The sequence below is a fragment of the Oreochromis aureus genome, linkage group 6, assembly GCF_013358895.1.
Source record: "Oreochromis aureus strain Israel breed Guangdong linkage group 6, ZZ_aureus, whole genome shotgun sequence".
Taxonomy (NCBI): Eukaryota; Metazoa; Chordata; class Actinopteri; order Cichliformes; family Cichlidae; genus Oreochromis; species Oreochromis aureus.
The window spans coordinates 10,325,114-10,397,202 of NC_052947.1; the positions used below are offsets into that span (position 1 = coordinate 10,325,114).

Below are 72,089 nucleotides of genomic sequence, written 5' to 3' on the forward strand. Positions count from 1 at the left end.
TGGGTCAAACTGGGCAGAAAGTACAAAAACACATAACATCCTTATAGAATATGATGTAACACTGTAGATCAACTTAGCTCAGAATATATAAAGCATATAAACAATTACAGCAATATGATGCAACAAACACAGCAGTACTACTAATCCAAAATACTCAAAGCTTCACAGAGGCAGCAATATAACATAGCTAACATTAACAGTGCAGTGAATCCTGCTTGTGCCGTGATATTCAGGACTGCAAACTGAGCAGCATCACTGACTTTCAGCTTGTTGTGTTTGTGGATATATGACTGACTTTAATTATCCATAAAATCATCACATTCTCTGTAAGATTAAGGTCAACTATTGTACAGTGTATATTTTAAAGTAAAGGCTTTAAAACCAAGTAAAAGCTGAACGTACAAACATCACTAATGTCACATAACTTTGCCGACATGTGACCAACAGTAATATTTTAATGTTCTTCATTATTAAACATTTGCACATAAATAAGTTACATATTATTCAGTACTTACTTTTAAAAGTTTACTCTTCAGCCGCTCCGCTTCCAGCGTTTTTTTTTGGCAAAATTATCCACACCCACTGCCGCGCTATGAATTGTGGGATATGTTGGACCACGAAGTCTACACTGCCACAGCCTTAAAATTCAGGGAAATGAAGGACGCATTTGAGGGCCGCATTTAGAGCAGCCTTTGAATTGGGACAGCCTTCGGCGCGCCGCTGTGACGTAATCGGCCTTAAAATGCAGCCTTTAAGGCTGCAGACCCTGAATTGGGATGCAGCCTGTGTGTATATATGGCATGTGTCCTCTTGTGTGCGGTACTGGTCCATCTGTGTTCCTCCATGCCAAGGGTCCCCAATCCCAGTCCATGAGGGTTGGTGTCCCTGCAGGTTTTAGATGTGTCCTTGATCCATCACAGCTGATTTAAATGGATAAATTACCTTCGCAACATGTTCTCACAAGGGCCGATTCTCAATTCGCAAGTATGTACTCGCATTCTCGGCGAGTACGTACCCGCCGAGAACGCGAACACGGACTCGGGATTTGTACAATTGGAACACCTGCGTACGTGATGATGTCACAGGTCCGGAGTTTGTACTGCCGTCCCCTCTTAATTTAACTGTGAGTAACATGTTATGAAGCTTAACTTTAATCACAGCCAAACCTCTTTACTCAGGAACAAATAAAACACTGAAATAAACCAAACATTAACATTTAGAAGTGATCTAAGTGACTTATATATCATTTTTAACCTCAGTAGTGAAACCTCTATTAATAACAATAGTGTACATGTACATACGTGTACATACCTTAATAAAAACAAGCAGGTGAGATGTTAGAACGCTTTTATTTCTATTTTAGTGGACACTCAATACTATAGACAGCTGTTGGGGTTTCTTTAACCGGGGGGGGGGGTTGAAAACGATGTGCCGGGAGTCCGCTGTTGAGTTTTGGACGAAATGCATTCTGGGATATATTTAGCTGTACCAAGTCCACACCGATGCATGCTCCATAAAACGGGCGGATCGAGAACACATCCGGGACTTTTTCGCGTTCTCGGCTTGATGCGTACTTCGAATTGGAACAGTACTTGGTCTCCGACTGATGACGTATCACGAGTACATGAGAACGCAAGTACGCACAAGTACGCATATTGAGAAACGCCCAAGTTCTCAAGAGACCTGGTAATGAACTAATCATGTGATTCAGGTGTGTTGACCCAGGGTGATATCTAAAACCTGCAGGGACACTGGCCCTCGTGGACTAGGATTGGGGACCCCTGCTCCATGCTGTTCTCTCTGCTTTTCGTTCTTCATGTTACCTCCACTCTCCGTCCCCTTGTATTCAGGTTTGTAGTTTAGTTCTTAGTTTTCCCAGTTATTTCTTAGTTGTTTCTCACCCCCCTCGCTTTTGGTTGTATGTCACTCTCTTTAAATAAAGCTCAATCACATCTCAGTCAGTGCCTGCACTAACTCCTTCATTCATACCTCACACGGCTTGCCCCGCAAACCGTGACATACTGATGGGAAATAGAAAGCAATGCATTCAAAGGTAAATTCAGTATTTTGTAAAAAAAAAAAAAAACTCGTGCAATATATTAATTCTTCCCTAGGGGGCTCTTTTTTGAGGAGAAAAAAGATAAATGAGGTAGTGATGCTGTTAAAATTGAATACAGTTTGTCTGCAGATGCACTCACACAGGTAGGTTGTCAGCCTTTAGTGTCTGAGTTGTTAATTTATAGCATTTATTCATATTCATATTTGCTATTTTCTAATCACTCCTGAGAGCAGCAGCAGTAATCAAGCCTTTAAACTCATCATACAATCAACTTTGTGTTAGGTCAAGCTTGAGTCCTCTACCAGAGTCCTGGGAGTTTGACGGTTCTGTGCAGTATCTTCTATTTCTGTTCCTATGACTGGGCTCTTCTGTACAGAGACCTCTGATGTTGGAATCTGATGGAGCTAATCTACAGTTCCTGATGCTCCTATTTCCACTGGGACCACTTTGGTCATTACAAATCTCCATTACAAATCTGATGACATGGACCTTGACGAGATAAAGAAATAATCCAAATTATATACAATGTCATCATGCCAAAAGCTACATCTGGGTTCACTTTTTTTAACTCTCATATTACACACCTGGGAGTAACTTTTCATTTACATGTAAAGCATCTGGTTTGTTGTTGTTTTCATCAGCTGAGAAATATTAGTAAGCATCATCCTATTATTTCTAAATCTGAGACAGAGATTGTTATTCATGGTTTTATTCTTATTCTTATACTGTTGTAATTCACTCTTTACCTGCCTCAGTAAAACCTCCTGCTGTGGATTGTCCACATCAGCTGCTAGACTCCTTATTTAGTTAAGTTTATTTAATCAAGGACAGCACATAACACAATGATTAAACAATGCAACCATTGTTTTGAACAGAGGTTTTCCAACCAAAGGCTAATTTGCAAAACCAGTCCCTTGTTGGACTTCAAAAAAACATGAACAAAAACAAACAAAAATACTACACAGTAAAACTGTCAGTCCATATGTACACACACACACACACACACACACACACGCACGCACGCACGCACGCACACAGAGTTACTATAACTGAATACAAGACATGGAGATGCATGTTAGAAATATCATGCCATCTAAAGCAGGCTGGTTTACATCAGTGTCCACATGTTTGTTTTTGTTTCAGCCATTTTTCACATGGGAATTAGAAACTCTAGGATCTGTTCTGGTTTTCATCAACTGTTCCAAATCTGAGGACCTTTGAATGAAAGCGAGGACTAACCAAGGAATGTTTTGTATTTTGGTAGTTTGCAGTCTCCATGAGCTGCTCCTCTTGTTACAACTCTGCTGCTGCTGATTTTTGAAATCATTCTCCTCCAAACATTCTCATGTCACACCTCTACTGATCTCACTGCACTGGTTCTATATTAAATTTAGGGCTTTGTATGGTAAAGCATCTACCTGTGTCAATAGACTTTGTAGCCATATGTCACCAGTAGGACTCTCAGGTCATCTGATCAGGGTTTATTGTCCATTCCTAAAAACTAAAGGTGACAGAGCCTTTACAGTAATAACACTGAAGTCGTTGCTTATGAGACAACTATTAGGATAATAAGCATACAATGAAAAGCATTTTGAACAACAAATATTCAATATGACTTAAAATCACATAATTGAGTTAGTGATAGATATATTTATTGTGGGGGTTTTTGTATGTTGTTAAAAAAGGACACAGAAGATGTGTCTTGTGGTACAAAAAGAAATTAGGAAATTAAACTCAGACTTCAGAGGAAGGATCAGATTTGTGTAGTTGTACTTGTTGGATTCAAACTCATCAAGAACCTTCAAATGTGTTTTTGTCGTTACACTCACTGCCAGAAAAGAGATAAAAGTAATAAATGTAATCTACTTCTAGTCTCCTAATAAATGTAGACCAGAGAAATAGCAGATAATGCCAGAGAGAGAGAGTAACACAGTAAGGCTCAGTGAAGCGTATCACACTATGCACACATCATTCATAGTAACAGCTGTCAACAAGATTAGGTTGGCTGAGTTTCTGGTGACCTCTTCAGGTTGTACTCTGCCATGACAACCCTGAATTGGATAAGCAGTTATTGACCACGACATCTCTCTCAAACTTTCACAGTAGAGTAAGTCTGTCTGTGCCTGCTGGAGTGACACCAGATGCTCCATCAGAGCTGAATCTGACAGCAGCATAATGAGAACACTCCTGTTGTCTGGGCTGATCTGACTGTACGGTAGAATAAAGAGGAACCACATGTTTGTTTCTGAAGTTGACCCTGCTGTAGTGGACTTCATCCTCCTGTTTCGATTGTGCTGGGATGTTTTCATACACAGGACCAGGACTGAGCTGATGAAGACAAACAGCATAACATTATAATGCACTTTAAACTTGACTCCTTTTATTGTATGTTGGCAAAAATTAAAAATTAACACTGGAAAGATAACAAAGTTGTTTTTTTTTAACTCTAATCTTTACCTGTTCAATTTGGTCAGACCTGGAGACTGAGAAGAAGTTCTCTTTTTCCTGGTTGAAGTGAATAAACTGAAAAATTAGTGACTTCAGAGCAGAGATTGAATGTACTGCTGTGAACCAACACTTACTTAACACACCAGCAGACAGTGAGAAGTATTAAAAGCAGCAGAGCTGCAGAAACTCCTGCAGCTGCTGGTGTCCATGTTCCTGTGATACTTTGGACAGTGAGAGTCTTTGGAGCAGAGCTGATATCTTTGTTGGTTTTCACAGCACAGGAGTAGCTTCCTGCATCCTCCCTGCTGACTGGGTCTAGGATCAGATGTTTGTTCTGGTTCTCTCTCGGGGTCAGAGGTCGACTGTTCAAGTACCAAATGTAGTTTGTGTTGTCAGTCAGAGGACAGCTGGTACTGCAGGTCAGTGTGACTCTCTGACCCTCTGTCACCACTGCAGAAGGACTCATCTTCACTCTCAGCTCTGAAAGAGGAACATTGGCAGTGTTGTAAAGTATTGTTGGGCAACATTGGTAAAATCCACAGTTTTTACCAAATCAAGGGCCTGTGCAACATCAGCCCAATCCTGACCTTAGAACCAATGATGGGCCGTCTCAACCATCACCATCGTCGTTCATATAATGAGACTGATGAACTGGGTGCGCTGAGATTCCACCTGCAGGAGGCTCAGCACATGTGGAAAACCAATCTTTATAAAATGACAGCTGCAAACCACAAAGCTGCTGCAGCTAAAACACAGAATGATTGCTGTGGTGTGAATAAGGCACGGCGAATCCACGGGTCACAGTTTTGAGCCATCTTTATTGACTTGGATCACACCACAACACACCCCAACCCATGAGTCCCCGTGTTTTTAACTCGGTGGGCGCGATTAAGGATGCCGTGCAGGTGCGTCTGCCCTCCCTGCACGGCACCGCAGACCACGCCCCACCACAACTGGCTTTGCCTGCAGCTACAGTGCTGCAGAGAAAACGCTCAACAAACCATCCTTGAGCTCCAAACACAGCTGGAAGAGTCTCGTAGAAAGACACCCGAGGAGAACTTCACCCCTGAGGTGAGTGAGGCTCCTGTTGAAGACAGCAACACAGCTGTCACAGCTGCAGAGCTGAGTGTGGATGCTTCAACACAAACTGCAGAAGCTCCACACACAGACTCTACAGATGTGAAAACCGATCGAGAAGCTGAGTTGGAGATCCAGTGCAAAAAACAGCAAGAAGAGATCGAACAACTCCGTGAGCAGCTCCTCAAAACTCAAAAGACTCTAGAAGAGGAAGTTGCAAAGCGTGAAGATCAGGAACAAAGAGCCAACTGTGAGCTCGCTGAGCTGAAAGACAAACTCAGCACCAGTGAGGCTCTTTGTGAAAAAAATGATTTGAAGGTGCAAAACTTAAAAGAAGAGCTGGAGAAAACCAAAGCTTCCCACCTGGAAATCGTGGAGAAGCAAAACCTGGGGGACACAACAATCTGCAACCAACTCAGGCAAACAGAAGAAGAAAAGATCTCACTTCTGGAGTTTTTGCAGTATCTGCAAGCAGTGGCGGTCCTAGCCTGTTTGGCGCCCTGGGCAAACTCCCCCACACACACACACACACACGCACACACACACACACACACACACATGTATGCAAACGGCTACTAAACAGACATCATAATTCGTCATACAATGAGAACAGGACAAATCAACAATTGACACTGACTAATTAATATTATATTATTGTATATATTGTTTGGAGTTTAGTCTGTTACTGTTACTATTTTTACCATTTCTTCTTGGAGGAACTGTAACCCACATAATTAAGAAAGTATTCTGAAAGTTTTAGGATACATGACCTGCCATTATCCAATGACACATCTGCTTACCTGTATCTTTCTCCATGTAGGAGCCATAATTAAATGTACTGAATTTTAATAATCACTGGGTTTTCATTTGTTTGGCTGCTATGGTGATGTGTAACGGGAGTCACGTGGGTGGTAGCGGTGACGTTAAGAGGGCGTTGTCAGTCTGTCATTCACTGGTTTGATTTTGACAGAGCAGGGCTGGGTAGCTGTAGTTTTTGTTGACCTCCGCAGCACAACGAGTTTCCCCTTGTTGCATTAGAGCCTGTGATGTTTTAAGAGTTTGAATCGCGAGCCGATCACATTGCTCTGTAAACTTTTCAAGCACTTTAATAAACAAGCAAGCAATTCCACCTCTCGCATTATTGCGTAAAGTTGACAGCGCGTCAGGCAAATAGGCTCAGTCCCCGGCCTCTAGCGACTGTGGAAGTCGCTACACTCCTCTTCTTTTCTCTTTTTTTTTAAACTTTAAAAACGGGTTGTGTGTGAGACTTTAAATCAACAAAATATAAAATATACATTTTAAATTGTTATTGATCCCTTTACCCCTGGTCCTAAAGTGTATATTTAGTTTTTTACTCTTAAATATTTATTGTTTGTTTACTTGCACTGCTGTAACTGGAGCCTCGTCGTCTCGTCTCTCTATATACTGGACTGTATGTAGCGGAGATGACAATAAAGTTTACTTTGACTTCAGCAGCGAGCAGGCGCACCGAGGGCTCTCGCGCTCACTTTCCGCGTTTAGAATTTTGAAAAAACATCGGTGCAGATTATAAGTCTGTATCATAATGTCTGGTGTTTTCGTGTTTGTTGGTTTGTTTTTATTTTGTCTTATTTTGCGAGTTGGTTATTAGATGCTGCTCCAGCCAGCCAGAGAATCCCCCGCCGCCCCGCCCTCTCCTCCCTGTGCCACAAGCAGCAGGCGCACCTCGCAAACGGAGGGCGCTCTTACTCCCAGCAAATGGGCGATAGAAAACCAATCGGTGCCTATGACATTCCCAATATGCGCTGGCTGATGTCGGGGCAGCATGAGTACAAGCAATTTTTTTTTTTTGCCGATGCCCGTGATGCCGCCCCCACCACGATGCCGCCCCGGGCAACTGCCCGTGTCGCCCGTATCTAAAACCGCTACTGTCTGCAAGAGACAATAGAAAAGCAAGAAGACCAGTCCAATGTTGTCAGTCCTGAAAATTCTCCAGCCCAAAACGAGACACTCCAGGAGAATCAGCCAGAAAAAGAGGAGGCCAGCGCTACCAAACCAGAAAGTCCAGAGGCCCAAGAAGACAAAGTGCCAAAAGAAAAACCAAAAAAGAAAAAGAAGCGCAACTGGTTATTGAGACTATTCACTTAAGTGACTTCCACTCCGTCTCCTATAAAATTACAGTAATTTACAACTAAATATTAACAGTCACTTCCAGTGCCTAAACATCCATTTAAAAGCATATTTGCTTTAATATTTATCCATCCATCCGCTTCTCCTTTTCAGGGTTGCAGGGGGCGCTGGAGCCTATCCCAGCTGTCATAGGGCAAGAGGCGGGGTACACCCTGGACAGGTCGCCAGTCAGTCGCAGGACTAACACAGAGAGACAGACAACCATTCGCGCTCACGCCTATGGGCAACTTGGATTACTCAGTTAACCTATCCCCACAAACTGCATGTCTTTGGACGGTGGGAGGAAGCCAGAGTACCCGGAAGGAATCCACGCAAACACGGGGAGAACATGCAAACTCCACACAGAAAGACCCTGGCCTGATGGTGGAAGTATATTAAACCAGAAACATAAACACTGGGTCACCAGACATAGTACCGTGACAGGAGGCACAGCCAAGTAGTCAATATGTTTATTTATATAGCACCCTAAAGACAAAATAAAGATTAAATTATTAAAGATAAAATTGCAAGGTGCTTCACATCAAATTAAGCTCGATGTGGACACCTGGAAACAAACACAACACACAAAAGTTTAGAGGACATAGTCCTTGAAGAAATTCCTTATTATCAGGGCAGAGATACATGCAATGTTCCACCTCTGCAACAAAGCACACAAACAGACGCACGGACAGAGACGAGAATGGAAGGAGACAGAGAGAGACAGGTGAGCTGGACCTGGAGGATCAACGATCACTGCCGCCATCTTCTCTAGCTCCTCTCTCAGTCTTTGGTATTTCTCCAACTTCTTTTGTTCCGGATGTTGCTATTACATGGTATTTGAAAGACCTGATTACTGCTGCTGCTCTCATCAGTTTAGAAAAATATCAAAAACATGAAGGAAAGTCAAAAATAAACACCTTATTGAAAAGAGACCTGACTAGTGACAGTGTCTGAGGACAAACTGAATTGTATTCAGCTTTAACACCATCACTTCCTCTTTTGTCAAAAAGGGGCCTCTAGTGAAGAATCAATGTATTGCAGGAGAGAGACTATTTTCTATTTCTTACCACCATTGATTTAATTGTTATATTTTCCAGTTTTACAAAATACCCCAACTAAACATACGATATGACCACGTTTCATTATATTTTCATCAAAACCTGTCAGTGTTGACTCTGAGAGCAGGGACACATAAAAAACAACTAGATGTTAAATCTGCAGACATGATGACTTTGATGCTTAAATTGCTGACAGGAGCAGGCTTAATGTTTTTACAGTCAAAGCTGCAAATCACCAAAGTAACACAAGGCAAAGCATGAGCAACATTTACATCACATGCATTTCATCACCAGCCATCTTTAAATTGAAAAGCTCAGGCATTTATATATTTATGCTCACTTCTTCTGTTATTTATGTTCTAGCACAAGTGTCTAAACCACTGACAGATACACCAGCTGTGTGGTCTCTGCTATGATACTGAAGTTATATTAGTTTGAGTCTATCAGGAAAAGTCACCATGGTAACAAGCTTTTTTTAGTGAGCAGGCAGTGGCTCAATGGTGGAGTAGAGGTCAGCTGTGTGGTTGTCACTGAAGTGCAGTCTGCTGTAGTGATGATCATCCTGCTCTGCTGACTGAGCTGTTTTCATACGTGAGGTCAGGGTTCATCTGAGGAGACGAGACAGCTATTATAAATTCATATTAAACTGCATTAAACATTTCATTGTTCTATCAGAACATTATAAAATATCTGTTTGTAGGTCTGAGCTGATAAAAGTTTGTTTTTACAGCTGCTAAACATCATGGAACTGAAGCAAGTTTTCGTATTGGAAAGCTGTTTACAGACGGAGAATTTGTTTAGGGGGCTTTTCTCTCGAGCTCAGAGGTGTTATTTAATGGGCTTCCAAACAAAGATGCAATTAAAGCAAGGATACAAGACATACCTGCATCAGCCACAACTGTGAAACGATGCATCCAGGAAATGGGCGACAATGTCAGAGCCCAACAAACAGCTGGTTTGAAAGAAGCCCAGGTGTTTAGTGTAGCTTTGGACGAAAGCGTTGATATCAATGATGTTCCATGTTTGGCTGTTATAGTAAGATACCGTGATGTGGCAGTACAAGAGAAACTCTTCTGCTTAACCCCGATGCATGAAACAATGCAAGGTGAGGATATTGCCAAAATTTTTAAGGAGTGTTTTGATGAGCGATGCATTGACATTACAAAGATTTTTGTTGTGACAACTGATGGTGCGCCAGCTATGGTTGGGAAACACAGGGGTACTGTTACCTTAATTGAGGAACAAGTTGGCCATCCCATCATGAAACTACACTGTATAATACGCCAAGAAAACCTGTGTGCCAAGATGTCAAATTCAGATCTTCATGACGTCATGGCCACAGTGGCAAAAATCGTGAACTTTATAGTGAAGCGATCTCCTTTGACTCACCACCAATTCCAGTCTCTGCTTGAGGAGATGGATAGCTCACGTTATGTATGCAAAGACATCCCGTTCCACTGTGCTGTCAGATGGCTTCGCTGTGGAAAGGTTCTGGAACAACTTGTGAATTGTTTTGGTTAAAAGAAATTCGGGCAGAAAAGGGGCAAAGCCATCCCAAACTCGAAGACGAGAAGTGGGTTGAAAAACTTTTCTTTCTCGCTGATATAACGGGACACCTCAACAAGCTTAATCTCAAACTGCAGGGAGCAGGACAAACTGTTTTAGATATGCGTGATTTCCGAAGAGCTACACATGCATACAAACTCAAAAGCTCAAGCATGTCTACTTTTCTGCTCATTTGTTTTCTGTTTGCTGTTCCAGTAAAGGGTGTGAAAACCACAGGCAGTTACACCAGAGCACACCGGACACATTAGCTGAGGTGTCTCTGCTACCATACTGATGTTTTTCCTGTCAATAAACCAGTGACGAAAACTGACCTTTTAATCACTATGGTAACAAACATTTCTTTTGTAGTCAGGCAGTGGCTGATGGTGGAGGCTGTGTTGTTCTTATTGAAGATCACTCTGCTGTAGTGATCATCATCCTGCTCTGCTGTTTCTGGTCTTCAGGGTCAACTTATTGATTTATGAGAAACAAAAGCCTGATGACTTAGAAACTATGATTCTTAAGTAGTTCATATGAAGTGTGGTGTGTATTGTTCACATATAAAAATTACCACATAAACATTTTAAATTTCATGTCTATTTAGACCTGTGATCTCTGCTTTAATGTCAATAGATAATCCGAAGGCCAAAGTGATAATTATGCTATACAGAGCTATTTAAAATGGTTTCTTACTGCCTTTGTTTGTACTGGCATCATTTACAAAATGATACTGATATATGGGGATTCTAAATATCACTTTGTTTGCATCTAAACATCATTTCACATTTGATCTTTGACCTCACTTTTACACACAGTGCATTTCACATCTGCCTTTCTTTCAAGATGACCCCAAATGCTTTATATCTTTAAAGTAAGTATTGTCAGGTGAAAGAGAATGAGCTGCATAGTTAGTTACCAATAGACTGTAGTATAGTACTATATAATAAGCTTGAGTTATTCATGTCCAGTGAATTACAATTCACTACCTCTTATCCATTATCTACTCTTTCATAATGTTTGCAAGCTAAACATCTCTCATGCTACCTTTATCTGTTTTTACTGCACTACAAACATTTTTTTTTTACAGTATATTTAAAAGGAACAAAGAAATCAAAATTAATATACACAAAATAAAATACTAGTCCCTTAAAAGTAAATACTGCTCAGAGTCTGAGTTTTTATTTCCTTATTACAGCTGTTGTTTAAGGTCATTAAACAGCACTATGACAAAGGTTTGTGATCACCGCAAGAATACATATAAAACCACAAGACTGAATTTGATCAGTAACCACATTCGTTGGAGTCAGTGTCATTACACTTTGACCAACAAGTTATCAGAGTTGCAAGCATGAGAGCAAACACACACAGTGGTTTGTGGTTAGTTTGTGGTGCACACACACAAAAAGGGTCTGATGGTGAACTGTTGCATTTCTTTCCAGATGATTTCTAAATCAAATAATTCCAAATATTTTTTTCTATTGTATGTTCCAGATTGTAAAAAAATCACTGATAAATACACCAGTTTTGAAAATACTGATATGATACTGAAGTTTCTCCATTCACTCAACCTATCAGGGTTCTTTAAATCACTAAGGTAACAGACTTTAGCAGCCAGTAACTCAATGGTGATCACAGATCACAGACGACACATACACAAAAAATAATTTACAACTACAAATTAAACAATGTGTTGACATGTTAGACAGAAATGAACAAAACACATTCAAAAGTGTGACACAAACGCAGATTATCTTTAATCTGTTATTTGACTCAATTGGCTTCTCTGAAAATGTAAAAGAACCCACCCACCACTTTAATCACACTCTAGATCTTGTTTTAACATATGGCATAGAAACTGAACATTTAACAGTGTTTCCTGAAAACCCCCTCCTGTCTGATCATTTCCTGATAACGTTTGAATTTACAGTAATTGATTACACAGCAGTGGGGAGCAGACTTCATCACAGTATATGTCTTTCTGAAAGTGTTGTAACTATGTTTAAGAATATAATCCACCCACTGTTATTATCTTCAATCCCCTGTACCTGTCATGATCTGAGTGAGTGGCTGGAAATTTCCACCAGGTTCCTGAGTTTCCTTGGTATCTGCCCATTGGCAGGGCCGCCACAGCCTCACTCACCTGGAGCTGATTGAGGCAATCAGGCTGGGGAGATTTAAGCTCTACGCTCAAGTCTCTTCTCAGACAGTTTGTCAACTACTTTATGTTGGTAACAGGTCCTCATGTCTCATGTTCTTTCTATCAAGTGCTTTGCTTACCTTGTTATCTTGTGCCTTAGTTGCTTCCAGACACTCCACAACTCAGAGTTAAACTCATCTCTTGGATCCTGGATTAAATACCCTCTTTCTCCGTGCCTCCCTTGACTGCCCTCCTGCCATTTCACTCCCTTAGAACCAACAGAACTCAGGTCAGCCATGTCACACCATCTAACTCACCCGGACTCACGTCACATCTCCCTCAATGCTTTTCTCATTCCTCTTGGAAAAGCAGTCCAAAGCTGTTCTCTGAACCTCACCACTGACTTCCATTCTAATCCTGTTCTCCTGTCTTGCCTGACCAATATGTACCAGTCAGGCTCCAGTTGGCTTCCCGGTCCTGTTTCTCTGTTTTTGCCCACGACCATGGTACAGTGCAACGCTTGCCAAGCCACTGTGCATTTTTGTGTGCAGTAGTTTTAGTCACTGCCAAAGTGTCAAAATGTCACCTTGTGATAGTTTAATAAACATTGTTAAAATGTTCCTGCTGTCTCTGCTCTGGGATACCGCGCTTGGTTCTGGTATCGGCCTTCGGCCCTTTTTGACAGTACCAACACAGAGCAGAGCAGCTACCTGAACACAACTCCAACAGACATCAATTATCTATAATTTTGCCTCCTCACTACACATGACACTGGATACTGTAGCTCCTGTGAAAAATAGAGCCTCAAATCAGAAGTGCTGGTATAATTCTCAAACAGATAACTTAAAGCAGATAACTTCTAAGCTGGAGAGGAAATGGCGTGTCACAAATTTAGAAGATCAGCCTGGAGAAATAGTTTATTGCTTTATAAGAAAGCCCTTAGTAAAGCTAGAACATCTTACTACTCATCACTGATTGAAGAAAATAAGAACAACACTAGGTTTCTCTTCAGCACTGTGGCCAGGCTGACAAAAAGTCAGAGCTCTGTTGAGCCAACCATCCCTTTTAATGTTAACTAGTAATGGCTTCATGAACTTCTTCACAAATTTTTTTTTAACCATTATAGAAAAAAATATCCATAATCATCTCACAGATGTAATATTATCTGCAGCTACTTTTAGTACCATTGACATTCATTTAGACTCTTTTTCCCCAACTGATCTTTCTGAGTTAACTTCAATAATTAATTCCTCCAAACCATCAACGTGTCTTTTAGACCCCATTCCTACTAAACTGCTCAAAGAAGTCCTGACATAAATTAATGCTTCATTCTTAAATATGATCAACCTATCTCTAATAATCGGCTATGTACCACAGGCCTTCAAATTGGCGGTAGTTAAACCATTATGCAAAAAGCCATCTCTAGACCCAGTTGTCTTAGCTAATTATAGGCCAATCTCCAACCTTCCTTTTGTTATGGGTCCCAAGGATGAAGACCGTGGTGACAAATATGTTACCCGTAAAAGCAGGCGAAGAGTGGAGTAACAAAGACACAATGTGTCTCTGTTTTTCCCCCAGAATGTGTCTGAGTCTGATTTATTTTCACAAAATAAACACTATGCAACCACTAAACATGAGATTTCACTATACCATTCACTTTTTCCTTCACTGTAAAAAAAAATCCGTAAAAATACAGTACAATCTACTGTATAAAGGTGAAGGAATTTTCCGTATTAGTCATTTACAGGTATTTTTCTGTATTTCTCAACTACTGCAATGCATTGTGGGAAAAAGGACCCAAAAAAGGAGGGAAAAGTCAGAGCAAGAGCAGCCATTAGACTTCTTTCAGGCTTCATCTGGATTTTGGACTGTGGAGTTGGAGAAACTGCCTTCAAATTTCCGTGGTAAGTATTAAAACTCATGTTTTCTTTTATTAAAATAATTTTTTTCAAAAGACTCCGCATTTTTATTTAGAAAGAATTGTTAATTTATTTGTTAACTGGTTTCGCTGTCTCCAGACAACTCAGGAATATTTTGCTGACTCATTTTTAAATAATCGTTATTTAGGTTTAACATGACTTAAGCTTTTCATTTTAGTTAATGTTAAAAATAATTTTTACTGTGATACCACTAGTTTTGCCCTTCAGTGGCTGAACCAGTTTTCACAAATATTATAGTTAGCTGTCTGTGTCTCTCTGGGTATTACACAGCTGTGACTACTAACTAGCTAATTAGCGAAAGTCAGCGATGTAGCTAACTGGGAAAAGTGGGAACTTCATGGTATGTATAGAGAGGAAGAAATTATTTTAGGACTCTAATAAGTGCTATATCAATACCTGTGTTTTACAGTTGGCTCTACTGTACACTTTTAAAGGGTTTCAGGCAAAGTTACACTAACCCTAGTTTAAGCCTCAGACCTTCCTGGCTGACGCTAGCAAATGCTAATGTTAGCCTCTGATTTGGGCTGCTAAAGTAAAGACTTTTAGCTAGCTGACCAGCATAGATTATTTTGGTGGTTAACAGACTGTAGTGGTAATATTATTGAAAGTATAGTTTCACCTCATTACATTTACAATTATGTCTATTTTGTAGCACATAGAAATGTTTAGTTAATATTTGCAGACAGACACATTTTCCCTGTAACTGTGTTTTTACTCCAACATTTGTTGAAAATGTAATTTATGAAATGCTGAGCAGCATTTCTAGTATGTGGAATATTTTTGTCACCCCACTGTGCTAATGTGATTAAATACTAATAATTATTACTAAAATTCAATAATTAATCAATAATAACTATATCTTGATTGAATTATATTGTAAGCGCAGTGCTGGTGTGCAGGAGCTTTATATGCCTTGTGGGGGATGCTGACATATTATAAACTGTTATGTCTATATCAAGCTTTTAGCCAAATATAAGCAGAGATATTTGTATCTTTCTTAAAAATTCAGATCCTTAGAGATTATTTGAGAAATGGATCAACAGATATTACTACTTGAAGTACTCTAAATCCTGCAGTGGAAAAATATCCCTTATTTTACCTTTGATCACACACTTTGGTTTTCCAGTGCAGAGCAATGGCCAAGCAAAGGAAAGACTTCCCCGAGTGAAAAAGAAGATGAAGATACAAGCTGGTGATGATCCAGAGCAGCTGGTCTCAGGAAATGAAGAAAAACCCTGATCACCTTTTCCACAGAAACAAGGTGAGTTTAATGTTGTGGTTGATTTAGTTTTCAAGGTATGTATGTTACTTAAATTATAAACTGCTTTTGTTGCAACAGAATGTCGTTATGTGTATGCAACTCTCGTGAATTATAATCCTTTGTAGGGCTGTGTGATATGACCAAAATCTCGCATCCCAATATAAGACATATCTCTCCTGATAACGATATATATCACAAAATAGTGCATTTTCTGTAAATTCTGTGATTCTCGGGCAACTCGACTTCGTGAAGTGTTTTCAGTTGGGCGTCGTGTACCTGGAGTCGAGTGTTTTGACTGATGCATGAAACTATACATTTTAGACATGAGTTTAAACGGCCGCCATTTTCTTTCTGAGTATTTGTTACACGGCGTGCTGCGAGGAAAAGCCTGTTCTAACGTTTGAGTCTAAGGATTATTTTGAGCACTTGACGGCTCTTTTTTGCTTTTCATTCGTAAACTCTCTCGAAACTCTTTCATGTGATTCTTGTGTAGGTGGTTAAAGAGGTTTGTCGTGTTTGAGTGGTGGTGGGGACCAGTTTGTGTCAGACTTTTCATAACCAAACCATGTCCATGCTACAGAGGTAGCCCTCGTTTAACAATAAGGTCCTTGATTTGTTTTGACTGGTCCATCTGCTTGGAGCTAGCTGGTTCTGCCTCATCCTTGCTGGCCATGCTGGTATTCTCTGTGCCTTCATCTGCGTGGTGACTGTAAGCGCCATTTATAGTTACTTGATGTTTTTATTTGAGGTCATTTGTTTGATGCATATTCTGAAATTTTATGTTTGAGAATAATGTATATCATTTCAGTTCATTTTGAAAAGTCTCAACAGAAACTTGAGCTTTATTGTGAAAGGTTTATGTGGAAGTCTGTCCATAGTGTGGTTATTGTAAGTATAAGAGAAGGAGAGAACTTTAAGAAATAATATAGCCACTACAGTGACCATCAAAACCATGAAAAAAATATTGCCGTAAACAGTTTATTTTGCAACACCACAAAACAAATGATAGCGTATAATATGAAACGATAGACATTTTTATATCGTCATCTGATATATATCGTCATATCGCACCATCCTAATCCTTTTTTTGTTTATGCTGTTTATGTTCAAGGTAAAAAAATTATAAAAATACAAACTTTTTAAAAATGTCTTGTTGTTTCTCTTTTTTTCCTCAGAATAAATTGCGACTAGTCTCAATGGCTGAGATGGAGGAGGAACACAGCGACACGTTAACCCGACTGCTGCAGTTCCTGTATGAACTGAGCAACTCTAAAAATCCAAGGAAAAGCTGAGTGTATTTTATTTAAAGCTCATATGGACCTTGATGGACTAACATGCAGGCTGCATTCAGGACTTTGTCACACTGGTATATGAAGAGTGGTAACAAGAGAAATTGTGCACACACAATGTGTCACTTTATGCTTGCTCTTCTCTAGCCTCTGGTGTCACTTTGTAGTAATTAGTCTTACTATTGTCTTATTTGTTGTGATTTAGGGTGTGTGTGTGCACAAGCAGAGGTTTTTGTTTGTAACCGTAACCTCGTTTTCAGAGCCTTGTCTAACATTTAATGGTCGTGAAATATGCCAGACTTTTTCCTCTACTTAAACAGCTAAGAGCATTTGAACACAGTGGAGAAAAAGGTGTGCATTAAGGATTTTGAACTATGATGTTTAAGTGTTGTCACTGCTGAGGATCCTTATTCACTACGCTGCTGTTTACAGTTTAACTTTTCATCAGAACAAGCACTTCTAATTGTACTTTGCTCCTCACTGACAAAACAAGTCCAGTAAATGCACTTTTATCTTCAAGTTTGGGACAGTAATCTGTCTTAATTTATTTTGTGCTTTAGTTATCATATGGGGAAAGGTTCTGTGGTTATCTATCCATCCTGTTCGCATAAACCCGAAGTTCAGGAACATCTTCTTTAGATCTGTTCAGTTTTATTCATGTGGCACGACTTAAACAGTCAAGTATGTTATATTGTAAGGTAAAGACCCCAAAGAGTTAATCTCGGACAAATGTTCACACAAATGTGAATTACATTCACTTCATTAATGAAGTAAATGCAATTCAGTAATCAAATGTGTTTGGCTATAACTGACTACATGTGTATACTGTACCATAAGTGGACAGACATAGATGTAAACCACACCTTAACCATTTGGCTGAGGCAAAACTACCACAAGGCAGTGACTCTAACTAAAAGGTACTCTGGATATTATTAAATGTGAACATATCGTTAAATATGACTTAACTATATTTTTTGTTTGTCAGGTGTCCTGTTTGAAGAAAACACTTGGTAGCCACTTGAATGAATGTAAATAAACACATTTACATGAGGGCAACCTGATTTCAAGGAAATAAAAATGCTTAAATTTGAAAGCTTGTGAGTTATTTTGTTCATGTATCAGCTGTTTAGTCGTTTTATGACAAGATGGATGCTGTCGTTATATTTTAGTATAGTGTTTGAGTTAAGGAGAATAAAAGAATATTTAACATTAATTGTACCAATGTTGTTGTGTATGAAGTACAAATTAATTTAAAAAGTTTTAATTTATGAATTTTTGAGCATATGGTGTACTAGGTTGTAATTGCATAGAAATGTACGTTTAAGGATATAAAGAACTATATTTAATGAGTTACAGTGAAAAGAAGTGTTTGGAAATAGTAATATAAACAGAAATTTCAATTTTTCTATTAACGGAAAATATCAGTTAATGATACAGAAAATATACTGTGAATAAACGGAATTTTCCGTTTTATAGCTGAAGGAAATGTCCGTAAATAGTACAGAGAGTATACTGTAAATCTACAGAATTTTCCGTTTTATCATTTACAGAAAAGTCCGTCAAACTTCTGTAAAAAAACAGAAAATGTACTGGCAGAAAATTACCAGGACATTTTCCGTTTTTCTACGGAATCTTTTTTTACAGTGTTTGTTTACATCACTTACATTCAACGATCTCACAATCTCAGTGAAACATGTTCTCTCTAAACTGCTTCAGTTTCTCTAATTATCACCTTCTTTTTCATAAACAGTCATATTCATCATATTCACTAACCAGTATCAGTAAATGCATCACATTTGTCTCATTCAGTACTTTACTGGCCAAAATCACTATTAATATGTATCATAGAAATCCAGCATGTTGAATCAACCCTTTAAGTGCATCTGTTCATTACACAGAATTGCTCAGAGTGCTTGGGCTACACCAGCTAATCAACTCAGTTGTTTTTACATAACTGTAAATATTCACATCTCAACAGAAATACATTTTAATTGAAGTGATACAAACATAACCTGGAGCACCGATGCTCCTTCACAAGTGCTTAACCTAAAAAGCTTGGCCTGTAATGCACCGCGGGGGACATTCCTCCCATTTTTAACACGTTTATGCATATATAACTCAGGCGAACTGCCTTAACCCCTCTCATTAACATTAATATGGGTGACAGTGATAACATAAAACAACATTTTCGGTCCAAACACCTTTTACCAGCCTGTAAAACAGATGAAGAGTGGATTAACGAAGACATGATGCTTCTCTGTTTTCCTCCAGAATCTGACTAAGGAAGCAGCGGAAGGTGAGCTCCTTTACTGCACCCCGACCCCTGGAGCAACCACCAACGTTCTGCCCCACTGCTTTTCAAAATAGAATGACCCCCTTTCATATGGTTTTCTATTCTTTTAAATAAACTGAAAATAAATACATATATTAGTGAAAGGTTTCCCATAACTCATCTGTTTTACACAAACTAATATTAATGTAGCCATTCCCTCCCCGGGTTGACACACTTTCATGTAAAAAATCCTTGAAAGAGTAGTTGTCAAACAGCTAACAGACCATCTGCAGAGGAATGGCTGATTTGAAGCGTTTCAGTCAGGTTTCAGAGCTCATCACAGAACAGAAACAGCTTTAGTGAAGGTTACAAATGATCTTCTTATGGCCTCTGACAGTGGACTCATCTCTGTGCTTGTCCTGCTAGACCTCAATGCAGCGTTTGATACAGCAATTCAAGCACACTGTGGGTATTACAGGTACTGTGCTGTGGTGGTTTGTATCATATCTATCTAATAGACTCCAATTTGTTCATGTAAATGGAGAGTCCTCTTTACACACTAAGGTTAATTATGGAGTTCCACAGGGTTCAGTGCTAGGACCAATTCTAGGACCAAGACATAGTATACATTTTCACTGGTATGCACATGACATCCAACTCTATCCATGAAGCCAGATAACATACACCAATTAGTTAAACTGCAGGAATGTCTTAAAGACATAAAGACCTGGACACACTGGATACACTCATTCTTTTATTTATGTACTAGGTCATTCCTTTGCTCATACCTTTCTTGCACATTAAAAAAATCCACTTTAAGTTAAGTTACTGTGTTGTGTTGTGCTGTGCTGTGCTGTGCTAGTGCTGATGTGGGACAATTCCCAATTTCATTCTACTATTGTACTAGGTATGACTGTGCAAAGAAAATAAAGAGTTATCTCTTATCTCTCTAATTTCGTACTTCTAAATTCAGATAAAACTGTGGTTATTGTACTCGGACTTGAAAATCTTAGAAAATAGGTATCTAACCAGATACTTACTCTGGATGGCATTACCTTGGCTTCCAGAAACACTGTGAGAAAACTTGGAGTCATTTTTAACCAGGATATGTCCTTCAATGCACATTTTAAACAAATATCTAGGACTACTTTCTTCCATGTGTGCAGTATCTCTAAAATTAGAAATATCCTGTTTCAAAGTGATGCTGAAAAACTAGTTCATGCATTTATTATTTTTAGGCTGGACTACTGTAATTCATTACTATCAGGATGTCCTAAAAACTCCCTGAAAAGCCTTCAGCTAATCCAAAATGCTGCAGCAAGAGTACCGACAGGGACTAGAAAGAGAGAGCATATTTCTCCTGTTTTGGCTTCCCTTCATTGGCTTCCTGTAAAAATCCAGAATTGAATTCAAAATCCTGCTCCTCACATACAAGCAGTGTTGGGAAGGTTACTTTTAAAATGTATTCCACTACAGATTACAGAATACATGTCTCAAAATGTATTTTGTAACATATTCCGTTACGTTAGTCAATGAGAGTAACGTATTTTGAATACTTGAATTACTTAATATATTGACATGTTTTTTTACAACTACATGGATGTACTATTGCTGTGTGATTTATTACTATTACTGAAGGGTACTCACCATATCAATACCAACTAGATTTTTAAATCTTAATATAACATGAGTAACAGTAGGGTGGACAGTAGGTAAGGCTGCACTTATTGCAGCGATCTCGTACAGAAAACTATTTCTGTATCAGTAATATGTTGTTGTTTTTTTGTCTGTTAATAATCATGTGGAAGTGATTGTGCTTAACCGTATGAAGCTTTTTAGACATTATGAAACAGATGATACGTAAAAGAAAATTTTGCAAAAGTGCTTAAGATACTTCTTAAAATTCTTTTTTTTCTTAAATAAATCTACTACATCATGTGTAAAAATTTTTTAATGTCATCTGTCATGTCCATTGCAAATATTAATTACAGTTAAATTAAGAGGGGATGGCAGTAAAAACTCCGGAGCTGTGTCCCCCTTGGGGCTGCACAGGCTGTATGCATCGTCATAGTCCAGATATTGCAAGAAACTATACTTTCCTTGTTCTTTTCCTTAGCTGACTAACTGTTACACTGAAAAGTCATTCAGCTCATATGAAGGAAAAGAAATTATACTTACCTGGCAGATACAGAATGAAACCCCAGAAACAGCTTCCAGCTTCTACAAAGAACATGTTATAGATTTTAGCTGTGTCTTTAGCTTCCAGTCAGAAACTCGATTATATGATTCTGTAATTTCCTTATTACAACTCTTGTTTTTATCAAAGCCTATAAGCAATAAAAACATGAATTATTGTTCAAAGTTAACAGCCTTCTGACAGAAAAGGCTGAAAAAAATATTGACAAGTGACCAGTGTAAAAAGGCAGTTCCTCCTTGTTTTTAAGAAAGAATTAAAAACATATTGAATTTATCCTCATTTGTTTTCCTTTTAGAGTTGTTTATTAACTTTAGCTTTAATATATTCAGCCTCATGAACATGCAACATGAGTAAATTTAATTATGTTTTCAGTAAAAGATGTCAGAGTTAGCAGAGTGAGAAGCTGTCTGTGGTTATTTTTCCGTTCAGAAAAAACGTCAGTGAAGAGAAATCTGCAGACATGAAGACCTCTCACGATGAGTCAGTGTAGTGGAGCCATCTGATGTCCATTAAATCAACTTAACTATGTTTCTGCACGTGCAATTTATTTCTATTTTTACAAGTTATCATTAGGAAACAAAAAACAAGAGTAATCTTATTTTATATCTGAATCAAAGGTGTGTACTCAAGTGAGCGCAGAGACCTGTGAAGCTGTTTGTGGTTATTTTGTAATAGAGACGGTGTCTTTATTTAAATTCACCACAACACATGCAGCACCGCACATTTAGGTGCTGAACACATTTACCAGATACTTCAAACATACTGCTTGCCTGTCATTGCTCTTTAGACCAATCTATCAGTTACATTATCAATATTGTACTTTATTGTACTGTTAAACACTAAACACACCAGAGCAAAACTAGTAAAGAAGAATCTTGCAAACAATCTTCGGTTTTCAGAAATCACTTTGTATAAACTTATATTAAAAACATTTTACAATCTCCAGTAATTATAAAAAGGGAAAATAATCTTTGAGAAAAAAAATGAAAATCATTGACAAACATGCAGATTCTGCCAAGAATATGTCCGTTACAGACTTCACACAGTTGCATTTGATTTAATTTGGTCTGAAAACAGCAACAACAAAACAACAGCAAAATCATGTCCTGTTTCATGATTAGTTTTATATAATGTATTTATTAATAAACTTCTTTTCATCAAACAAATACCAGTGAGAGTGCAAGGAAAAGGATGCTGAAAAATCACAATAACTTCATAAATGATATATAATGTTTTAATTTCTGCTGGTTTACAACATTATTTGTGTATTTACTTCAGAGCGTAGTCACAAAATTAAGACATTCAGGCAAATTACTACAGAGAATCAAATGTAGGTTTTTTGTAAAACATTTAACAATAAATTCTATTTAAAAAAATCAGTTTGCAGAAACAGTCGATTGGCAGATAAAGTTTAAAAATGGGGAGGAATTACAAAAAACAGAAAAAATATAAAATGTACATTATGCATGCTCAAACCTCTCACAGGTTTATGAAATTCTGTCATAAAGCCTCAGGAAGAGAAGTCTGGGGGTTCAAGAGAGGACTGGGTCCCTTTCAAACCCTATGTTCTTATTTTTATCAGTTAAATGTATAGATCATATAAATGAAGTTTGATACACACAATAGGTGCATGAGTCTTTGTATGTTTGACAAAGACAATGTTTCCTCAATGCTTTAAACCAGAATAAATCTGTGTGTCTGTACCTGTTGGAGTGACACCAGATGCTCCATCAAAGCTCAGTTAATTTCTAAAGCTGACAGCAGCATAATGGACAGGCTCCTGTTCTCTGGGCTGATGTGACTGTACGGTGGAATAAAGAGGAACCACAAGCTTGTTTTTGAAGTGGACTCTGCTGTAGTGGACTTCATCCTCTTCCTTTGATTGTGCTGAGGTGACTTCATACACAGGACCAGGACTGAGCTGATGGAGACAAACAGCATTCATCATTTTGTACTGAATTTTAAACTTGACTCCTTTTACTGTATGTTGGGAAAATTAAATAACCACTGGAAAGATAAGACCATCCACAAAGATTTCTTTAATTCTAATCTTTACCTGTTCACTTTGGTCAGACCTTTCAGTTGTTGGAGACTGACCAGGAGTTCTCTTTTTCCTGGTTGAAGTGAATAAACAGAAAAATAAGTGATTTTACAGCAGATGTTGAATATATTGTTGTGAATCCACACTTACCTAACCCACCAGCAGACAGTGAGAAGTATTAAAAGCAGCAGAGCTGCAGAAACTCCTGCAGCTGCTGGTGTCCATGTTCCTGTGATACTTTGGACAGTGAGAGTCTTTGGAGCAGAGCTGATATCTTTGTTGGTTTTCACAGCACAGGAGTAGCTTCCTGCATCCTCCCTGCTGACTGGGTCTAGGATCAGATGTTTGTTCTGGTTCTCTCTCGGGGTCAGAGGTCGACTGTTCAAGTACCAAATGTAGTTTGTGTTGTCAGTCAGAGAACAGCTGGTACTGCAGGTCAGTGTGACTCTCTGACCCTCTGTCACCACTGCAGAAGGACTCATCTTCACTCTCAGCTCTGAAAGAGGAACCGTGTTGAAAAAAATATAATCTTATAGCAAATCTCCTCTGTGGCTTACACACTGAGTTTAAATCAGGGGTGTCAAACGTAAGGCCCGTGGGCTAAAACTCGCTAGTGGGTTTAATTGGCCCACTGGATGAATTTTGAAAGTAAAAAATTCATAAAAGACATGAACTCAAATTTCGTAATAAAATTTAAATCATCAGCAAGAGTGTTAGCCAAAGCGGAGGAGTGCACTGTTTAAATAGAGTAAAAGAAGCAGCAACTTTTGCTAATTAAGGTTAGGCTACCTTATTCTCTACTCCTCTTGACACCCTCATTAAAAAAAAGTCTTTGTCAAAAAGAAGAAAAGTGGATATTGAGTGTAGGGTTTTCCAAGAGAAATGGACTGCTTGCTATTTATTCAGAGATAAATAGGAAATCTGTGTGCTTGGTGTATAATCAACAAGTGTCTGTGCTCAAGGAATATAATATTTGGCGGCACTATGCGAATAATCATGGTGGAAAATACGACATTTTGCAAGGGGAACTGAGGAGAGAGTAGATAAATGAATTGCTGGCGAGTCACACAGCAGGCAATTTTCACCACAAGAGGTCAGTGAAGCAGCAGTAAAAGCCACCTATGTAATTGCTAATAAAATAGCATTAGCATCAAAGCCATATTTTCATGAACAGTGAGTTCATTAAAAGATGCATGATGAAAGCTGCAGAACTTGTGTGTCCAGAGAAGAGAAAAGCATTTGCCAACATTAGTCTGATGAGAAATAATAGCAGACAGGATATCGGCTAACTATCGGCTGATTTAGACAGACAGCATGGCTGCAGGATCTTGCATTTCTGGTGGATATTACAGAGCACTTAAATATTCTGAACAAAATGTTGCATGGCCGCAAAAAAGCTTTCACGCAATTTTATGATGGCATACATGAATTCAAATTGAAGCTGACTTTGTGGGAGACACAGCTGTCAAATGGTGACCCTGCACATTTCCCTTGCCTAAGAGAGCTATATGCAAAAGGCATTAATGCTGACATGACAAAGTATAAAGACAAGATTACAGGATTGCTCTCTGAGTTTGAGAAATGGTTTCAGATCTTTGGTGAACTCAAGACAGAATTTGCAGTTTTTCGCTCACTCTTCACACTCAAAGATTCTGATGTGCCTGTTGACATCCAACAGATAATTGATTTGCATTGTGATGCAGATTTGATGAACAAGTTTGTCTCAGTAGTTTGGACACATTTTATCAATATCTCTTGCCAAGGTACCCCAAATTAACAGCCCTGGTGCAAAAATTATGTACATGTTTGGGACAACGTACCTTTATGAAAAATTTTTCTCAGTAATGAACATAAAAATAGAAAACTGCGCTTAAGGCTCACACATAAACACTTAGATGACATTCTGAGATTGGCTACTAGTCAGAATATGATACCTGATATTGATGCACTTGGCAAGATCCAAAGATGCCAAGTTTCAGGAGCAAAAACAAAGTAGTCCAGAAATGACTAACTCCTTTAAAATGTTGCTTCAGACACTGATTACACTTAAAGAAAACAGTTCTGTGAAAATGAATTCTTGCTGTAGACGCAGTTAAAAAATATTGAATTTAATATAAGTCAACAGCTTCACTACAAAAGAGTTTTGTTTGGTGGAACCCATTGTTCATGCAATGGAATACATTTTAAAGTGCAATACTATGTTTTCAGTTCCAAATGCCTTTGACTTAGTTTTGTTTGTATTTGTGCAAACACTTGGCTTAAGAAAGCTAAGGTTCTTATATGTTTTGATATGTTTTGTAAAAGGACATTTGATTAAATATGAACATTTAATAATGCACTTGTACTTTGTTGCATGAAAACAAAGGGGAAAAAAACATGGTCTTATTATTATTTATAGGTAATTATATTATGATTGCATAGCTCCGGCCCACTTCACATCCATTTAGGCTGTATGTGGCCCCTGACCCAAAATGAGTTTGACACCCCTGGTTTAAATTGTAAATGATGCTTGTCTACAAAATCTTTATTCCTTCAGTTCAGAGGTGAAAAGTATTTAATAATGCAGTATGTTTGAGTACAAATTCAAGATGAAGAAAAATACGATTTTGAAAGGACAAGAAAGCTACAAATGATAAGTATGATTCACTGCACTTCAGCCTAAAATACCCAGCAGTCTGCACAAACAGGGTTAACTCTCAAACACCCACAGCTGCATACTGCTATATACACATTGTTTTTTAATCTAAATACATTTTCCTGAAAACATGTAAATACTTTCAAGGTTTGGCATGCAGAGAATCTGAAGTGTGTTAGAGTATAATATTACTTTTTCCTCATAACTAAAGGATCTGAATATTTCTTCCACCTCTGCTTCTGTTCAGACATTAATGAGTAAAGTCTGCTGAGTGAGGAGTTTAGATTTACCTGTGACAATCAAAAAGACTCCAGGCAGATCAGACTGTGTCCATCCTTCATGATCTTTCTTGAATCTGAATGTGTATCCTCCTGAGTCATTCTTCTTCAGGTTGTTGATGGTCAGGATGTGTTGGTTCTTCATGTTGTCCTGATACTCCACACGACCTGCAGCCTCAATCAGCTCTTCAACTTCCACTTTATCTTTTCTCCATTTTTTACTCCAACATTTAAACTTTGGCTTCATGTTATCAGGATGTGAGTATTCACTTGTGATGTTCACTGAAGATCCTTCCAGAGCACAGATTCTCCTGCTGACATAATTCACAGCTGAGCAGTTTACTTCATAATGAACACCTGAAATATAGATGGAAGATTTAAAGTTGTCTGAATGACCTTTGTGATTATAATAACTGACAAAATAAACAGAGTTCAGTATTACTCACAGACTTCTGCAGACAGAAGATACTCGTTGCTTTTAACTGCACAAAAGACATTTGGTCCCCAGTTCCACAAATTAGGCCGATATTCAGCAATAAAATGTTGATTCTCACTATAGCTTTCTCTATTTCTGTACCAAATGTAGGCAGTTTGAGGGTAAGTCAGGTTACAGCTGGTGTTACAGGTCAATGTGACAGACCCCTTTTTTTCCTCTGCAGTCCTCATTATGTGAACCTCTTTAAAGAGTTTAAAAAGAGATTTTCCATTAGCCACTATGAAATATAACAACACTCTTATTATGTTTTTAATAAAATTTGTGGTTTCTTTCTTTTTTTCTCTTTTAGAAATGAATCACAGTAACTAAAAGAAAATAAGAGTTATTTTGTGATTTGTTTGAACAATTTATCTGGAAACTTCACCTCTGGGATATGTGATGGAGCACGGCTCATTTACTGATGTCTGCTGAGAAGAACACATTCTTCCTTTAGCATAGGTCACACTGAAGCAGGTTGCTGTGATGGAATCTGTACAATAAAAGATGTATTGATATCATTCTTAAATTTATACTACTTTACTGAAATTATTCTGTTTATTTTGTAGCACAATACTCATCATGACTCACCCACAGAGACTTCAGGGGCTCTGAGATCCTCGTAGCCTTTGACAGCACAGGAGTATGTGACTGCTTCCTCACTGCTGAGCAGCTCTTGGTACCAGGGAGACCAGTCCTCATAGAGAAACTCTCTGTTCTTGTACCAGATGTAGGCTGCAGGCTTTTCAGTCAGAGGACAGCTGCTGCTGCACATCAGTGTTACTGTCTGTCCCTCTGTGGCAGGAATCACCTTTACCTGCAGCTCTGAGAGGATGATGGAGAACAACTTATACAATGATGTCATTTGGAAAGTAATTCATGAGTAAAAATCACTGTACCTGTAACAACCTGAAGAGTAATTCCATTGTACCAACAGAGTCCTGGTCTGTCTGTAGTCTTCATACAGCAGTAAGTGTTTGCATCACTCTCTCTTAGATCATTGATGGTTGAAGTTGGGTTTTTCTCTTCAGACATGTTGTACGTTACACGTTGTCCATCCACAGAGAGCTCACTCTGAACATACTTTGATCCATCCCAGTCTATAGTGAACCATTTTCTGCTTGAAGTCAGATGTTGATGTGAGCAGTTCAGATCCACTGATGAACCTTTAAAGGCACAGATCCTGGTTTCTCCTCCATTAACACCTTTAACACAAACTTTCGTTAACAAACAGAACTTCTTTTTTTTTTTTTTTTTTTACTAATGAGAGTATTTATTTTATTCTGTACTGTAAGAAATCAGCTGAAATTAGAAACTCATTTATAAATTATACCAATAACAATCATATCAACTTTTATACTTTTTTCTGTCAGTATATAGGGGTACATAAATTATCACTCATACCTGAAATGCGCAAAATTAATCCCAGAAACATGAGTTGAAGGTCTGTCAACAACATGATGGCTGTCGTCCAACTTGAAAAAAAAAACCCCCCCCACACACACACACACAAACCCACCCCCAAAGAATAATAATAATATTGAATACAAAAAATAACCGCAATGTTCAAATAAAATGCCGCACAGAGTGAAGGATAGTGTGGACTCAAATCGGACTGCTGTATTACATTAAGGTTGCTGGCATAACCAAACTTACTTCCTCTTTTTTTCTCTATGAGCGCAGTCTTTTTTTTTTCCTTTTTTTGTTCCCCGAATTTGGAGGAGTCAACACGTTAAGGTTATTATTTTATTTTTGTCAGTCTGATTTGACCAATAATAATTAAATTTACTGATGTTATTGTTTGAGCCTTCAGTGAGTTGTGCAGTTATGTTAAGGTGTCTAGCATTGATAAAACTGTTGTCTGTCATGAAGAATCTCCAGGCTCTGCCTCGGTGATCACTAAGTGTACTGCAGGTCCAAAGTAATTTGATTTTAAAAAATCAATACATTTATAAAACATATAATTGTTTCTATGATTCATGTTTTTGGTGTTTTTGATGCATTTGGTCAGCTGGTTTCATTTATTTTAACATGTGTGAAGACCAAAGCTCTTCACTGGAACACAATTCATTAAATGGTTAAAAATCCAAGAAATGACTACAGGTCATCAATAACAGGAGCTCAGTGTGTGTGTGTGTGTGTGTGTGTGTGTGTGTGTGTGTGTGTGTGTGTTAGAGTGAATTGGTTACATGTTGTCATTGTTGTGCTTAAATTTGTAAACCGTGTTTCAAACTGTATGATCAAAAGCATTCTTTTGTTCCTATTCTCCTCCACCACATGTAGAATGGTGGGGGAGGCTATAGTGTTTAACTGAGGAACATCCTATGTGAAGGTTCTGTGTCCTTATTTAGGAAGGATGTTTACTTCTTGCCATTTATGGCCTCACCTATGCTTGTGTATGGTGTACTGTTAAAGGGGTTAAGCCATATACAGGGTGAGGGGAGATGACCCTTTGTGATCAGCAGGAAGTCACACACAGTATGTGCGTGTGTGTAGACTCTACAGTAGAACAGGAACTATCCATATGTCACTCTGGAATCTGTGTAGTTATATTGCAGGTTTTCACTGCAACATAATGCAAGTTTTTCTACATTTTACACACCAGTGATGATCAAATAAACAACGAGGGATCATGGGTGGCGCTGTCACTTGGTGTTCGCTCGCTCTGTGGTATAGTATCACTTCCTGTTCCTGCTCAAACACAGTGGTGTTTCTGAGTAGCTTTTCTGCTTAGCAATTTAATTTAAATCTTTTGATACATCCCTTTTTCATAGTATAATCTTAACGTGCTTCATCTGAATCACCCTTTCTGTGTACTCACTACCTAATTTATAGCCAAAGTATTCACTCACTGTCTCTTTACTGTTTCGCTAGCTTAGCTTAGCTCGTAGCCGACTCGTTAGCACCATGGCTACTTCACCTGTCCCTCCTGCACTTTCCTGCTCATTGTGTCAGATGTTTAGTTACTCCTCGGCCTCCTTTAGCAGTAATGATACCTGTAACAAATGTAGCATATTTGCAGCTCTGGAGGCCAGGATTACTGAATTGGAGACTCGGCCGCACCCTTCATTCACCCGTAGCTAGCCAGGCCCCTGTAGCTGGTGCAGCCGAAGATAGCGTAGGCCCGCTAGCTGTTCCCGGCAGACCCCAAGCAGCTGGGGAAAGAGGGCGGCTGGGTGACGGTGAGGAGGAAGCATAGTCTTAAACTGAAGCCCCAGGTACACCACCAACCTGTTCATGTGTCTAACTGTTTTTTCCCCACTCGGCGACACACCCGCCGGGGTCAAACTCTGGTAATTGGTGATTCTGTTCTCAGACATGTGAAGCTAGAGACACCGGCAACCATAGTCAATTGTCTTCCAGGGGCCAGAGCAGGCGACATTGAAGGAAATTTAAAACTGCTGGCTAAGGGTAAACGTAAATACAGTAAGATCATAATTCACGTCGGCAGTAATGACACCCGTTACGCCAATCGGAGGTCACTAAAATCAATATTGAATCGGTGTGTAACTTTGCCAAAACAATGTCGGACTCTGTAGTTTTCTCTGGTCCCTCCCCAATCAGACCAGGAGTGACATGTTTAGCCGCATGTTCTCCTTAAATTGCTGGCTGTCTGAGTGGTGTCCCAGAAACGATGTGGGCTTCATAGATAATTGGCAAACCTTCTGGAGGAAACCTGGTCTTGTTAGGAGAGACGGCATCCATCCCACTTTGGATGGAGCAGCTCTCATTTCTAGAAATATGGACCAATTTATTAAACCCCCAAAATATGACTATCCAGAGTTGGGACCAGGAAGCAGAGTTGCAGTCTTACACGCCTCTCTGCAGCTTCTCTCCTCCTGCTACCCCCAAAACCCATCTCCATTGAGACTGTGTCAGCTCCCAAAAGACACAAAAAAAACCAAAAACCAGCAATAAACAACTTAAACATAAAAAATCACAAAGAAAGAACAATACAGTATCCACATCTGAACCAAAGAGTAAAACAGTGAAATGTGGATTATTAAATATTAGGTCTCTCTCCTCCAAGTCTCTGTTAGTACATGACTTAATAATTGATCAACAAATCGATTTACTCTGCCTTACAGAAACCTGGTTGCAGCAGGATGAGTATGTTAGTTTAAATGAATCAACACCCCGAGTCATTCTAACTACCAGAAATCTCAAGCACAGGCCGAGGGGCAGTGTGGCAGCAATTTTTCACACCAGCCTATTAATTAACGAAAGACCAAGACAGACTTTTAATTCATTTGAAAGCCTGATGCTTAGCCTCGTCCACCCCAGCTGTAAAACTCAGAAACCAGTCTTACTTGTTATTATCTATCGTCCACCTGGGCCTTACACAGAGTTTCTCTCTGATTTCTCAGACTTTTATCTGATTTAGTGCTCAGCTCAGATAAAGTAATTATTGTGGGTGATTTTAACATCCATGTAGATGCTAAAATGACAGCCTCAACATCGCATTTAATCTGTTATTAGACTCAATTGGCTTCTCTCAAAATGTAAATGAACCCACCCACCACTTTAATCACACTCTAGATCTTGTTTTAACGTATGGCATAGAAACTGAACATTTAACAGTGTTTCCTGAAAACCCTCTGCTGTCTGATCATTTCCTGATAACATTTACATTTACAATAATTGATTACACAGCAGTGGAGAGTAGACTTTATCAAAGTAGATGTCTTTCTGAAAGTGCTGTAACTAAGTTTAAGAATATAATCCACCCACTGTTATCATCTTCAATGCCCTGTACCAACATAGAGCAGAGCAGCTACCTGAACGCTACTCCAACAGAGGTCGATTATCTTGTTAATAATTTTACCTCCTCACTACGCACGACTCTGGATACTGTAGCTCCTGTGAAAACTAAGGCCTCAAATCCAAAGTCCCTGACTCCGTGGTATAATTCTCAAACACGTAGCCTAAAGCAGATAACTCGTAAGCTGGAGAGGAAATGGCGTGTCACAAATTTAGAGGATCATCATTTAGCCTGGAGAAATAGTTTGCTGCTTTATAAGAAAGCCCTCCATAAAGCCAGAACATCTTACTATTCGTCACTGATTGAAGAAAATAAGAACAACCCCAGGTTTCTCTTCAGCACTGTAGCCAGGCTGACAAAAGTCAGAGCTCTACTGAGCCAACAATCCCTTTAACGTTAACTAGTAATGACTTCATGAACTTCTTCACAAATAAAATTTTTATCATTAGAGAAAAAATTACCAATAATCATCCCACAGATGTAATATTATCTACAGCTACTTTTAGTACCATCAATGTTAAGTTAGACTCTTTTTCTCCAATTGATCTTTCTGAGTTAACTTCAATAATTAATTCCTCCAAACCATCAACGTGTCTTTTAGACCCCATTCCTACAAAACTGCTCAAAGAAGTCCTGCCATTAATTAATGCTTCAATCTTAAATATGATCAACCTATCTCTAATAATCGGCTATGTACCACAGGCCTTCAAGGTGGCTGTAGTTAAACCTTTACTTAAAAAGCCATCTCTAGACCCAGCTGTCTTAGCTAATTATAGGCCAATTTCCAACCTTCCTTTCATATCAAAAATCCTTGAAAGAGTAGTTGTCAAACAGCTAACAGATCATCTGCAGAGGAATGGCTTATTTGAAGCGTTTCAGTCAGGTTTCAGAGCTCAGCACAGCACAGAAACAGCTTTAGTGAAGGTTACAAATGATCTTCTTATGGCCTCTGACAGTGGACTCATCTCTGTGCTTGTCCTGCTAGACCTCAGTGCTGCATTCGATACTGTTGACCATAATATCCTATTAGAGCGATTAGAACATGCTGTAGGTATTAAAGGTACTGCACTGCAGTGGTTTGTATCATATCTATCTAATAGACTCCAATTTGTACATGTAAATGGAGAGTCCTCTTCAGACACTAAGGTCAATTATGGTGTTCCACAGGGTTCAGTGCTAGGACCAATTCTATTTACATTATACATGCTTCCTTTAGGCAGCATCATTAGAAGACATAGCATAAATTTTCACTGCTATGCAGATGACACGCAGCTCTATCTATCCATGAAGCCAGGTAACACACACCAATTAGTTAAACTGCAGGAATGTCTTAAAGACATAAAGACCTGGATGGCCGCTAACTTTCTGCTTCTTAATTCAGATAAAACTGAGGTTATTGTACTCAGCCCTGAAAATCTTAGAAATATGGTATCTAAGCAGATTCTTACTCTGGATGGCATTACCTTGGCCTCCAGTAACACTGTGAGGAACCTTGAGTCATTTTTGACCAGGACATGTCCTTCAACGCACATATTAAACAAATATGTAAGACTGCTTTCTTCCATTTGCACAACATCTCTAAAATTAGAAATATCCTGTCTCAGAGTGATGCTGAAAAACTAGTTCATGCATTTATTACTTCCAGGCTGGACTACTGTAATTCATTATTATCAGGATGTCCTAAAAACTCGCTGAAAAGCCTTCAGCTAATCCAAAATGCTGCAGCAAGGGTACTGACAGGGACTAGAAAGAGAGAGCATATTTCTCCTGTTTTGGCTTCCTTCATTGGCTTCCTGTTAAATCCAGAATTGAATTCAAAATCCTGCTCCTCACATACAAGGTCTTAAATAATCAGGCCCCATCTTATCTTAATGACCTTGTAGTACCATATCACCCTATTAGAGCACTTCGCTCTTGCACTGCAGGCTTACTTGTTGTTCCTAGAGTATTTAAAAATAGAATGGGAGGCAGAGCCTTCAGTTTTCAGGCCCCTCTTCTGTGGAACCAGCTTCCAGTTTGGATTCGGAGACAGACACTATCTCTACTTTCAAGATTAGGCTTAAAACTTTCCTTTTGCTAAAGCATATAGTTAGGGCTGGACCAGGTGACCCTGAATCCTCCCTTAGTTATGCTGCAATAGACGTGAGGCTGCCGGGATTCCCATGATGCATTGAGTTTTTCCCTTCCAGTCACCTTTCTCACTCACTATGTGCTAACAGACCTCTCTGCATCGAATCATATCTGTTATTAATCTCTGTCTCTCTTCCACAGCATGTCTTTCATCCTGTTTTCCTTCTTTCACCCCAACCGGTCGCAGCAGATGGCCGCCCCTCCCTGAGCCTGGTTCTGCCGGAGGTTTCTTCCTGTTAAAGGGAGTTTTTCCTTCCCACTGTCGCCAAAGTGCTTGCTCATAGGGGTCATATGATTGTTGGGTTTTTCTCTGTATTTATTATTGTGCTATCTACTGTACAATATAAAGCGCCTTGAGGCGACTTTTGTTGTGATTTGGCGCTATATAAATAAAATTGAATTGAATTGAATTGAATTGAACTCAATAATGTAAATCATGTCAATAATCACTGCTTCCAGGATTCAAAATGTGAAGACTCAGTTTTACTGGAACACTGTGAACTACAGTTTAGCCTGGACTTACTGTCCAAAATTAGCTTTGAACAACATAAAATTATCATTTAATCATTGTTATTCAATTAAGTGTCAAAAACTTTTCCCAGCATGAAACATCCAGTTAACCTCAGCAACAAATCATCTGAAGATCTATTATATGATTAGAAACTCTAAAAGAGTCAGAATATAACATGTAAGCTTCAAAATTAAACAATTCCTGAACTTTGTTTGAAATGTAATTTAAAACAAATGCAGTTATTTGTTAATTTCTCAAACCCATATTTCACAACACTAAAGGTTTATTATCAATTTTTGTATCTTAAAGAGAATACAAATAAAAGCACAGGGCTGTCGTTCCATTTTCATTTGAAAGGTAAAAGAGTTTAAAGAGTGAGAGCAGAGACGTGAGGTGGTTTATGGGTATTTCATGGAACACGAAGAAAACAAACCAGCTGAGAAACTGTTTGAGGTTTTAATGCACAGTTTCTTTTAATAGTCAAGGCTGCAAATCATCTGGAAAGTAACAGAAAGGTCACAAAGTGCTGCAATAAACCTGTCTTGGAAATGTAGCCATTAAACAGAAAGTTCTTTCAAAAATGAACCTACTGTACACACAAATTTCCAAAGAGCTACACATGCATACAAACTAGAAAGCATTTATGTTTTTTTTATTTCTTCTGTGTATGTTCCAGTAAAGAGTGTGAAAACCACACGCAGTTACAACAAAGTGTGAAAACCACTGACAAACACTCCAGCTGAGGTGTTTCTGCTATAAAAATGAAGATTTTCCAGCCACGAAACCGATCAGAAAAAGGTCCCTTTTAACCACTATGGTAACAAACTATTCTTTAGTGATGGGGCAGTGGCTCGATGGTGGAGCAGAGACCAGCTGTGTTGTTCTCACTGAAGATAGATGCTATAGTGATGATCATCCTGCTCTGCCGCATGAGCTAAAAACTTTCCATATATGAGACAAATAGACAAACAATAAAAGCACAGAATTATTTAACACTCAAGATTTATTTTCATCTCATTCAATTAAAGAAAATGCTGGTAATTTGAAAGTGTTGCAGGTTTTGTAAAAATTCAAAATGTACAGCGCCTATCAAATCGTATGCCATGAATAGATATGAAGACAAGACATTTCTAATAGCAGTTAAAATTAAAATAAATAAATAATTAATTACATTTAAATACAAAATAACTTAAATATGTAAAATGGTATATAGGGCAATAAAATAAAATTACAATATGATAAAAGAAATTTCTTAAGATAAAAAATAACATGCGACTCACAGTGAGTCATAACGTGGCTTCACACTGCAATTTATAGAATAACTGTGTGAGGCAAATAAAAACATGCAAAAGTTCAGACATGATCAGGTGTCGGTGGTGAGTGACGCTGACGAGGAGGTTACAGGAAGTTATGATGTGAGACAGAAAAGGCTGAAGGCCAAACATCCACCTTTATTCTGATGGAGAAACAAAAGATCATCACTGTGAAGAGAAACAGGACAGATGGGGGATTTTTATTTCTAACAGCAGAACTGTTTGATTGTATTTTGTATCTGCTCTTCATTGTCTGATGTTTCTCTTCTTGGAGACTGACTTGAATTTGTTTTTTGACTGACAAAAATGAATGAATATGTGAAAGAGTAGAGATTTTCAAAGCAGAGATTTCATTTTAAAAAAGTCATTTTTTGTAAACATTTTCAGTATGTCTGCACTTTTAGGCCCATAGACAAAACTAAACACGTTACAGTGTGTAGTTCATATAAAGAGGAATAAAATGGCTGTTGTGGACCACAGCTTCCCATCATAACGTTATTTCTATGATTTCTAATGAACTTCATACAGCTGCTGTTTTTAGATCAGAGTTCAAAGAAATAAAAAAAACATGTAACATGAAACATTCAATCAGTGATGTGTTTGCAAACTGCATGGAGCTTTAACACAATCGAAATCATTTGTTCTTCATGTTTTACTGGAGCATCTATTTAATATAGGTCAACCAAAGTTTTTTGATCAATCTTTGTCTCTCAGCAACAATACATTTAAAACCACAAGGCTGAATTCGATCAGTAACCACATGTTGCATTAAACATCATGTCACATTTTCATCACAAAGTTATCAGAGGCCCAAGAATAAGAAAAGAGATGTTAAGTGGTTTGTGATTAATTTGTGGTGAAAGTATTTTTTGCATGTTTTCTAAAACTTTTTTTTATTTCTTATGTTTGAGATTGTGAAAACCAAGATTTACAGAAATCTTGGTTTTCACAAAAATAACAAGATGACAACTTTTTTTTTTAGCATCTTTTAATGTTATTTTTTCTCAAAATAACATGAACAAAATCTACATGTAAGCAATATCTCACTGGACTAATAGTAGTTAACCACCACAGTCTCTGTTAGTTCAATTACCAGAGAGAGAATAAATCAAAAAAATGTATCTGTTCTCTAAAATTCAGATCTGAAGCCTTAAGATGAGCATTTTCACTGTTGCCATCTTGGTTGCAAAATAGACTTCCTTTGGTATTGAGTAAGACCTAAAATGACCCACTGATACCAGAAACCTGATATCGCCATCTGGTGGCGTTTAGATTAAATGCAGGTTTGGCACTTCCTAATTGGTTTAATTTTTCTGACCTGGAATCAACCTTTGCTTCCTTCTCATGGTAATATTTAAAAGATATTTTTTGAGGAATTCTGCTTTCTCTCAAAAAAAAATCTGGAAATCTGAAATGTGTTTGTGTTAAATCAGAAGTAGTTAATGTTAAATCATTTCACTTTCAGCATTCATCTACCTTCTTCTGCTTATCCAATTTAGAATCATAGCTGGGTTGCAGCCTATCTCAGCTGTCATTTGGGATGACGCCCTGCACAGGTCACCAATCTATCGCCATTCATACTGACACTTAATACACCTCTGGTGACTTCAGAATCACCAGTGCATGAAGAGAACATGCAATCTACACACAAATAGACTGCAGCAGGCCGGTAGAAACCCAGGACTTTCTTGCTGTGAGAGAATGGTCCCAAACAAGCAAGAGCTTTAAGAGCCCATTAAAATATGAAACAATACACTGTAAAAACGATAACTAGTAATTGTTGATTTGAGTAAAGTTTTCAAATTAAACTGACTTAGAAATAAAACTTTCCATTTACAACCTAAAATAGCTTGTCTGCCCAACAAATTTCTTCCATTGTTGTCCTAACTAAGATTTTCTAGCGAGCATAACAAAGATTATCAACTTTTGAGTAGATTTTTTGAGTCGAGTTGGGAACCGGTGGGAAACCCCGTAGGTGACTGGCACACGTCGTGGCAGTGTTGCCAACTTAGCGACTTTGTCGCTATATTTAGCGAGTTTTCAGACCCCCTAGCGACTTTTTTTCTAAAGAAAGTCGCTAAAAAAAGACGTGAAAGCGCGTATCGCTTTTACTCTCAACAAGCAGTGGGTGCTGTAACGCAGGCAGTTCTTCTTTTACTCTTATGCTGTTTTGTGGATTGCAAGGTTTAAAACTACTTATAAACATACACAAAGTAACTCGACCAGAGTGCCTATTTCGGGTCACTTTTGCCGGTCCAAGCCCGGGTAAAGGAGCAGGGTTGGAATTGTGACATTAAAAAAAACAATAATCGCTAAAAGAAATTTAATTTGTAGTTCTAAATAAACTCTAAATGCGTTTATGACATTTTTTACTCACTTTATGTCTCTTCCACGATGTTATTTCTCTCTCCAACAACATAGGTTACAATTAGAGTAGCATGACCAATTATGCAAATTAGGTGATGATGTCATTTAGCGACTTCTAGCGACTTTTAGGACAACCAATAGCGATTTTCCTTACTGAGGAGTTGGCAACATTGCGTCGTGGTCTGAATAAGTTTGAACTAGACCAAACGAGTCTGAGCAGACTGTGTGATAGTGGTTTGTCGATGTGTTCTGAACTGAAAACCTGCTAAGAAACTTTGAACAAACGTGGCCAAAATTGGATGAAAATTACAATTTTTCGACCATTACAGATTTTACCTGGTCTGAAGTTGGAGTGTATTATTTGACCATTTTTTGGACAGGTGCGGGAGCTGCCGGCCATTTGCCCTAGCAGGTAAGCTAACGACATCTGTTATTAGGATTTTCTACAAGCGCTAGGCTGCATCCTCCTGAGGACCCAGGAGGGTGGAACGAGTAAAGCACTGAAAAAAAGCCAAACAATAACATATTTAAGTCATCTAAGGGACTTATATATCATGTTTAAGCTAGCGAAGGACCGCGCGGGGGGTTGAAAATGATATGCCAGGAGTTCGCTGTTCTCGCTGCTCTAGCGAGCCTTGAATCCCCAGCTAGCTATCGAAGCTGGTGGTAACAGACGTCTCCGAAAACGTAGAAGCATTTTTGCAAAAATGTGTTGTCTTAATAAACTGAGCAGATATTTGAAATTTACACAGCTACATTCTCGCCTGAAAATACCTTAAAAGTTTACTTTGTGACCCAGAAAGAGTAATAAGAGTAATATTAAAACTAAGTGGCTGCCGCCATTGTTTGAAACTAGAATCGGCTGGGCCGCGCTATGAATTCTGGCATAGGGTGGGCCACGAAGGATACACCTGACCCATCCTTCAAAGCTGTGGAAAGTATTGTATTGTTTTGAGAGCCTTTTTGTTGGTGGAGTATAGGGCTGCCACGATTAGTCGACTAGTCACGATTACGTCGACTATCAAAATCGTCGACGACTGATTTAATAGTCGACGCGTCATTTGAAGCTTTGTAAGATCACAAAAGACGCAGGAATAAGTAGTAGGATTTAAGAGTGTAATAACGGACTGAAACAGAAGATGGCAGCACTGCATGTACAAGGATGCCAGCTGCCGTTAAACCCCGAAGAAGAAGAAGTAGCTCTGTCCCAGAATTCATAGTACTCCACTGGAGTATTGATTTTATGTACAATTCCACGGGTAGACGCGATCTGTACGGTCCGACTTTGCACGTGCGCAGTAAGGATCGTGGAGTCCGATCCGTAACTTTTTTTTCTCGTTTTTTTTCTACATTATATTGAAATGTTTCATTATTGCAAACATTTTCTCTCAGGCGGAGAGAGGTCGTGGAGTGTCAGCCTATGGTATCTGAGGTCCAGGAGAGATGACCTGCGCTGTTTTCCTCTGAGGAGGTAAGACTGTCCTAATTTATTTATAATTTAATTATTATTCAAATTGGGCATGATTTATACTTATATTGAAGCAGTACGGTATTTGCTGGGGTAATGCATTGGCCAACTTTATTATCTTGTGCTACCACTCCAGTCAAGGCCCTTGCCAGTGTTATATTGAAATCCTTACCCTGAACATTTCTGCCAGTACAAGAGTCCCCATGCTAAATCGAAATTGTGAAACAGAAAGGCAATCTCATAATTTTGACTTAGCATGTATTTTTTTTCTTTTTGTGCTAGAAATAGGACTTCTATAGTCTGAGATTGTTAGGGAAAGAATACTAAGGCAGGTCACAGAATCTGATTGGTCACAGATTTTGGTGCAACTTAGAACATAATATGTATTTTCATATTGATACTGGGTTTTGTGGGAGGTGTTTCTATTCCAGTGCAAAAGACGTATTCATGAGAGATTTTTGAAGTAGGTAGGTTTTGCTGTTGATGACACAGTCAGGCATATAACATGGTGCAGACTGTCCAAGACAGCTACCCAGGAATTTTCTGTGTTGAATAAATGACAATATTTTGGTGAAGGTATTGTTTAGATATCTGAACATTTCATCGGATCACAAGCAAAGACCTCCTGGGGACCTTCAATGCATCCCTTGACAAAGTTGTGCCTGGCCTGCTGAAACTGTACTGGTCTAAGAAGGGAGCTCTTGGTGAGGAGATGGAAGACCTCCTGGATAAACTTGATGAACAGGTGAGTGAAGTGCTCCTTTATCTGACATTTGCAGAAGAGAGTATACTTTTCTCTTAACAGAAACTGAAAAAGATGTTGGCTTCAAATAAAACACATCAGTGGACATGTCCGTAAAAATGAATGTCATGAGTCATTGCTTTGTTCTTATTTGGCAGTATTTTATTTAATTTGTAAAAAGAAAGTAAAATTGTTAACATGGTGGTGTTGTTGTTTTTTTTGGGGCGGGGGTTGTATGCTTTTTGCGTGTTGCTGGGTCTGACCTGTGCTTTACTCTCATTACTATGAGAGTTCTGATTTTGCATTGTGTATAGTACACCATGTTACTTCACTAATTGAAATTCTTGTTTTCCACTGAATACTCTTTAGACATCCAACACTGTGTCCAACGGGCACTGAGAGGCCTGCCCATTTTCCTCAAGACAAGATGCAACAGAGGTTTTCCTGAAGTGCTTAGTAAGTACAAAAAACTAATGCAAGTAAAACTAATTGCTATGAGATGTTTTTAAAGGATGAGTTTATCCAAAATGGAAATGTACACTTTCTCAGTGCAGTCCAGATAATTTTATAGTGGGGATTGCAGTTGTCATAACTCTCACTCCTTTTTTTCTGCTGAGCAGCTGCTGGGCATTGTTAGTGGTTGTTCCATAGCAGAAAATATTTTTGTACAAAACTCACAAGGTGGCATTAATTAAAAAAAAATAAGCTTTTTCTTCTTAAAACCTCCATGGGTCAAACGACCAGCATGGTATAGAGGTTAAAGTTAAAGTCTTTAGAAATTTGTTTTGTCTTTAGTTTTTCTTAGCTTTCAATAATTCTTATTTTACTTTTCTTCAGGACACTGACATTTTGGAACCAGTGTTGAACGGTGCATCAGTTGCCATCCTCACCATCCTACAAGATGACGATGCTGATACGTCTGTGCGAGAACATCCAGTTGTGTTGGAAGGGGACATCGTGCTACATAACATTCCAGATCTCTACTGCCCTGGCACACCTCTTTGGCCTTCTGTATGCCCTCAACATTGATTACCCAAAGCAGATGAGTTTTACCTTTGAAGCAATTCAGGCCATCTTATTTTGGCCTGGTCGGGACAATATGAAGGTGAAGTGGATAAATCATTATTCGAAATGTAAATTTTAGTCAGATGAATCTGTATTGTTGAGAATATATGGTGAAAATTTGTCTTGTAGTATTTTAAAAGATTTGTTATAGTGTTAGTTTCCTCTTCATTGATGGTAACATTTCTAATACCTTTTAACTTCCATAGTTCATCATAGTAAGCCTGTGTAAAATGTCAATGTCTGGGTGCATAGGCAATCGTTTGTGGCACTACCCTATTTAATGTGCAATAGTTATGTTCAGCTTTTACAAGACGGTCAGGGTGTGTGTGTGTGTGTGTGTGTGTGTGTGTGTGTGTGTGTGTGCATGAATTATTAAGTTGCTGGACACTTTTCTTTTTTGGTTCTGGACTCTGGAATTTTAACGTCTCTGCTGGGGTGCTCAAAGCACCCAAAAGAAACTGGCAACACGTTTTTGTTTGTTTGTTATTTCTTTTCTTTCTTTCTTTTTGTTTTTAACAGAAATTCACCCTACTACCCATGACATTCTGAAATGTACTGAAAAGACTGTTGAACAAAATAAATAAGCTTTTAGATAACATTGAATTGTGCTTTGTTTTATTCTATATCTATTTATTAAGTGTTTTTTCAAGTATAATAACAACATACATTTTCCTTTGTTTATATAGGTAAATTTTCAACTCACTGGAGTAAGAATTGTATGATTACTCAACAAGAATATCTGTGTTTGGTGAAGGCAGAAATACATGGCATTGAAACCAGAATTTCTTTGTTAGACTTCCAGGATTATCCTAATTAGGTGAACAAGAAGATCCAAGTTGGCAGAACTTGTAAATCTTAGTTGAGTCAACAACAGTTGGCAAAAGTTGAGAAAACTCAAAAATCTCTTGCATCATGTTGCCTTGAAATTTTAAGTTTTCTCAACATTTTCTTTTTTACAGTGTAGATTCATAAAACACAGTAAAGCTTTATTTAAAGTGTGACATTATGCAAAGCTCTAGTAACATGATATAAAATACACAAAAGAGCATTTAAAGAATTATACTGGTCAAGCCCTGTGTGCACTTTTCTCTTAAAGAGAAAACACCGCTATAAAAAAAACAGTGATGACAGCATGTTACTGCAAATAATCACATGATACTTTAATACACTTCACAGCTCACAACTAGGGGTTAAAGTGGGATCTGTTCTGTTTGGATTTAGCCAACTGAATTCAACTAGATGTAAGCAGATGTTACACAAGTTATTCGACTGATTTCCAAACCCTAGATGCTATAAAGCTAGCATGAAAGGTGGAATTCAGTCTGAGTTGAGTCAACATAATCAGCTTTAATACTGTATAAATTCACTTCTGATTCACTGTCTGAGCCGCTCCTCTTTTGGTAACAGTAACTGGTTCACTGGTAACAGTAACCAGTCCAACATAGTGCATCAGTTGGACTGTCTTTGAAGATTTTCAGTCATCCAGGTCATCGTAGTCTAAGGAGTTTGGAAAGAAAAGCTTCTCGACTTCTTTAGGTTTCTTGAAGACGTTTCACCTCTGATCCGAGAACCTTCTTCAGTTCTTAGAGCAATTGGTGGAGAGTCCCAGATTTTAAACCCTATGGGAGCGTCCTCAAGAGGGTCATGGACCCCCTATTGATCCTCTACCTAGTCACACAATCCAAGGTGTCAAAATGACTGTGGATCAGAATCACCCAAGGTGAACCCATTGTGAAACCTAGCCCCACCCTATCACGTGAAACATGACTGGGACTCTCCACCAACTGAAGAAGCCTCTTTCCAAGCTCCTTAGATCATTTGGACTGGTTACATCAGTATCACAATACTGCAAACTAACCTGTCTACACTGCATTAGACTGTCTGCTATTTCCACGCATTCTTTGAAAAACACAGTTATTATAATTTAGTTACACAAAACTGAAAGGACAAATACCTTGAATTTATACTTAAATACCCTTCTTTACTAAATACTTTTACCACTTAAAAGGAGGGCTAAAGGTCAGTTTTTATAAAGCCTCATATAAGGTAGGCACTCATCAACATAGATTACTTAATTTAATAGACTACTCATACAATAAAAACATTGAATTTTGTAGAGTTGGAATTAAAACACATCATGTGTAAATGACACTGAAAGAAACAATGAGCACTTTAAAGCTGATTTAAAAAAAAAAAACTTTTTAATTTAGGATTTTTACTTTTATATTTCTTCCACCTCTGCTCCTGTTCAGACATTCATGAGTAAAGTCTGCTGAGTGAGGAGTTTAGATTTACCTGTAACAATCAAAAAGACTCCAGGCAGATCAGACCGTGTCCATCCTTCATGATCTTTGTTGAATCTGAATGTGTATCCTCCTGAGTCATTCTTCTTCATGTTGTCCTGATACTCCACACGACCTGCAGCCTCAATCAGCTCATCAACTTCCACTTTATCTTTTCTCCATTTTTTACTCCCAACATTTAAGGGCCTCCAAGAAACAAAAATTGGCACAGAGCTAGCTGCTTAAAAAACAGAGGAGACACAGACTTTACCATTAAGATGCTAAAAATCAATAGAGGACCGGCTCAGATAGACATACAAAGCTTCTAGATGAGAATATTCCTCAAAACATGTTTGAATTCACTGACAACACTGGTCTAGCACTGCATGAAAAGTCTTAGACCAGGCAACAAAAAAAGTTATTGCATTTTGTGCATCGGAAACACCTGCCAAATACAGGGAGTGTCCTCAGTCGCCAGAATAGAGATGGATGCAATTTTGTATTTTTTTTTTTAACCTGTCCTGTTCAGCAGTTGTAGCAAGAGGAATTATGGTCTGAATGCTTTGTAGTGCCAGTCTCTTAGTACTGTTTGTGTTTTATTTATTTACTTTATTATTTATAAGGTATGATTATCTTGTAGATATTATCATGGAACAGACGGGGTAAAGGCCAGATTGGCAAAAGATTAGACAAATGCAGAGAAATAGAATACCAGTTTGTTTGTCATAAAACATTCTCTCAACCAGTTCTTTAATCTTACTCTCTAGTCTTGTTAAAGCCTCTTTTATTTTCAGCTACATGTGTTCTAGCTTGTATAGCTCCATTAGAATGACGTTTTGCTCCCCTGCTAGCTTTGCTGTTGAGTTGTTACTCCCTCCATTAGCTACCCCATTCTTAGAGCTATCCTTTGTTCTATTTGTCCCTATCATAGTCCTGAAACCGTGGACTCAGTGGTTTGGTTTTGAATATTATCTTATGCCTTAGGTTAATTCTTGTTAGGAATTTCTTGTTCTTAGGTTTGGTTTCTGTTTTGTATTTTGAGCTCCTTTTGTTCTGTGTCTCTGTGCCTGCCCTGGTCCCACGTCTCTGTTCCCTCCCTGTTGCCATGTCTGATGTCTTGTGTTAAGCTCGTGTCTGTGCATACCTGTTGTATTTCCATCTTTACTTTAAAGGTCTGTGTCTCATGTCAGTATGTCTAGTTTTGCTTCCCTTGTCTCATTAGCCCTGATTTCTCCCAGCTGTGTTTCCCTCGTGTCTCCTATTCCCTGATTACGCCACTGTGTATATAAGTTTTGTCCTGCTTGTTGCTGGTCTGTCTGTGTCGTCTCCCTGAGTTTCTCCCCCCATGTTATCAGGTTTCAGGTCTGCTTTGTTAGTTCTCCCAGTACAGGTAATCCTTAGATTCTCTTCATACCCTCTACTTTTCGTTTTGTACCACCGTCCTTATTAATAAAGCTCACTCACATCCAAGCTAGTGCCAGCGTTTGGGTCTTCTCTCACAACCTCCACATGTCTGCCACCGCAGCCATGACAGTCCCCCTGGTGTATATCTAATAGTTTTGGACACCAGTAGGTGTAAGTAAGTATATGTTACTTTAGTAGTGATAAATGACTGGTTTTAGTTTGTTTTTAGAAGAGCCACTTTTTCACCATGTCTCCTACTTAGTGGCACCAACAGAAGTCCTGTCCTGTATGATCCATTTTGTTTGTTTCATACCACAATAAACATCATGACTCACCCACAGAGACTTCAGGGGCTCTGAGATCCTCGTAGCCTTTGACAGCACAGGAGTATGTGACTGCTTCCTCACTGCTGAGCAGCTCTTGGTACCAGGGAGACCAGTCCTCATAGAGAAACTCTCTGTTCTTGTACCAGATGTAGGCTGCAGGCTTTTCAGTCAGAGGACAGCTGCTGCTGCACATCAGTGTTACTGTCTGTCCCTCTGTGGCAGGAATCACCTTTACCTGCAGCTCTGAGAGGATGATGGAGAACAACTTATACAATGATGTCATTTGGAAAGTAATAGATGAGTAAAAGTCACTGTACCTGCAACAACTTGAAGACTAATTCTGTTGAGCCAGCAGTGTCCTGGACTGTCTGTAGTCTTCATACAGCAGTAAGTGTTTGCATCACTCTCTCTTAGATCATTGATGGTTAAAGTTGGGTTTTTCTCTTCAGACATGTTGTACGTTACACGTTGTCCATCCACAGAGAGCTCACTCTGAACATACTCTGATCCATTTAAGTGGACAATGAAGCATTTTCTGCTTTGAAGTCTGAATCCACTGATGAACCTTTGAGACCACAGATCCTGGTTTCTCCTCCATTAACACCTTTAATAGAAACTTTCATTAGTGAGCAGATTCAAGTTAAAGAAAGTAATGCAATATCTACTTATATAATTTCTCCTAAGGATGATAAATTGTTTTTCTTTTTCATGTATAATGACTCATAAATAATTACTCATATCTTATAGGTAAAAATCAAACACATTGTGAATAATGTTCACAATATTATTGTTGTAGTTTTACATGTAAAGCTGAGACCATATATACAACAACTTGAATATTAAAACGACAATCTAAGGGCATCAGCTAACTGGACAGTTTCATATGTTACAATAGTTGCAGCAAAACGTGACTTCTTTCTTTCATTTGAGTCTGTTCTTTGTATGTGTTTGCTTTTCTTATTCATCACATTACAAATGACGTGTTGTTTGAGTTGTTTTAGCAAGCAAAAAGCTGCAGAGGTGTTAAAACTGTTGTCTGTGTCTGGTTTATGATGGTAACACCTCTGTGGTGAGACAGAGTCTCCAGGCTGAAGCTCAGTGATCAGTATGAACAATAACCTAGACTTTACTGTGAACCTTACAACCACAGTCAGAAATAACTGGTATCACAAACACCTTCCACATTCACACAGTCAGTCTGTGTGAATGTGAAAAATGTATTGAATATTCTTAAATAGTAAAAAAAAAACAGAAAACAAAACAAAACAAAGGGGGGCATAGCAAAAACAGTTTGGGAACCACTGCCCTAGACCTAGGGACAGCCATGCACACACAGTATTCACCATTCATTCACTCAACCCACAAACCCACTAAGGACGCACAAAGAGACACAAAGACACAAAGGCAAACAAAGATTGGCAGGATGTGTGAAACGGGTGGAGGAAAATGCCCCCACAACTCAGTGGTGAAGCTTTACAAAGTGTACAAAATGAGTACTACTGTATGAAGACTAGACAGGGGGGAGGGGAACATGCATAGTCCACTATAACGCACCTGCCCCCCAAGGCCCTATGTGTATGGTGATGTTGTGAAGCATAATAAGAATAGTGTAATTATAAAGGAAGGGCACGTTTCAGCACAGCGCAGCCAGCAGAGCCATGAGTGAATGCCTCCACCCGCTGCGACCTACACGACCCACAACTCTCCATCAAGACCTCAAGTGTATGAGTGATGTGTTGTATGAGGGAGCACGAAGGAGGGAGGGCCAGGGTATGTCAGACAATAACCTGCTGAAAGGTTACCATGGAGATCTGACAACGTACTAAGACAGCCACCTCTGTGACACTGACTGCACTTTAATCTTAACACACTTGACAATAATTATATCAGTCTGGGAATGATTCCTTAGTGGAATATACTTGTTATACTATCAAAATATTCATACTGTGGGCTGAAAGGAGGCCATTTCTGATGTTTTTACAGGGAGTGCAGAATTATTAGGCAAATGAGTATTTTGTCCACATCATCCTCTTCATGCATGTTGTCTTACTCCAAGCTGTATAGGCTCGAAAGCCTACTACCAATTAAGCATATTAGGTGATGTGCATCTCTGTAATGAGAAGGGGTGTGGTCTAATGACATCAACACCCTATATCAGGTGTGCATAATTATGAGGCAACTTCCTTTCCTTTGGCAAAATGGGTCAAAAGAAGGACTTGACAGGCTCAGAAAAGTCAAAAATAGTGAGATATCTTGCAGAGGGATGCAGCAGTCTTAAAATTGCAAAGCTTGTGAAGCGTGATCATCGAACAATCAAGTGTTTCATTCAAAATAGTCAACAGGGTCGCAAGAAGCGTGTGGAAAAACCAAGGCGCAAAATAACTGCCCATGAACTGAGAAAAGTCAAGCGTGCAGCTGCCAAGATGCCACTTGCCACTGTGGTGGATTTTTGTTTGATATGTATAACTATGTAACTATATACTCTATATATCTATGCGCACTGAACATATATATTTTAACTTTCATGTAGAGTCTTAAGCACAAGACATTTTTGCTTCACCGAGGTTTATTAAGTTGGTACTGTAACAGGGCAGTTAATGTAGGGGGAGAGTTCTCTTGAATAATTTACTTAATAATTAATTAATTTAACGTCTTTAACGCAGCACAACCAAAGCAGTAACATTGTAACAGAGATCCTGAACACATCACAATAAAATATCATACAAAATACACACACACACACGCACACTTTGAACCCAAACTGAAGTGTTTATTATATGTTATAAGATTGTGCCACTTGCTGTATAAGATTTAATAATTAGGATTAATGTCTGACCTTTGACCATGTCATGACCTATTGTGATAAGCCAGAGCAAGGGGTACTCGGAGTCCTGACTGGCCTTTGGCCAAGACCTTGGCCGCTACCTGACCCCAGCAGCTGTGCTGGGCGTGTGGGAAAGTTACCCAGCAGCAGGGGGCGGCGATACTGGTCCCTATATTAGGGGACCAGAGGACGCCCCCAGAGCTCTTTTTCCTCCTGCTGCTGCTTCCTGTCCGTCTCTGTGTTGCTCTGCTGTCTGTGCTTAAGGCTGTACACCCCGGGGTTTTGCTTTGCTTGCTTTCTGCTATGTAATTCTCTTGCTAAATGTCTGTATGTATTTTTCCTGCTGTTCATACGATTCAGTGTATTAAACTCTGTTCCAAGAATTCTACTCTTTTACAGAGCATCTTTTTGAGTTTCTTGATTTTAATTGGATTTGGATCTCCACATCGTTGGTGGAAGAAGGTTATCAGGATGGCTTCAAAATTTGCGACCACACCACCAGTTTGGCCATATTTCAGAGCTGCAACATCACTGGAGTGCCCAAAAGCACAAGGTGTGCAATACTCAGAGACATGGCCAAGGTAAGAAAGGCTGAAAGACGACCACCACTGAACAAGACACACAAGCTGAAACGTCAAGACTGGGCCAAGAAATATCTCAAGACTGATTTTTCTAAGGTTTTATGGACTGATGAAATGAGAGTGAGTCTTGATGGGCCAGATGGATGGGCCCGTGGCTGGATTGGTAAAGGGCAGAGAGCTCCAGTCCGACTCAGGCGCCAGCAAGGTGGAGGTGGAGTACTGGTTTGGGCTGGTATCATCAAAGATGAGCTTGTGGGGCCTTTTTCGGGTTGAGGATGGAGTCAAGCTCAACTCCCAGTCCTACTGCCAGTTTCTGGAAGACACCTTCTTCAAGCAGTGGTACAGGAAGAAGTCTGCATCCTTCAAGAAAAACATGATTTTCATGCAGGACAATGCTCCATCACACGCGTCCAAGTACTCCACAGCGTGGCTGGCAAGAAAGGGTATAAAAGAAGAAAAACTAATGACATGGCCTCCTTGTTCACCTGATCTGAACCCCATTGAGAACCTGTGGTCCATCATCAAATGTGAGATTTACAAGGAGGGAAAACAGTACACCTCTCTGAACAGTGTCTGGGAGGCTGTGGTTGCTGCTGCACGCAATGTTGATGGTGAACAGATCAAAACACTGACAGGATCCATGGATGGCAGGCTTTTGAGTGTCCTTGCAAAGAAAGGTGGCTATATTGGTCGCTGATTTGTTTTTGTTTTGTTTTTGAATGTCAGAAATGTATATTTGTGAATGTGGAGATGTTATATTGGTTTCACTGGTAAAATAAATAATTGAAATGGGTATATATTTGTTTTTGTTAAGTTGCCTAATAATTATGCACAGTAATAGTCACCTGCACACACAGATATCCCCTAAAATAGCTAAAACTAAAACAAACTAAAAACTACTTCCAAAAACATTCAGCTTTGATATTAATGAGTTTTTTGGGTTCATTGAGAACATGGTTGTTGTTCAATAATAAAATTATTCCTCAAAAATACAACTTGCCTAATAATTCTGCACTCCCTGTATTGCCTCCTGCAGGACAGGCTGCACATGTGAATTTGTCACTGTTTTTTCCTCCTCCTTTTGTTGCATTTTTCTCCCAAGTTGGTTATGGAGTAGGGTCACCTTTTAAAGCTGTTTTTTATGCCGGCTTTGTTTTTATTTCTACTGGGCTGGTGCAATATTAGTCGGGCAATGTGCAATCCCTGAGCTGGGCTCTTACCTTAGGGGAATTGGGTCTTTTAGAGGTGCTCTGTGTGGATTTGTAGTGAATAAGTTTTATTAAGAGTGATTTTAGTGCCACCAATTATTACCTGAACTAAAACACTTAGTGCATGCGATAAGTGTTCTGTTGGGCTCGTATTTATTTGGGGTGGATTTGTTTCTTTTAAAGCAACGAGCATCTGGGACCACCGGGGTAGAGTAAGCCCTCAGGTGATAATTGCATTGCTGGCAGGTTGCACCAATAAGACTATATTGTGGTCGGTAGTGACCTTTTCCATTTTGATGTCTTAGGCCTTTTGCAAACCCTTTGTTTTCTTTTAAAATAATAAACTTTAACGTATCTGACTGATATCGACCCTCTTGTCCCGTTTATTCTGGGCTCGTTCCTGTAAGAGCTCTGGGCCTGAAAGTTTGCATGAGTAGTATAGAGGCCCTTAGCGGTTACTTGGTGGCTTTTACACGCTACATCTGTTCCAGTCATTCAGTGATGATGTTATTGTGCTTTAATGGACTTCAGAAGCTCATCAAAGCAGAACTCCTGTTGCCTAACAGTGAATCTCATGTTTTCTAACATCCTTTAATAACTTTCATAAGTTTTGCTACATTTGAAACATTTTTACAGCCTTCAGTTATAAGAGTCATTCCTACCTGAGAGAAACAGAATCAAACCCAACCAAAATAATCCAGCTTCTGCCAAGATCATGATTGTTGTAGCTTCTAGTCCAAAAGTTGGTTGTTTGACTCTTTAAAAGCTGAATGTGCTCACAGGAAAGGCTGAAAACAGAACTGACAGTTGTGAACATCACTGCATCTAAAGATAAACTGTAGCTTTAACAGGATTAAATCACTTCCTCCTTTTTAGAAAGAACACACCTCTAGTAAGAAATAATGCATTGCAACAACTTAGGCAAGGATAGAGACCACAAATACACACATAGAAGGATAATTAGGGAGACAGTGAAGATATCTGGGGAGAACGAGACACCAGTGAGTGACATCACTGCAGATTCGCCAAATATGTTGGACTAAACACAAAGCACAAGAGATGGGAGGCTATAAAAATAAAACGGGAAATGACTAACACCAAGACACAGACTCAAAGATATAGACAAGACACAGACACCAGATTAAAGGAGCAAAATGCTTCGTAAACAGGCCACAGAGACCCAACTCAGACATGACTTAAGAACCAAGACCAGAAGGTAAAATGCAAGCAGTGAATGAAAGAGGATATCATAAAAGACAGAGAACATTATTGTTATAGTGTAGCTTTCACATTTAAAGTTCATATAAAATAACTCAAATATTAGAAACGCAGTCTAACTGCATCAGCTAACTGTGTCAACTTCTACTTTTCAGATTTAAGTGATGAAAATTAAGGCAGCAATGACATTATATTTTCAGCTGTTTAACACACCGTGAAATTTCCTTTATTTTATGTCTTTTCTCTCTAAGCTGTTGGTTTAAACATGAGAATTAATGCATCTGGAGTGCAGAATGACTCAAAATCCCTGAAATGTTTCTGTCAACATATTTCGGGCAGTTTGTCCAAGTAGAGTTGCACATGCGCAAATGGGCAGTTGATTTGGTAGTGATGGGCAGCTCAACCAATCAACTCAATCTGGAAGATGATAAACGCACATTGGCCCTCTCGATGGGAAATTTGAATATTAAGAAATAACAAGACGGAACAGTCAACCGGCATAAAGTATTATGCACATTGTGCAAGAAGGAATTTTCTTTTCACCGAAGCACTTCCAGCTTAAAATATCACATTGATGCGAAGTATACGTTAGTCGGGGATGCCGCTAGGACTTTGGCTAACGCGTCACTCAGCTTGCGACAAACCACTCACGGAGCATTGGGGACTCAGTAAGTCTATCTCGGACATATTGACTGACACAATTGCCAAGTGTATTGCAACAAACTGTGGACCTATTAATATCGTTGAGAACACACGCTTCACAAAGCTTTGGTTCCTCATTTCAAGGACTTGAACCCCAAGAGTGACAGAGAGAGAGCGGATAAATGTTTACAGAGTTTTTTTGTTAACATGAATGTTCATGATGTTCTAAAAACATGTTAAGTTCTTATATTTTCCCTTTTTTCTCGAGTCTGTTTGCTCCCTCAAAATGAAATGCGATTAATATAGAATAAAAATGAATGATATTTATTCGTGACTAATCAAATTAAATCTACTGGAACCCTGTGATGAATCTGATTAAGCATTTTAATTGTTTGACAGCACTAATATATATTATAAATGAATGTATACTTATTAGTATATAGTTTTTTTAAAAGTTGTATTTCACAGGAGAGAACCTGTGTACGGAAGCGTAGAGCTGCCACCCAGGCAAAAGAAAAGTAGAAGTATATCACGTGAAAAGTTTGTTCTAACAAGATACTTTTCACGTTTGAACAACATAATATCACCTTATTGCAATATGCATAATTATCACGTTCGTACAATATAAATATCACATTCGTAACGTGATAATTATGTATATTGTAATAACGTGATATTATGTTGTTCAAACGTGAAAAGTATATTGTAAAAACATGAAAAGTATCTTGTTAGAACAATAAACTTTTCACATTATAACGTGATATACTTCTATTTTTCTTTTGCCTGGGTGGCAGCTCTACTCTTCCGTACCTGTGCTAAAAGACTGAAGAAAACTATTCAAATTTTCTTTGAATTTAAGCATACATTCTTTGTTTATTCTGCATTTACTTCGTTATATTGCATAAATGTCAGTTACAAGCTTAACTATAAAGTTGCAATGTGATTGCAGCCAGGCTATTGATCAAGAAATTGCAATTAATCGTGGTTAATTACAGAAAATTGTGAGATTAATTAGTTAATTTGAGCCTGTAGCAGATTTTTTTATGAAGCTCAGAATAGAATTGTCTCAAGACCAGGTTATGTGTTCAACAAAGATATGACCAGGTACAAAGACAACTTCCTCAGTGACACTGAAAAATGTTTTAACTTCGCACTACTGCTCATTAACGCATTATTCTAGAATATTTACTGACAAAATATTTTTAAAATAAATTAAAATTTCTTCTTCTGACACAATTTTTTTATGTTTACTGTTTCTGCACTACCTACATACCAAGTATGTTTACGGTTTCCTTTGCACTACCTACCTAGTTAGATAGTTAGTTAGTTTTTGTTAATTTATGTTGTAATTTATGTTAGGTCAGTCTGTCCTGTCTCTAGTTAGCTAGTTTAGTGATTTTCTGTTAATTTATGTTGTAAATTTATGTTGCATGTAGCACCTTGGCCCTGGAGGAACGCTATTTCGCCTCACTGTGTACAAACTGTATATGGCTGAAGTGACAATAAAGCTTGACTTTGACTTTTTGACTTTGACTTTGACTTCTTCTGGTCATGTTTAATCTAAAATACTATGGCACATTTTACCAATCAAACCTCTGTCAAGTGGCTTAAACTGGTGCTATTGACAAAATATTCATATTGTGGTCCAAGATGAGTCCCACAATATGGGTGGCTTTATATGTTCACACCATTCTAAAATCTGTTTATTCCTGACTCCCCCAGTGGCTGTGTCAAGCAGAGTTTCTGTCTGTTGGTTTCCTGTTTCATACTGAGTCTCTTGTCCTGAATGCATTGTGTCCTCTTTCATTTGCCCTGTCTCGTTATGTCTGATTTGTTCCAGCAGCGTGCTCTAGCCTTTTCAATCCTCTCATTATCATGCAAGTGTATTTAAGTCTTCAGTCTTCCACTGTCTCTGATCGTGTCCTCCACATTAGCTGTGTGTTTAGTGAGTAGGCCATGTTCTCTTGTTTACATCTAGTCATGAGTTCTGTAGACAACAGTCTTTATTTGTAGTTTATTTTTTGTTTGCTTCTTTTAGTGTTTCTTTGTACTTTGTTTTTAGTTCACCCTGACAAAGATTCCTGTTTAGTTTTCCCTGAAATGCTTTAAAGAAACATTCATTAGCAAATGTTTGCAGATTCCTCTTGTTTACACACCTTTCTACTCTTCCAATCATTCAATGATGGTAAAATTGCACCAGAAAAGATCATAATCTTTTACTTTAATACATTTCAAGAGCTCATCAAAGCAGGAAATTTTAACATCCTTCTGCTTAACAGTGAGTCACGTTTTCTTACATCCTTTAATAACTTTCCAAAATTTTTCTACAACTGAAACATTTTTACAGCCCTCAGTCATCATCAGAAAAAAAAAAATTGTAATTGAGATCTACAGAATGAAACCCAGAAACAAAAATCCAACTTCTGCCAACATCATGACTGACATACAATCAATTACTAATCACAAAGTTGATTGTATGTCAGTCTTTACAGCTGTATGTTCTCACAGTAAAGGCTGAAAACCAGGGGCGATTTTAGCCCATTTTTGGGGGTGCTTCAGCACCCCCAAAATGAATCAAAGCACCCCCAAAGATTTCTTACCTTTTTTTGACAATATTTGCTGTTTGCGTGACACAATACTAAAAATATAAAAAGCATACAGTACTTAATTGAGATGGAACATTTTAACAACAAAAGTATAGATAACCCCTCCCCCCTCCCAAAATGGTTTGTTCCAGCTCGCTGTTCCCCTGCTCTGGCTCTTGCGCCGTTGCTGCCAGAGTGACTGAGACGCAGCGGAGCGGAGGCAGAAGTACCTGCCTTAAAACATATTAGCTGCATTTAACATTCAGTTACTCTTTATATAGTTAGGTAGGAGTCAGACCATGTTTGTTTTTAGCTGAAAAACATTACACCAGGTAACCTGCTGTGGTGAAAACGTGTTTCCCGACTATGTTTGCTACCCTACAATCCGTCCTACTCTGTAGTAAATTCAGCGATATTTGACCGTCCTGTTGCTCCCATTGAAATTTATATAACCTATTTAAAATGTAAAACTTAACATTATCCGTAGCCTGCTGCTGTTACCACTGTCCTGTTTGAAATGTAATGCGAGAAACTGGTTATTTTATCATATGTGCATATTGAACCCAAGGTACTAACTAGCTAACTGACTGGATGCGCATTAACCTTATAACTTCTGTTGTGTGTCTGTGTGTGTGTGTGTGTGTGTGTGTGTGTATGTGTGTACAGAGAGACAGCCAGGTTCATATTGGATATGAGGAAGTTTTTTCAAAAACAGGAGCCACATTCAGGTAAAAGTGTAAGATCAAATGATCCATCAATAAAGGATAATGTTGGATCAGTTTCAATATTTATATCCTTTATTAGATGTACATGTGGTTTGATTATTTGCCCTTTGAAAGTACACTGAGAGGATTTTTTTTTATTAGTGATCTTAATAATATTTTTTTTTAAATCTAATTGAATACAATCTATTTGTGTGTGATTGTCAGTCCAAAGAGGGAGAGAGGAAAGAGGAGAACATGAGGAGAAAGTACAAGATCAGGAAGAACCAGGTAAGAAAACAGACAGGGAGTACTAAAAGGCAAAACAAACTGTTAAACTGGCAAAGAAAAAAAACCCCCAACTAATTTTACTCATACAATCTGGAAGTTGTGTTCTCCCTATATTAAAGCTGCTGAACAGAATCTGCAAAACAAACTGGGTTGTCAGCCCTGGCACTGCATTACTATATTGAGCTTCAGTCAGAGGAAGTCACGGTTGCCAAAAACTTTTTGAAGCTCAAGAGTGAGGCTGGTGCCATTCCAGATATGTTAACATTGTACAATCTTCTGGATAATCAAATCTTCCCCACACTGAAAACTGTTATTCAGGTTGCCCTAACAAACCCAGTTAGCAGCTGTAGCTGTGAAAGGTCTTTTAGTGTCTTGCGTCAGCTCCATACCTGGCTGAGAAGGACCATGGGTCAAAGCAGACTCCAGCACCTGGCTGTGATGTCAGTTGAGAAAGATGCTTGAGAGACTTGACCACCAAAATGTGATAGACAGATTTGCCAACCTCAAGGTGAGGCGACATAGGTTAAAAGAAAAGAAAAAATCTGCAGGGCCATAGTAGTATCTAAAGATCTTTTCATACACTGTATACATTGTACCATAGGCCAAGGTGTCTCCATTTTTCTAATTTTTTAAATAATATTTTGTACATTTCAAGGACTCTTCTATTTTTGGAGTGTATTTTTATGTATCTGTATTATATTATACATACACATTAAAAGTGAATCTCTGTCCCAAAAATGTGCTCAGTTTATTTTTTACTCACTATGAGCATCATTCATCATTTTCCCCCAGTAATTAAGGTTAGGATAGGTATTTTTTAAAATTCTAATTCATTCTTCTTTAGCAGCATTTAAATAACCTTTATCAGATGGTTTTGTTACAAACTTTTCAAAAAGTGTTTTGCTTTTCTTTCACAAATGTGGGGATTAAATTGTGTTAAAATGTACAAAACAGTGATGTCATGTTTTGTGATGAGGACCCAGGGACAGAGAGATTTGGTGAATTTAAGAATCTTATCATTTAATAAAGAAATTTGCAGACTTGCACAGAGATGGTAAAATTATGATGACTGATAATGGAGATGAAGACAACAGATGACGAGGACAGGGAGGAACAGGGGTTTAAATGCACCAAGGAGACAGTCAGAGGGAACTCGGGACAACTGGAGACATTTAAGGATGCAGGGACTGACAGAGACAGGGAAGAAGTCTCATCGTGACAAGTAAAGTTTACCTTGCCTGGATGGGCAGCTCTCTGGGTGCTCAGCACCCCCAAAGCTCTGATCCTAGAATCGCCCCTGCTGAAAACAGAACTAATGTCAGTTGTGTTTATACTATGGTACAAAGTCACTGACAGTTATTGTTTTATAGAAAGAATGCAGTACCATAAGTGAGTTCTGTTATGCTGTTATTGACGCTTGAAGCACATTGTAGCACCAGCAAGTGTTTGATAAAAAGTTCCCCCTACCAGCTTGGGGCTGAACAGCAAGCTCGATCTCTCTGTGGTGCTTCATTGTTAAGATTCCTCTGCATGCCACAATATATTTAATGGTTCATTTCAAAGTCTATCAGAATTAATCTTTTTTTGAAAGATATCATCACACACTAACATTTTTATGATTTTATATTTATGAGAACTATTTACTTTTTTTTTTTTCTGTAAAAAAACGACTGACTGTACCTGTAAACGTTTGCACTCACCTGATGTACTGGTGATGCAATATTAACTGTCGCCAGTAGATAGCAGTAGCGGATTCGATAAATGAGTCAGTAGCACATTATTCGCAGCAGAAGCAAGAAACCACAGTTGGATGGGAGAGACAGTCAAGTGTACATGTAAAAGGTAAGCTTTTGAGTTTCTTTTTATAAAGTCCGGAAACATGGGGGATCCCAAGTTTCAGACTTTCTTGATACAGCTGATCACAGACTTCAGCTGGGCCAACTATGCGACCTCACTTTTTGCATATGCACCCATGTTGTCATACATGTAGAATTTGATATGGAGTTATAAGTCCCCCTTAAAAAAAATAATTTAGATTACATACATAAAAACATAGGCTACATAATAAATAATTAGTATTTCTTAAATATTTTTTTTTTTTAGGAACAGTGTTGTTCATTTTTGATTTGGCCATCTTTAAGGTGTGTTTCTCTTTAATGGTATTTCCATTACACTGTGTGCAGACTGAGTCTCCAGCCGTTTCAGGAGGTCCAGTCCTGGTGGATATGTTGTGGGAGACTCAAATGTATCGGTATAAGGAAAAAGGAGAATGAATGTCAGAAATCAATATCTGTCTAACAGGAATGACTGACTTCTGTGAGTGTCAGCAGACAAACTACATTCAGTTTTAACACCATCTTGTCTTCATTTATCTTTTTTCCCTCAAAGATGAGCCCTCAAGTGAAGAATTGATGTATTGCAATAGGTTTTTCCACTTAATACTGATTTTACCTTTGAATTTTTTGTTTTCTACTGCTTATTAACATTCTCTGGCTTTATTACTATTTTCTTTTTTGTTCACTTTTATAAAGGATCCCATGTTAAACATCTGCTATGACCACATTTAATTAAATTTTCATTGCAAAAAAAAAAACTAAATATATAAAAGAAGTTCAACCTGCAGACATGATAACTTGATGTTTTAATTTCTGAAAGAAGCCGAGTTAATGTTTTTACATTTAAAAGCGCAAATCAGCCAAAAGATACTAAAACACAATTTTAGTATCTTTTTAGTAACTTTATAAAAGGACACACATCCTTTTATAAAGTTGTGTTATTTTTTGTCTTGTGTTATGTTTCACAGGACATTTTTAGCACATGCAGTTCATTATCAGATATGTTTGAATGGAAAAGCTCAGGCATTTCTATATTTCTATTATTCCTTTCTGTATTTTATGATTCAGTACAGAGAGTACAAACACTGACAGATGTAGCAGCTTTGGTGTCTCTGCTATGAATAATGTCTCTACTGAACTTATTTTAGACACAAAAACCTTAAGGGGAAATGGTCCCTTTAAATCACCATGGTAACAAACTTTTCTTTAGTGAGCAGGCAGTGGCTCGATGGTGGAGTAGAGATCAGCTGTGTGGTTGTCACTGAAGTGCAGTCTGCTGTAGTGATGATCATCCTGCTCTGCTGACTGAGCTGAGATGTTTTCATATGTGAGGTCAGGGTTCATCTGAGGAGACGAGACAGTTATTATAAATTCATATTAAACTGCATTAAACATTTCATTGTTCTATCAGAACATCATAAAATATCTGTTCGTAGGTCTGAGCTGATAACTTTGTTTATTGGCTCATTTAAAACATTTTTAAAGAACCTATTTAAATAACAGGTTTTCATGTCCTTGAATTCAGAGAACTGATGTTTACCATCAGTTATATCATGACTGTTTAATATTCAGTCAATTACAAAGCCAACATATGAGACTGATATGAATCTATTGTGTTGTAAGAATTGTTGATGTAAAGTTTCTATCAAATGTGATACCATGATGAACAGGTTAGTCAAATCATCAGGGGGGAATCATGTAGCTCAATAGAAACATGATCCAGGTCCTGTACTATGAATAAAATTCAGCATAACCCGGGTATCTTTGTGTTATCTGGATTCACCCTAACATTGGCAATCGGGTGACATGAAAGGGCCTTTCACAGATCATATGACTTTTCTTCCACATAAAACAATCTCCATTAGTGTCGCCTGCTCCAGAGAAGTTATTAAATGGTGATTAAAAACCTATAAAGAACGTAACAAATATACCAGTAAAATGCAACAGTTGTTTGGTGAGATTTAGAGATTAATGCTTCAGTGAATTGTTAATCTGGTGATTTAGCACACAGAGAGGTGAAATACACAATTTATTTCCAGTAAATTATTTAATGACTAAGTGCGCTCTCAGTGCTGCTGTATATTTTTAAGGTGATGTTGCACATTAGAGCTCTGAAACTTTAAACTGGATCCATATAAACACTGACGCTTTCTAATAAAGGAGACCTGGAAATCACTTCAGTTTTTTGACAGTTAAAATAAATTAATAAATTTAATTTGGTTGGTTGAACAGGTGTTCTTGATGTGTGTTCTCTGTTCTAGTAGGTGCAGTTCCAACAGTCTAACAGAGACTTATCAGCAAAGTAGAATCAAGCACAAAACATTTTATACTTTTTCTGCATTGTAAAATTAATAAATTGTCACAACAATACAACACACAGTTTGCACTGCAGCGCACATAAAATATATACCCCAGTAGAGTGTCTATATTGTACTTAAAACATGCTGTAAATAAAAGAAAGAAACGTGGTGCTTTGGCACTTCAGAACATAACCTGCTCACAACAGTTTTATTCTGTCAGCTGCAAACTTGGTGACATTTAAGGGTTTTTTTAAGTTTTGGTGTAAGTGTCTTGTCTTAGAGTGATATGTTAATGCTTAAAGAACAATCAAATAGTTGTAAAAGTGTTTGCACAGGAAAAAAAAATCAAAGGATAAAGTTGCATTTAAGAATCTTTATTACTGATGCTCATCAGTAATAAAGATTCTTAAATGAACTATGAACATAACCAGCTTGGGAGCAGGTTTTGTTCTCGATTACACATCAGCAGATATGAAATCATCATCTTCTAACCAAACATTTCTCAAGAAAATAGCATCACCTTTCCTGGATGTTAGATTTGTATTGTTGATTGTCATTTATGCTTAGAGATATTTACTCATATATGCTTAGAAGTATATAATCATTTGTAGATTGAAAGAATGTCTCATCCTAGGAGGTCTGTAACAACTCTGTGTAGCATGAAGAGGGGAGTGCGTTCACTCCTCTTCAGAGTGTTCTGGCATAGATCACACACCTAGGAGAGGTTGTATCTTCTCCTGCTGATATATGGTATAGCAAACACGTATATCTGTTTGAGTGTAAGTGCCTTTTGTTTAGATGGACCGCTAGACTCCTGGCACCAGCTTTGGGGAGGCTTCACGGGGTCATATCTTGACCCCACACACACACTTTCTCTCACACACACACACACACACACACACACACACACACACACACACACACACACACACACACACACACACACACACACACACACACGGTATTCTTCGTTCACATGTATACCTATAAGATGTCATATGTTAATGAACCTATGCATATTCATGTAACCACAATAAAAGAGCAGTGTTACGGGGGAACGGACGAGAGCAACTGGGGTCAAGTGAAGGAACGGCGCCTGTCCAGTTCTCTCCCGTGCACGTGAAACATAAAGAATGTTGCCTACTCGAGTCTTGCTTGCTGTGCAATCACATTGCCTTCAACGTTCCAGCGAATAGGTTCAAGCTACAAACCTATCACTGGACCTTTCTAGTTTTTCAAGAGCCTCTAAAGTCTTTGCATTTTCCTGACAAGTATCAGTAAGAATACAGATTTTTTACAGGACTCCTTACTTTTTGACTTTTTAATGTTGGCTGCAAACAAATTTAAGACACTTGGATTGTTCTGTAATCATTAATGTGTGATAATAAAACAGAGCACCTGTTGCAACTTGTAGACCTTATTTTAAATTCACTGACTGGGTCTAGGATCAGATGTTTGTTCTGGTTCAGGGTCAGAGGTCGACTGTTGAAGTACCAAATGTAGTTTGTGTTGTCAGTCAGAGGACAGCTGGTACTGCAGGTCAGTGTGACTCTCTGACCCTCTGTTACCACTGCAGAAGGACTCATCTTCTATTCTTCTACATCTCCTATGTGTCATACACATGAAACGTGATTTTTGAATGAGGCTTTATAAAAAACTGACCGTTTAGACCACCTTTCAAGTGCTAAAAAGTATTTAGTAAGTATTTATATACTCCTGTATGGCTTACACATTGAGTTTAAATTTTAAATGATGCTTGTCTACAAACTTTTTAAAGAAGTATATTTGACTTCAAATTCAAGATACTTAGTACTACACAATATGTATCTGAATTCTTACATTTTACTATGATTTTGGTATTGGGATTATATTGTTCATTTATGTAAATTGAGTTATAAAACAGTTGTTTTGGAAAATGAGAAATATCCATTATTATAACAGTGAACTTAGTTTAATTTAAAGTTAAGTATTCAGAGAAATACAATTCTGAAAGGACAAGAAAGCTACTAATGATGAATATGATTCACTGCACTTCAGCCTAAAATACCCTGCAGTCTGAACAAACAGGGTTCAACATTGATTAACTGTCGAATACCCACAGCTACAAGTTGCTATAAAGCATTGTTTTTTAATTTAAACACATTTTCTGGACAACGTGTAAATACTTTCTAAGTTTGACATGCACAGAAAGTGCAGTGTGTTAGAGTGTAATATGACTTTTTTCTCATAATTAAAGGACCTGAATAATTTTTTGAAAATCCATTGTTACAAACCTGAAAACAGTCTAATTTAAATATTAAGAAAAACAAAGGGGACAGCAAATAAATAGATGATTATTATGATTCAGTTCAGTTTGAAATACCCAACAATCTGCACAAAGAGGAAAAAAACTCTGACAGTTTTTTTTTAATTCATTTAAATTAATTTTTTGAAAACATGTAAATACTTTTAAGGTCATACAAATCAGAATGTACACTGTGTGCTGATACTATATTATTGGCATCTGAATATTCTTCCACCTCTGCTCCTGTTCAGACATTAATGAGTAAAGTCTGCTGAGTGAGGAGTTTAGATTTACCTGTGACAATCAAAAAGACTCCAGGCAGATCAGACTGTGTCCATCCTTCATGATCTTTGTTGAATCTGAATGTGTATCCTCCTGAGTCATTCTTCTTCAGGTTGTTGATGGTCAGGATGTGTTGGTTCTTCATGTTGTCCTGATACTCCACACGACCTGCAGCCTCAATCAGCTCTTCAACTTCCACTTTATCTTTTCTCCATTTTTTACTCCAACATTTAAACTCTGGCTTCATGTTATCAGGATGTGAGTATTCACTTGTGATGTTCACTGAAGATCCTTCCAGAGCACAGATTCTCCTGCTGACATAATTCACTCTCCAGCAGTTTTTATCCTGAACACCTGAAATATAGATGGCAGATTGATTCTTACTATATCTTTCTCTGTGTCTGTACCACATGTAGGTAGTTTGTGGGTCAGTCAGATTACAATTGGTGTTACAGGTCAGTGTGACAAACTCCCTTATTTCCCCTGGAGTCCTCAATATGTGAATATATGTGAATATAATAAATATATCATCCATTAGTCACTATAAGATATAAGACACTCTTCTAAACAGGCTGATCAGAAGGGCCGGCTCTGTTCTAGGATGCCCTCTGGACCCAGTGGAGGTGGTGAATGACAGGAGAATGGATGCTAAGCTGTCATCCCTGTTAGACAACATCTCCCACCCCATGCAGGAGACTCTGACATCACTGAGTAGCTCCTTCAGTGGCATGCTGCTGCACCCATGATGTGGGACAGAGAGATTTCGCAGGTCTTTCCTCCCCGCTGCTGTCAGACTCCGCATCAAAGACTTCAACTGATCAAACAGACACATCCACACATGTGCAATAGCAATAACACTAAGGGCAATACTCTTTTCTGGCATCGTTGTATTATACTCATTTGTATTCTATTTTATTCAATTGTATATAGTATTTTATTTTATTCTATTCTATTGTGTACAGTTAATTTTTCTATGTAACTTTGCACTGTCCACTGCTGTAACAAAAATTTTCCACGTGTGGGACTAATAAAGGTTATCTTATCTTTTCTTATTAATTTTAATAATAACTTTTTTTTTTTTTTTTTGTAGAAGTGAATGGAGACAGTAATTAAAAGAAAATAAGAGGTTTGGTTAACAACAAACAGTTTGTCTGGAAACATCACCTCTGGGATTTACTGATGTCTGATTGAAGAACACATTTTTCCTTTAGCATAGGTCACTGAAGCAGGTCGCTGTGATGGAATCTGTACAATAAAATATGTATTGAAATAATTCTTAAATTTGTACTATTTTACTGAAATTATTCTTTTTATTTAAAGCTTTATCTAAAGTGTGACATTATGCAAAGCTCTAGTAACATGATATAAAATACATATATGAGAGTTTAAAGAATTATACTGGTCAAGCCCTATCTGCACTTTGCTCTTAAAGAGAAAACACAGCCATAAAAAACAGTGAAGACAGCATGTTACTGTTGTTAAATGTTAACAATGTTAAATAATCACATGATACTTTAATACACTTCACAGTTCACAACCAGGGGTTAAAGTGGGATCTGTACTGGTTGGACCAGTTGGAGTTGGAGGCCTCCAGGCCTCTGGGCTCTGGCCCTGGGGCTTGGTTTCACTCTGGCGCAACTGGGTGCCGGCAGAGCCCTCCCTCTGGCTTCTATTCCGTGGCTGCTGGGTGACCCCTCGTCTGGGGCTCTGCTCAGCTCTTCCTAGGAGGGTGACATGGGTGCCCCTCTGATGGTCCTCCTTGGGCTCTCGCACTCTGGCTCCCTGGATGTCTGGGGCCTGGATCTTCTCTATGCCTGCTTCATGCCCTGGGGGACGGGGCTATGGTCCCCCACACCCCCTAGCAGATCATTACATGGAGAAACCTTTTGAATACAAGTGCGCTCATCCACACAGGTGTACACACAGGTATTCGCAGACACAAACTACACCTTTCTTGGCTGCTACCTAAAAGCACATTGTGCACTGTTAGTCTTGCGTGCTGCACAATAACATTCAATATTTAGTATTTACTGTTATTTACACTTAGCTAGACTTAGCTCCAACGGGAGATTGAGTGACCAGTGTTGGACTGTTAGAACAGCTTTGAAATTCATATGAGTTGTTCGCAGTAAAGTTAAAACCACCATCACTTCATGTGGATACCCCCTTCGGCGCCAGCTGCGGTCTCAAGGCTGGAGCTGAACAACAGCACCCTGATAACGACTGTGTTTAGACTGTTCTTCCCATTCTATGCAAGGCCACCTGGGTTGGCTGGAAGACTGTTTACTTAGCCTGGCAGGACGAAGGACACTGTCTCAGCTGAGCTCTGGACATACACACACACATGCACACAGACATATACACATGCAGATGTACACTCATCCCCCCTCCCCCTCCAAACGCCTTCGACGCTTATTCCCTTCCGATGCTGATGGTGGATCATGGAGACCAGCGCATAGGCTGCAGGCCTGGATGCACTGTCTACATTGGCTGTCTCTCACCCTTTACCCATCCCTGTTGCTTGTCATGTGTTTCTTTGGTGTATTAAGAGTTTTTTCATGTGCTATGTGCAGAGGTGTTTTTTTTCTGTTCTCAAACTGATCTCCCTGTTGGAGCTCAGTCTGGGGGGAGTTATTTTTTTCTCCTTATCTTTCCTCATGTTGTGCTTTTCCATGTTATACCCCTCTGACCTGTCTTCCCCATGTGATGTTTGTGTAATAATGTATGTATGGTCGGAAGGGTAAGACGGCGCTGGCACGGCTGGCAGCCTTAACCCAGTTTCCCTCGGGATGAATAAAGTATGATCAATCAATTATTGCGATCGTGTTGTGTTTATTATATTGCTCTCTTTTTTGCTTGTTTTCTCTTCTTTTTTTTCTTGTCTCAACAGGTGATCCAGGTGATTTTTTTAAGTGCCCTTTCTCACTGTCCCTCTTTCCCTCTGTTTTTCTTTCCCTCCCTCTCTTTCTTTCTTTCTTTCTCCCTTTCCTATCCCCCATTCATGTCTGTCCTGTCTGTAACAACCGAAAATAAAATAAATAAATAATAAAAACAAAGGTCAATCAAATGGACCAATAAGGCAAGGTCGTGATGATCCACTTGGTAAAGTAAATTCCGTTGGGCATCTTTCTTGGCCCTCAGATAATAATTCTGATGGCTAAAGAACCAAACGGGACAGACAAAAAAAACCCACACACACAAAAAACCCCGAAGAACCGAAGAAGCTTCTCGGATTAGAGGTGAAACATCTTCAAGAAACCTAAAGAAACCCAGACACTTTTCTTTCCAAGCTCCTTAGATCATTTGGACTGGTTACATCAGTATCCCAATACTGCAAACTAACCAGTCTATCCTGCATTAGACCGCCAGGTATTTCCATGCAATCTGTGAATAACACAATTATTATACTTTAGTTATTACCTTTGTAAATAATTTCTCATCATCCTCTCTTATCCTGTCTTTCTCATGTTATTCTTCATTTCTCTGTAACAAACATGTTTTTTTTTTTCTTTTAACCATAGTAAATACAGCGGCACACTTTGTGAGAAACTGAACAGAACATTTTGGCTGTTTGGTGATTTTTGCTGCGCTGTTAAAAAAAGTTTCATTTGAAATTACAGTGCAAACAAAAAAAACTACTCAACTTTACATCTGCACTATGAAAGCCTTTTTTCAAGACTAAAATAAAGAAAAAAGCAGGATGTGTTGAGAGTGTAAGTGAACTGTTATTTTTTTAATAAAGGAAAGGTATCGCCATGTCTTCACTGTAATGTGCTGAAACACCAGGCTGCAGCACGTTAAAAACGAACTCTGTCGACAGTAATATGCACTAAACTGCCAGATTTAATTACTGCCCATTCATAACAGTATAACGTGGAAATCCTGTTCATCATTTTGTAATAACACATAATAGCACGGCAGCTTTTTGACTTTACTCTGTAACAGCTGTTAAATATCAACACTTCACCGAGTTCGTTTGATTCCTCGGAGGCATCCAATGGAAGAAAAAACACTGCTCAGTAGACCATTTCACACTTTATTCTCTTACCCAATACTTCTAGAAGGGAGATGCGTCCTGCACGACACGTTGCCGCGGATCTCAAAATGGTGGTGTGCCCCTAACAGTTTTATTACAGAAGCTCTCTCATTCTAGAGAGAGCTCTAGAACAACAGTGTCTCAGTAACTTTCCACTAGAAGATGGTCCCCTGTTATCTACTTTTTCCCAGGCAAGCGTGAGCAAGAGTCTACAGCATTCTACCCCCCAAGGACATGTAGTCTAATGCCTTTATTTTTTCAGGGCCATGTCCACTTAATACTACACTATATAACTTTATAACACTTATTAATAAAAAGCATAGCATTATTGAAGCACTTCAAATAATTTAATCCCAACACAACCTTTAGGTATTTTTGCTTCTTGTCACCACTCTTTATTAGTTTTAACTTTATTTTTCATTTTGTTCAAAGTATAAAGTTTGAACATGCAACATGGGTCCATGTGATTATATTTTCATCAGAGGTTGTCAGAGAGTGAGAGCAGAGAAGTGGTTCAGGAAGAACCTGAGTGAAGAAAAACCTGCAGATTTGATGACCTCTTGTGAAGTGTAGTGCAGCAGATATCTAACATCATCCAAATTTACTTTATGTACTGTGTTTCTTGTTGGATATGTTATCACCATATTTAACTTTTTTTGCCAGCTTTTTTTATTTATTATTTTTACAAGGTGACTTTTGATTAAATATTAATAAAGTAAGTGCCAAATAAGAGCATATACATGTGAAGGAAAAAACAATTCAACCTCAGAGAAACCTGCAGAGATTATATCTGATATTTTAGTTCTCCACAATCTATGGATGCCCATTTCTGCCACACAAAAAAAAAGTATCCATAACTTGAAATTTTGAGTTATTTTCTCAAAATTTCGAGTTGAAAAGTTGAAATTTTGAGAAAATACCCTGAAATTTTGACTTATTAACTCAAAATTTCAAAATTTCGAGTTACCTCTCCTGAAATTTCGAGTTAATAAGTCAGAATTTCGAGAAAAATAACTCAAAATATCAAGTATTCTTTACCTTCTTCTTTTTTTTTTGTGGCGGAAACGGGCTTCAACAATCTATGCACAGCTCCACAAATTTCACATTTTTCCTCTTGACCCCATCAACAAACCTTTTTTGATTTTTATGATCAAACAGCAGTCGACAGATTTATACTGTTACCTCAGCATTACTCTGTGTATCTCAAGATATACATTAATTCATTTTATCAGAGTCAAACATGGAGAGAATATTTTTCTACACAATGACTATTTCAGCTGTTAAAATGTCTTTTTATTCCAGATATTAATGAGTAAAGTGTGCTGAGTGACAAGTTGCTGCTTCATTTTGTTTTTATCCACAACGTGATCTGGAGTTTTAACTAGCTCTCAAGCCTTCACAACATCTTTTGTTCATTTTTTTACTCTTGAATCTAGATTCTGACTTGTGATGTTCAGTAAAGATTCTCACACCTTCTCCTGCTGACATAATTCAATCCCCAACATTTCTTATTTCGAACACCGGAAATAAAGATGGGAGACATAAAATTAATATGCTGAGAGCCTTGTTTATGGCTAACTGACAGAAAAAAACGAGTTCTTAAAGACTTCTGCCAAGTCTGCTGTGCCAGCCTTTTTACTGCGCAAATGACAATGTGTCTTGAACAATTTTGAGTTGAAAAGAGTTGAGTCTCATAATTTCTTTGCCTGTTGCAGTACCACATTTCGAGATTTGGATGATCAGTCAGATTATAGCTGGTGTTACAGGTCAATGTGACGAAAAATTTAGTTCTTTTTTTCTGAATAAAAAAAGTAGAAGAGTAATCATATATACGTTTAGAAGTGTTAAAATAAACATATCAATAAAGGTCAAAGGTTAGTTAAACTTAAGAAAGAAAACTGAAGTAGAATAGAATAGAATAGAATAATCCTTTAATTGTCCCACAAGGGGAAAAATACATTACAGTACTTTAGAGATTTGGTGTGAACGCTGATGCTTCTCTGTGAAAGTGTCACCTGTGGGATATGTGGTGGGAAATGGCTTGAAGTCATCTTGCTCACACAAAGCAGAAAGTAAGGAGGCAGAAAAATTAAGCCAGAGCAAAATGACAAAACTGCTGTTCCACTAATGGCTACTTGAGGCTGCGTCAAAAAGAGGGAATCCCCATAGACTCCCTTGTTAAATGTTATTGATCAGCATGTTTTAGAGCTTTGCACATCACATGCTTAATAACAAATATCCAATCGATGGTTGTTTTTTTTTTTTGTTTTATTTCATTTGTTTGTTTGTTTTTAAATAACACATCCATGTAGTTGTGATGCTACTTTGATAAGTGTTCCTTACAGGAAGCTGTTACTATAGACTTCACCTGCTCTCATTTAAGTCTCTGGATTGAACTGCACCTCATAGCTGTGCTTGTGCTCTCAGTACGGAGCCTGTGAAGAGATTTTTTAGGATTTTGGGATTTTTATTATGTTATGCTTAAAAGTACATTTCATTATCTAAATGTGTTTGCTCTTTTCAGTGTTCAGCTTAAACTCTGCAACTCTGTGCAGACTCCTAAATGGGGAAGTTACACAGGAAGCCTGCAGTTCTATTTTCTCTCTTCCTGTATGTGCTCTCTGAATAAAGACTGTTTCTTTTTATTGCACAGTGCGAGTCTCTCCCTGAGTCTCGACCGTGTACACGTTAAACCTGTCTGAGCGTTTTTACTCCGACCTGAGTTGCTAAACAGGTAAACTCCTGACATTTCTTGGTCCTTCGAGTCGGATGGGACACAGCACTTTTGTGTGACCCCACAGGAAAGCCTCATCGAGTCCTGACGCCGTGAGAAGCCCGCGCTGAAGTCTGTCGACAGCTCCTCTCTAGGTAGAGGATATAAAGTCCAGAGACGTAACGTTCGGGTTCTGGCCGGCGTTCTTATAAGTGGTCCACGGCGGTGGGGGTCGATGAGGTAAACCTGAGAGACCGGCAGTGAATCAGCAACCAGGTGAATATTAACACTCAGACACCTTGCGTAAAACGTTTAGGCTCGCCCAGAGGGGCTGGTAGCATTCCTAAAAGTAAAGGCTCGCCTGAAAAAGGGGCTAGAAGCTATTTTAGGGGGATTTCTAAATGTAAACGCTCGCCTGAAAAAGGGGCTAGAAGCTATTTTAGTAGTGTTTCTAGAAGTAAACGCTCGCCTGCAAGGGGCTGGAAGCTATTTTAGATAAACCTGGTCCGTAAGACGTAGTACGCGTTGAAAAGGTATTGTTGTTTTATTTTTGTTGGTGGAATAAGTTGATTTTACAGCACAATAAGGAGGCTGAACTATTCCACTATTTTGTTTGCTGTTGGCCACCCAAGTACTGGTGAAAAGAGAGAAACAGGTCGTGTTTCATCACGTAAAGGTGACACCGCTTTCAAGAATAGCTTGAAAGTAGAAGGCCATGTCAACTACCTCTCTCGATTCTCGTGCCAGAGAAGGTGCCGCAGTTGTGTAGTTGTAAAGTGTTAAAATTAAAAGGATTAAAATGGGTAACGAAGCTTAAAAACTCACTACTGACGAGCAGTGGTTAGAAAAGAAATGTCCAGGAGCCGGACAAATTAGTGCATATAGATGGAGAAATCCAAAGAAAACCTAAATGTCCCACGTGGGAGGGAAAATGTATAACTAAATTATAAGAAACCCTCCAAGCAGAAATAAATACTGAAAAGGAAGCTAAAAAGAAATCAAAGCGTACACAGGAGTTGTAATATTTTAAAGCATGGAAAGAGGAATGAAGTGGAATAAACAAAAGGTTAAATTAAGGTTAACTTAAATTAAAGCAAAGCTTATCTAGTGATAAGCATGATAATAGGAGATAAGAGGATGGTTGACAACCTGTAAACTGGTATTAACAATGAAGCAAAATTGGGAAGACAACCAAGCTGAATGAATAGAATGCGTGAAACCAGATAATTCACACAAAATATATCAAATAAAAAGAGAGATGCATAAGGTATATTACGGCTGTGTCATTGTTCAGCCAAGGAAAATGTCTCCAGCTTGGGAAGGTGTGAAGCTGCAGATTCACACAGACCCGTGATGGATACATAATAAAATATAAACTAATATACTATTGTATATTAGTAGTAAAGTAGTGAAGTAGTGTATATACTATTGCTGTTATAAAAAAGGAAAAACAATACAATGATAACATTAATAATGACATACTATTAATAGGAAGAGGCACCTCAGTCAGTTATGATATGAGGTGAATGATTGTTAAAAGTAGTCTGATTCAAGCTTAAGGTTTGCTCAAACTCAGTACAATGATATATGAGATGAAGAAAATAAGGAAATAACTACACTAATCAGGTGCATAGAGACACTTGACCTGCTTGTAAACCTGTCATCTTAGATGAGACTTTGTTAAGATGAAGACCTATACTAACAACTAATGAGCCAAACCCTGTATACAACAGCTACAAGATTGAGAAGCTGGATTAAATAAATATGTGGACACTACCAAGCTAATGAGGAGCGGTGACGCGCATGGAGATGCTGGTTTTGCTCACTACAATTGTAGTTAGAGTTTGAATTCATTACTGAGGATGTACAGTGAGTGACCTCTATATATCTTGAAAAGCATGTCTGAAATACTCGTATGAAAGCATATTTTGAGTGATTTTAACTGTGTAAATGCTGTGAGTAGTAGGTTTTGAGTGATTGGGTGTGATTTGTACAAAAATAATAAAGAATTAGTAATAATAACACTACAAAGGTTCATAGTAGAGTGAGTGAACGAGTGGAAGTTTGAGAGAAAAGGTGATGATTCCTGATGTCTGAAAGAGCTCAATTTAAAAGTGTGTGTGAAAAAAAGGTGTATCGTTTTTAGATCAAGATTTAGTAGAATTAAAGAGGTTTTATAGACTATGAATACAATGAAAAACAAAAGAGTTCGATTAGTCTGCAGAAACAGGAAATATGTGTGCCTGTGGTGTGTCAAGACAGCTCACAGAGAGAAACAGAACTCTATGAATAGAATGAATAGACAACACATACCATAAGAGATAGTTTGAATTTAGAACTCAGTGATATGATGCGTGAATTAAACCTTATGGCAATAAACACTTGCAATGAAGAAAGCAGCTTACACTCAGTTAATATGAACGCAAAGCCTTGATGCCATAGGAAATTTGTTTTTGTTTTTGTTTGTTTGTTTTGTGAGTTTGGAAAACAAATTTGTGATCATACTTGTGGATCACAGTGACATATAATGATTAGGCACATGATTTAACAATGACGAGTTTTAGAGCTGTGAGCTATGAGCTATAAGCAATGCAAAGTTTTTCCTAACTTAAAAGTTTGAAAAATGTAAGATGTATGAATTCTTTGAGAAATAGGAATTGCCTAAAATGCCTTAAGTCAAAATGTAGTGTTGCATCTACACAGCAGATAGAGTTGTAGAAGCGAAACCGTTGACATCCTCACACACGCAGGCCAAGATATAAATATATACACTGACAGACAGTATGTTTTTTCAGCTGTGCAACACTTTGAGATCTTCTAAAGACACTGTTAGAAGTAATTATATTGCCAAAACAGTTCAAAGGTCACTGAAGGCAATAACTTGGCAGACCAAAGCCGCAAAAGCAGCAGCACAACAAACTATAGACACATTAATGTCTGGCTCCTCAATGCAAATACCACTTGATGTGCTTATAAACGAACAGAAAGCCGCACCAACTAGAGAACAAAAGAAGTGGTTAAAATGTGGAGCACAGCTAGAAAGTGGTTTGATGACTCGTAATAGCAAACCAAAGTCCCTACACATATCAGCAGCATTATTGTCAACAGGAGGGGGGGTAGGAGTGGTAGATAAAATCTCAGAAATTTGTCAAGTGACATGGCTGAAAAAAAAAAATGAAGATGAACTTTTGCGAGATCTTGCAAAAGTAACTCGGGATCTCGCAAAACTTTTGGCTGGCGGCCTCTGAAGGATGCGACCTATTGCAATAGTTCATCTTGATTTTTTTTTCAACCAATGTCCCCTGCGGGGGCTCCATATCTCAGTGCCTTTTGGAGCAATTTTAATAAAATTATCTGACAAA

At 38.3% G+C, this 72,089-nt stretch overlaps 3 protein-coding genes and 1 long non-coding RNA gene across 4 annotated transcripts; 1 reads left to right on the forward strand and 3 right to left on the reverse strand.

The window, feature by feature from the left end:
- Positions 1–3,979: 3,979 nt before the first annotated feature.
- On the reverse strand, positions 3,980–4,986 carry LOC120440590. The gene is made up of 3 exons (XM_039613307.1): positions 4,642–4,986; positions 4,517–4,564; positions 3,980–4,387 (listed from the first exon to the last, which is right to left on the reverse strand). The coding sequence occupies exons 1-3, from the start codon at positions 4,971–4,973 to the stop codon at positions 4,012–4,014; spliced, it is 756 nt and encodes a 251-aa protein (XP_039469241.1). The 5' UTR covers positions 4,974–4,986; the 3' UTR covers positions 3,980–4,011.
- Positions 4,987–14,252: 9,266 nt separating this feature from the next.
- LOC120440515 lies at positions 14,253–18,541 on the forward strand. The gene is made up of 3 exons (XR_005613312.1): positions 14,253–14,376; positions 15,539–15,673; positions 16,849–18,541. It is a non-coding gene; the product is annotated as an uncharacterized LOC120440515 (long non-coding RNA).
- A 4,151-nt stretch (positions 18,542–22,692) lies between these two features.
- LOC120440726 (B-cell receptor CD22-like) lies at positions 22,693–27,952 on the reverse strand. The gene is made up of 8 exons (XM_039613904.1): positions 27,757–27,952; positions 27,449–27,682; positions 27,246–27,350; positions 26,832–27,062; positions 26,398–26,742; positions 23,623–23,968; positions 23,488–23,545; positions 22,693–23,352 (listed from the first exon to the last, which is right to left on the reverse strand). Exons 1-8 carry the CDS (start codon positions 27,890–27,892, stop codon positions 23,173–23,175), a joined length of 1,635 nt encoding a protein of 544 aa, XP_039469838.1. The 5' UTR covers positions 27,893–27,952; the 3' UTR covers positions 22,693–23,172.
- A 6,155-nt stretch (positions 27,953–34,107) lies between these two features.
- Positions 34,108–45,681, reverse strand: LOC120440473. The gene is made up of 4 exons (XM_039613088.1): positions 45,545–45,681; positions 45,237–45,470; positions 43,511–43,735; positions 34,108–35,741 (listed from the first exon to the last, which is right to left on the reverse strand). Exons 1-4 carry the CDS (start codon positions 45,678–45,680, stop codon positions 35,659–35,661), a joined length of 678 nt encoding a protein of 225 aa, XP_039469022.1. The 5' UTR covers position 45,681; the 3' UTR covers positions 34,108–35,658.
- Between the last annotated feature and the right edge of the window lie 26,408 nt (positions 45,682–72,089).

Bases quoted from the DNA above. Each gene is read 5' to 3' on its own strand.
- LOC120440590 (XM_039613307.1), bottom strand. From the start codon at position 4,973: ATGAGTCCTTCTGCAGTGGTGACAGAGGGTCAGAGAGTCACACTGACC. The intron at 4,565-4,641 runs GTAAGTGTTGGT...CACTTCAACCAG, and splicing joins ACTGTCTGCTGGTGTGTTAA to GAAAAAGAGAACTTCTTCTC. The intron at 4,388-4,516 runs GTAAAGATTAGA...TGTCTTCATCAG, and splicing joins GGTCTGACCAAATTGAACAG to CTCAGTCCTGGTCCTGTGTA.
- LOC120440726 (XM_039613904.1), bottom strand. From the start codon at position 27,892: ATGTCTGAAGAGAAAAACCCAACTTCAACCATCAATGATCTAAGAGAG. The intron at 26,743-26,831 runs GTGAGTAATACT...TCTATATTTCAG, and splicing joins TCTTCTGTCTGCAGAAGTCT to GTGTTCATTATGAAGTAAAC. The intron at 23,546-23,622 runs GTAAGTGTGGAT...CACTTCAACCAG, and splicing joins ACTGTCTGCTGGTGGGTTAG to GAAAAAGAGAACTCCTGGTC.
- LOC120440473 (XM_039613088.1), bottom strand. From the start codon at position 45,680: ATGTCTGAAGAGAAAAACCCAACTTTAACCATCAATGATCTAAGAGAG. The intron at 43,736-45,236 runs GTGAGTCATGAT...TTTTTTAAGCAG, and splicing joins AGCCCCTGAAGTCTCTGTGG to CTAGCTCTGTGCCAATTTTT. The intron at 35,742-43,510 runs GTAAATCTAAAC...TTCTCTTCACAG, and splicing joins AGTCTTTTTGATTGTTACAG to TGATGATCTTTTGTTTCTCC.